The sequence below is a fragment of the Myotis daubentonii genome, chromosome 18, assembly GCF_963259705.1.
Source record: "Myotis daubentonii chromosome 18, mMyoDau2.1, whole genome shotgun sequence".
NCBI lineage: Eukaryota > Metazoa > Chordata > Mammalia > Chiroptera > Vespertilionidae > Myotis > Myotis daubentonii.
Genome location: NC_081857.1, coordinates 9,355,710 through 9,424,714, shown reverse-complemented (window position 1 = coordinate 9,424,714; position 69,005 = coordinate 9,355,710). Strand labels below are relative to the sequence as shown.

At 52.3% G+C, this 69,005-nt stretch overlaps 2 protein-coding genes and 1 non-coding gene across 7 annotated transcripts in view; 1 reads left to right on the top strand and 2 right to left on the bottom strand.

Moving 5' to 3' along the window:
* Positions 1–8,371: 8,371 nt before the first annotated feature.
* Positions 8,372–8,481, bottom strand: LOC132221508 (U6 spliceosomal RNA). Its single transcript, XR_009450035.1, has one exon. It is a non-coding gene; the product is annotated as a U6 spliceosomal RNA (small nuclear RNA).
* Positions 8,482–12,409: 3,928 nt separating this feature from the next.
* Positions 12,410–49,052, bottom strand: TMCC2 (transmembrane and coiled-coil domain family 2). 5 transcript variants are annotated; one of them, XM_059673503.1, is made up of 5 exons: positions 48,216–49,052; positions 35,417–35,959; positions 15,950–16,890; positions 14,356–14,491; positions 12,410–13,872 (listed from the first exon to the last, which is right to left on the bottom strand). In XM_059673503.1, the coding sequence occupies exons 1-5, from the start codon at positions 48,414–48,416 to the stop codon at positions 13,561–13,563; spliced, it is 2,133 nt and encodes a 710-aa protein (XP_059529486.1). In that variant the 5' UTR covers positions 48,417–49,052; the 3' UTR covers positions 12,410–13,560. The 5 variants fall into 5 exon arrangements, with proteins under 5 accessions (XP_059529486.1, XP_059529487.1, XP_059529491.1 ...); XM_059673504.1 differs by lacking the exon at positions 48,216–49,052 and adding an exon at positions 47,174–47,617; XM_059673508.1 differs by lacking the exons at positions 35,417–35,959; positions 48,216–49,052 and adding an exon at positions 24,466–25,354.
* A 16,243-nt stretch (positions 49,053–65,295) lies between these two features.
* Positions 65,296–69,005, top strand: part of DSTYK (dual serine/threonine and tyrosine protein kinase) — a 59,140-nt gene continuing 55,430 nt past the window's right edge. The window contains exon 1 of the mRNA XM_059673502.1: positions 65,296–65,659. Coding sequence (XP_059529485.1) covers positions 65,437–65,659 — 223 coding nt within the window. The 5' untranslated portion in view covers positions 65,296–65,436. The remainder of the gene's footprint in view (positions 65,660–69,005) is intronic.

Sequence of the window (69,005 nt, the reverse complement as noted above, 5' to 3'; positions counted from 1 at the left end):
TGTGGATAGGAGTTCACTTTTTGAATAATAAGAATTACATGTCACAGGGGGGCATCAGGATTTTAGAGATGCTTGGGGGGGCGTGGCCAAAAAAAGGTTGGGAGCCACTGGCCTAGGCTCTGGACTGTGGGGCACTCATCAGTGCAGCAGGACTGACCACTTGCCCACCCGGAAGCTGGCGAAAGGGTGTGATGACCTTTCAAAGCTCCCCCGGGGACTGTGCATCACCCTCCTGGCCTGGCCTGGCCTGTGAGCCTCAGTCTTCCTGACCCCTGAGGGATCTCTCTGATCTCCAGCAGGCAGGTCCCTGGCTGGCAGCAGCAGGCCAGCCCTGGCATGGACCCCCTCTCCCACTAAAGGGCTCCCGGCTCGCTCTGCCAGCAGGCCTGGTGCCCAACTCTCTGTGGATGGAAAAGCCATTGGAGGGCAGGCTCACCCTTTGGCAGAGCCCCACATGGTGACAGGTTTCCTTGAGACCTTCTCACAGCTCAGCGTCCGGGCCTCACCTTGCTGCTCAGAAGCCTTGCCTGTCACCCCAGGGCAGACTCACAGTCTCTGGGAGATGAAGGGGTACAGTCGGAGTGCCAGCTCATTGATTTATTCTGAGAAGTAGAACTGCCGTCACACCAACCAGATACTTGGATTTGCTGATGAGCACGTTCACTATCTGTTGGCAATTTCACACCCGGGGGAGCTCAAGTTCAGTGGGAAGTCACTCAGAGCATGAAAGCTGGGCAAGGAGCGCCCGCTGAATGGTCTTCACGGCATGCCGGACACACCAGGTGGCTGCATTCAGGACACCCTTGCCCAGCACAGCCCTGGACAGCACCCCACACACATATCTGGTGCCGCAGAGACAGCCTCCCTGGCTGAGCACATTCTTCAGGCAGAGCACATTGCAAAGGTCGTGTTCACAGTCCACTCACACAGCCCAGCTGCTGCAGGGATGAAATGGGGCGACGCATGAACACGCTTTGTCACTGCGACCTCCACAAAGAAAGCCTAAGGCGTGAGAGTAGGTGCCCGATATATATGTTTAATAAAGGGCCTCCACCCACTTCCCTGGCCCCAGCCCTTTATAAAGGGGACTCGAGTAGTTAAATCAGTAAAAACCCATCCCCTCATAAACTGTCAACATGTATTGAGACCTTACCATTGTTCTAGGTGCCATGAAAACTACAGACACAAAAAAGGCCTGGTCCCCTCCCTCAAGGAATTCATATATAATAAAGTTGGAGCTATAAACTATAAACTAACGCCTACAGGGTGATCCTGAATGGCAGGGTGTGCTAAGGGTGTGTGGCTGGTACAGAAATGTGTGAGACGCTCAAGTCCCACTGGATTGGGTTGTCATGGGACCACTGGTGTGGATGTGGGATAGAGCCCTGAGTGTGTAGGGCCCCCACTCGTTGGTCACTAGATGGGTCAGTAAAGGGAGAAGCTTGCCTGACTGGCGGTTTTGGGTGCCTAGGCCCGGAGGCAGGGTCTCACGTGAGGCCACTCGGCTGAGATGTGACCGTCCAGCTGTCCTTCCCCACAGCCAATGCTGGACTCGTACCACTTAGCCCTGTGAAAAATGTCCCTCTTCTCACTAATTGTTTTTGTTTTGGAAAATACAGTTATTTTTCATTGAAAGGTTGTATTTACACAAACGTGTAATAAGTTATTTGTTCTTACTGTTATTTTAAAATAAATGGATCGTATTTTTTAATTTCTGTTTTAATTTCTAATATGATAAATACCAACTCACCCACATAAAACCTCGAGTGCCCGCAGTGATTTTTTAAGAGTGTAAAGGGATCCTGACACCAAAACATCTCCAAACGGCGGCTCTGGTGAGAGGGAACGCAGCAGGTAGGGGTGCCAGACAAAACATAGCATGCCTGCCCACTGAAGTGTGAGCTTGAGATAAACAGCAAATACTTTTTCAGGATATTTATTACCTGGGACACGCTGAACTGGAAAGCTGTTGTTTACCTGGAAGTCACATTGAAATGGGTGTTCTGAATGTTCATTTGCTAAGTTTGGCAACACCAAGGGCAGGGCAGGCTTAGGTGAGGTTGAGAAGAACGCGGGTCAGACACTGGGATTCTGACCTACCTAGGAAAGGATGGAGAATTCCCTGTTCTGGACAGCGGTGAGGAAAGCGAGTGTCCGAGGGCCTCCGGGGCAGGCCTCTAGCTGCTTAGGGCCCAGGTGACCGCCTGGGGGGACAAACCTCTTCCTGAGCTGGCCCAAGAGTCACCCCCCCCCCCCAAGGAATCCAGACAGCCCCCAGGAGCCAAACAGGCCAGTGAGAAACACACCATCCTCAATGTTGTTGTTATGTAAGAGGGAAGTGACACCCGTGAAGGGTGGGTGGGGGCGGAGGAGGATGTCAAAAACACGAGATTCTGCTAAAAATAGTTGTGGTTTCGGTGGGGGAGGTCTATCAGGGGGCTGGCGGGAGGTGAATCAACGTCTGGGCAGGCTGCCGCAGCCAAGGCTGGGGGCGGGGCAGGGCTTCAGGCTAGGGGGCAGGAAAACCTAAGAAGCACGACTGGGGCTGGAAATAAACAGCCACAAGGAACTGGCCTCAGGACCAGCCAGAGGAGAGGCGCCAGCTGCCTGCACCTGCAGGGGAGCCTCTCAGAAGCTCTTCCCACTGAGAGAAACAGGGGTGCCCCAGATATAAGACTGGTGGGGAGGCTGCGGTGATGCTTTTTTCAATGGGTATTGAGCATCCGCTGTGTAGTTGGCACTGTACCAGGCCCTGGAGATCCTGAATGGAATAAAATATGGCTCCTGCCCTCCAGAGCCTGGAAGTCCATGGGAGGAGACAGATGCACAAAATCAATCTGAACACATGAATTTATTGCGATAAGAGTGAATAATTGAAGGCCCGAGCAGCAGCCCCCCCCCCCACACACACACCCACAACAAACCCAAGCTCCCTCCTCCTTCTCCCCTTCCTGCCCCCACTCTCCCAGCAACTCCCCAGCCCTGGCCCAGGCCACAAACCAATGGAGAACAGAGAGTGATCCAGCTGTCCGCAGATCAACGCTCCAAGCTCTCGACCCCTCTTCTGCCCGTTTTTGCCAACTGTTTGGAGCAAAGGGAAATCGCCTGGTTGGAGGAAAGACAGAAATGACAGTTTCCGGAACCTTCTCCCTCACCCAGCAGAGCCTGGAAACAGCTGTTAGCTGCTCCTTCAGCAGGTTTTTGTTTTGTTTTGTTTTTTTAAAATGTTTTTATTGGTTTCAGAGAGGAAGAGAGAGCAGAGAGAGATAGAAACATCCATGATGAGAGAGAATCATTGATAGGCTGCCTCCGTCATTGATTGATGGGCATGTGCCCTGACGGGGACTTGAACCATGACCTCCTGGTTCATGGGTCGACGCTCAGCCACTGAGCCACACCGGCCAGGCTCCTTCAGAAGGTCTGAAAGGACACGTTGAGGGGCCTGGCTGGCTTTGACCATGGCTTTGGATCCAGCTTGAAGTCACAGAACAAGTGGAGGCAAAAGACAGCCTGTCATTTCTAGTGTCTAGAGTTCACTTGCCAGGGGTGGGGTGAGGCATTGAGTCCGGGCTGCAGCTGCCAGCAGAGGGGTCAGATAATGACCAGACAGCGCCCGAGTGGGTCTGAACGCAGGCCCAAGTGGGGTCTGAACACAGGTCGTGCGGAGGGAGCAAGGCCCTGGGCCACAAGGTCTGGGGAAAGCTTCCTGCAGGGAGTGAGCTGGGCCGCCTTCACAGGCTGAGGAGTTCTCTGGGCCAAGTAGAGGGGGTTTTAGGAAATAAGAATTTTGGGGAAACTTAAAAACTGACCTCAAATAGTTCTGGTGCCTGTGTTAGACCCATACACTCAGATGTGCTCTGTATCCTGACTCCCCCCTCATCCACTCCCCCGACCCTCCCATCCACCCCAAACACATGTTGTTCCCCCAGGGTATGCTCCTGCCCAGAGAACTGTCCCCACTCTTGGGAGAGGTGGAGGCTGGAGCCTTTCTCCGTCCCCTTGGTCCCTGAGGTTCAGGCTCCAGGCCTGGTTCTGCCCTTGTCCCTCCCTCCCAGAAGCCAGAGCCTGACACACAGCCCTTCTCTGCCTTTGCCAAGAAGGAGGCTGCTAGAAGCACAGCTCACCACGGAGGCCAGGACCAGTGTGCCCAGTAGCCAAGGGGAGCTGATTCTTCTTTTAATCCTCACTCTAGGACACACTTAGAGGGAGGGAGGGAGGGAGGGAGGGAGGGAGGGAGGGAGGGAGGGAGGGAAGGGAGAGAGAGAGAGAGAGAGAGAGAGAGAGAAACATCAATAAATTGCTTTTAATACATGCTCCAACCTGCAACCCCGGCATGTACCCTAACCCGGAATCAAACTGGCAACCCTTCAGTGCACAGGTCACTGCTCAACCAACTCGGCGGGGCAGGAGAGGATCCTCTGTTGTGTCTTCCCCACTGTGTTGGGCTGAGGCCCCGGCTGGGTAGAGGAGTCTGCCCAGATGGCTGTGTGACCTTGGGCAAGTCACTGCACATCTCTGGACCTCGATGTCTCATTTGTTCAGTGAAAATCTGTACCCTAGGGTCTGTCTGGGGTGATGTACGTGAACACGCTTTGCGAGCTGTTGAGCACAGCACTGGACTGGGAGGTTATTTTCCTGACTTTTCCCTGGGCCCATAGTTTGAACAGAAGGCTGTCGCCGAGTTTATTGTTCAGGCATCAGCTTCCAGGTGGGAAGTGGGTGGCCTGCAGAAAGTCCTGCTGCCATTTGTAAGTGCATTTTTCTAGGAAGAGAATGGGGTTTCCCATCAGACCCTGAAAGGAATCCACAAGTAAACCGATGAAAAGGCCTGATCCTTGGGGCGGCTCCCTCGATGGGGAGTCATCTGCCAGGGAACTGCCCACAAGGCAGGCAGGGGGCCTCCAAGGATCAGCAGTCGCGCAGGCTGGGGTGACCTGTGCATACCGCCCAACATGGACCTGGTGAGGCAGCTAATGGAGATGCTCACGGAGCCCGAGTTCTGAGCAGGCCAGCAAGACAGCGGAGCTCATGTATCCACATCGTGCCCGAGTCTAGGACGTGAGGTCTTGGTATCACTCTCCATGCCGGCCTGGCCTCAGCTGAGGCGTCATGCCCACCGTGTTATAAGAGAAATGTGGAGCAATGGAACTATGTCCAGAGGACACAGGCCAGCTGACAAACGGTCTTAAAACCAGTCTCAGGAGGAATGACTGGAAAAACTGAGGCATTTGGCTCAGAAAGAAGAATTCTAGATGGGGATGGGGATGGGGCGGGGACATGCAGTTCTTGACGTGCTGGGAATGGATGCCACAGAGGTGGACAGTAACTCAGCCAAAGGGAATACTTTCCAACCGTGAGCTCTATCCCATGGGAGTGGATGGACTGGGCTCCCCAGGGCCCCACATCTTTGGTCGTTCAGAAGGGAATCAGTGTGAGGCAGGGTCTAAGCCAGTGGTTCTCAACCTTCCTAATGCCGCGACCCTTTAATACACTTCCTCATGACAGAAACTCAGAACCCAGACACAGAACCTAGACACAGAACCTAGAGACAGAAGAACTTCGCTGGAGAGAACATGGCAAAAGATCCTGGACAGAAACTGGCCACAGAACCTAGAGACAGAACCTGGCTGAAGAACCTAGAGACAGAACCTGGCTACAGAACCTGGATAGAACATGGCAAGAGAACCTGACTAGAACCTGGTGACTGAACCTGGCTGGAGAACCTAGCAAGAGAACATGGACACAGAACTTGGCTGGATATCCTAACCAGAACTTCGCTGGAGATCCTAACCAGAACTTGGCTAGAGATCCTGGCTAGGCTGCTGATCAACTGAACGCTGTTTCCGTGTCATTCCTTCTTCGCCGGCTCCGTCCACACCTTTGGGGACCCCTGGACCTGCTGGGGTTGGACCCCAGCAAGGCACCTAAAGAGCTGCTGTGGCTTTGGGTGACTAATGGTCTTTGTGTGAAGTTGCAGTAGAACTGACCATGCATTTTTACCATTTTGGTGTTTTCTTAATGTTTATTGGGAAATAATGTAAATTTTTTTTGAGCTCTGAAATAGATACTACAGAAATTGTCATTATAATTAAAAAAAAAAATACACTTCCTCATGTTGTGGTGACCCCCAACCATAAAATTATTTTCGTTGCTACTTCATAACTGTAATTTTGCTACTGTTATGAATCATAATGTAAGTATCTGATATGCGGGATGTATTTAGGCGACCCCTGAGAAAGGGTCGTTCGACCCCCAAAGGGGTCCTGACTCACAAGTGCTGCAAGTGCTATCATGGAAGGAGATGAAGAAATGACAATGTCCACTCCATCCCTGGACTCGGGGAGAATGGGTGTTGCTTGTGGAGGAGAGGGGTTGGGGGCAGGACAGCAAACCTCGGGCCAGGTCTGGGCCCCTTGGCCTTGTCCGCTTTCACAAAGGCATCTGCTCTGACTGCCAGAATCTGCTGCAAACACAACCCCCTCCCCCACGGACCCTGATTGTTGCACAGAGCTGGGGAGCAGGGCTGGACACCCAGAGAAGCTGGCCGAGACGAGGGCTGGTCTCCAGCCCCCTTGGGAGATATGCTGGGCTGTCCTGGGCTGGCCCCGGGAGTGGGACTGGCAAGAAGGCTCAGTGGTGAGTCACCTGTGGCAGTTGTCTGCTCCTGCTCCTTCTGCGGGAGGCGGCCGAGGGAGGCCAGGCTTCTGGCCAGCTGGGCCTGTGAGGACAGGTTCCTCACTCCTGTCCTGGGCAGCTGGATTTGGCTCCCGGGCCCTCCTTTCCAGCACCCAGCAGGGCCGGGCTGGTGAGCTGGCATTGGGTGGGTGGTGAGGCAGCGGGTGTCCAACTCCCCTCGCTCTTTGCTAAGATGTGAGAAGCTGCCCTGCCCCGTCTGGCACCGAGGAGGAAGCTGGCAGGCGTGCCCCCTGGAGTGATCACACCGGGGTGTGAGCAGCACGCCCTCCCCACCACACCCTTCCTAAACCTCCTGCAGACCTGTTCTCACCTAACAGGCCTGTTGAGCACCCCACCCTACCTCAGGGCCCCGGGGGAGCCTGGGAAGAGTGAGGGTAACTCAGGGTCAGTGCCCGAAGGTGCCACTCCTGCCCCCCAGCAAGGCCTGGTCTGGTCTGAGGGGGAGAGCCTCTCTCCTGCCCCCAGTCAAGCCCAAGCCTCTGCTCCCGGTGCCTCCGGGGGTTGCAGCTCACGGAAGCTCAGAATGGCAGGCTGCCGGGGTTGTTGCACATGTGAGGAAACTGAGGTCTTAGCATGAGCTTCGGGCCCTGTCACCATCTGAGCCTGTCCTGACAGGTGCTTTCCCCACCTTCTCTCTTCCCCCTGGCTTCAGAGCATCCTCTCTTCAGGGTGGAGTCAGGTCTCCCTGCATGCCTTTTTACCTTCCTTCTTCAAGGACGTACAGAGCACAGGGTCCTCAGTCACCCCCCTCCAGGTCTGTATGTCGTGGTGGGGACATCTCCTGCAGCACCACCGCACCTCGGTGATCTTGGGCAAGTCATCTCCCCTGTCTTGGCCTCAGTTTCCTCATCCGTATAATGGGAGCATTGGCCAGAGACTCCATAAAGGCCCCAGAGCCCTTCACCTGGCTGCTGAGGTCACAGGGTGGCATCACTGGGCGTGGCCAGGTGTCCTGGGCAGTGCTGGGCAAGAGGGAGGTACATGAGGCCAGCAGGACTTTCTGGCTGGAAGACTTAGGAGGCGCTGGGATGGGTGAAAAATGTATGACGAAGGGTGTGTCATCGAGCGAGGAGAACCTTGCCAACCCAGCTCCCCTCCAGCAGTGGTTGCTCTTCCTTAGATCACAGCTGTTTCAGCAGTTACCCAGCTGCCTCGTCATTTACCTATTTTTATCTGTCTTCCAGGACAGATCTCCAGGTGTCTAAAGAGAAAGGGTTTGTCTGACTCACCTCAGCATCCTCTGTGTCTTACGCAAAGCAGATGTGTGTACAGCTCTGCTGACCAGGTGAATACTTGGGACCCCCTCGCCTTTCTCCTCTGGGATTGGCCTGAGGTTTCAAGGTTTAAAGGACCCAGTTCTGGGGAAAATTAGAAAGTCAGTGGAATTTGTAGAAGTGTTGTCTTCCCTTTTCTTTTTTTATATATATTTTTTATTGGATTTTTTTACAGAGAGGAAGGGAGAGGGATAGAGAGTTAAAAACATTGATAAACATCCAATCAGCTGCCTCCTGCACACCCCCACTGGGGATGTGCCCGAAACCAAGGTACATGCCCTTGACCGGAATCGAACCTGGGACCCTTTAGTCCACAGGCCGACGCTCTATCCACTGAGCCAAACCGGTCAGGGCTTGTCTTCCCTTTTTGCCTCTCTCTCTCTCTCTCTCTCTCTAATTTTTTTTATATGGAACGCTTCACGAATTTGTGTGTCATCCTTGCGCAGAGGCCACACTGATCTTATCTGCAAAGTTTCAATTTTAGTGGTATATGTGCTGCCAAAGCGAGCACCTTTCCGCCTCTGTGAAAGTGCTTTCTCCTCGCCCCACAAGCCCTAACCTCCTCCTTCCCTGGCGGTGTGGGCTAACCACACACTACGGTGTAAATGGCCCAAGGTTTACCCTCCTGAGAGCACTTGCATTTGTCCATGAAGAAGCAACATTCACCTCACCGTGGGTATCGGGCTTTATTAGGGCAGTGACATTGCCAGCAAGGCTGGGTTTGTGCGGGGCCTGCCGCTCACCACTGTGTCCGTGAGTAGGTTTCCCTCATCTCTCTGAGACTCAGTTTGTCTGTAAAAATGGGGTTTAATGGCATCTCTTTAGCCATCCCCTAGTGCTGTAGTGAAGAGAAAGTGGATCCGTGTTCGCATAAAGCATGTGTTAGCTGTAAGGTTCTGGACCGAAAGAGGGTTTGATGTTGCCATAACTTTGGTCTGGGCTGGGCCTTCCCACACCCTTCAATCACACCCGAGTAGACGATGGCTGTGCGTAGAAGCCACCTCCTTTCTCTTTTTTAAGGTAATTTTTAAATTTTATTTTATATTTTTATTGATTTTAGAGAGAGGGAAGGAGAGGTGTGGAGAGATAGAAACACTGATGAGAGAGAATCATTGATCAGCTGCCTCTTACATGCCCCCCTACTGGGATCGAGCCCACAACCCGAGTATGTGTCCTGAACGGGGAATCAAACCGTGACTCCTGGTTCCTGGTCCGATGCTCAACCACTGAGCCACACCTGCCAGGCAGAAGCCACCTCCCTATAATCTCCCAGCCAGCAGGTCCAGATGTGCTGAGGTCAGTCCCGGCCTTCCCGCCCTCCCCACAGCTGTCCCGGCATGCTTGGCGGGGCCATACCTCCTCCTCCCTCTCCATCTGGAGATTGGCTGCAACCTTTCAGGCCGAGAGCAAGTGGGATCTCTCCCAGGGGCTCAGATGGTCCAGCGGCCTCCTGACCGGTATCTCCCCTCTGAGAGCTCTGGGCGGGGTGGGGGCAGGCACCATAGCCAAGTATCCGAGATTCCTCAGCCTCAATTACAGCCTGACACTCGGGTCGCACTGGAATCATTATCGTTTCAGATGAGGAAATGGAGGCCCAGGACCTTACAGCCAGCAAGTGGCTGAGTCTCAGTCACTCAAGCCTAGGCCTCCTAAAAAAAATATATATATATATATATATTTCAGACAAAGGGAGAGGGAGAGAGAGATAGAAACATCAATGAGAGACAATCTTTGATCGGCTGCCTCCTGCATGCCCCTACTGGGGATCGAGCCTACAACCTGGGCATGTGAGCTACACCAGCTGTGCAAACCCAGGCCCCTCAATGCTGTGCACTGACCCACTCCAGGGCCAGCACACAGGCCGCTGCCCGGGCCAGGCAGGCCTCCTGAGTCCTCTCAGGCTGGGGCTGGCCTCTGGGGACTGGGCCGCCTTGTTTCTGAGACTGAGGGAATGGCTCTGGAATAAGCAAGCTCATCGGAGGCCAAGACCTTCAGTCCCCCTCAGCCTGTGTGGCCCTGCAGGGTCTGCGTTGGGCTCCTGTGAGCGGTTCTTCAGCACTCGGACGGGGCCTGGACCCAGGAAGCAAGAGTAGCCAGAACTGCCTTGGGTTAGTCCCACTAGGTTTTAGGCGACATGCTCAAGTCCTGTGAATGCCCTCTCTCCTGACCCCTAAACCCGCGATGCCCGTCATTGGCTTTCTTACCGGCAGATGAGGAGGCTGGTGTGAGAGCAGCTGGAGCCTTGTCTAAGGCAAGGGCAGCGCTGGGATTCAAGCCCAGGTCTGCGGGCCCCAAAGCCCATGCTCTAACACTGGGGTCTGGAATTCACTCGGGGGTCCCACCACACCGGGAAATGAAGCCATGAGGACCCCTGCAGGTGCCCCAGCCACAGCGCCTCTCCTCTCCCACCTTGTGGCCCAGGTCTCCTCTCCTCCCCTCCATCCCTCCTCTCCTGGGATCCCCAGAATAACCTGCAAGCAGGGGAAGTCACGCCCTTGCCCGGTGCTGCGCTGACTGTGGTGTTTGCTCAGCCTGCACCTGCCACAGCCCCACGGGTTCCACACGGCTGGCGGAAGCGCAAGTTTTGCGTGGGCCCCGGAAGCGTGCGGCTCCAGGCCAGCCACCTGCCCAGGTGCTGCTGGAACAGGAAACACCAAGCCCAGGCAGCCCCCGCCCCGGGCAGGCCAAGGCTGCAGGATGTGCAGGCCTCACTGAGCCCTCCGAGCCCCCAGGTGTGGGGCCAGGACCAGCACCCAGATGCTCGGGGGAGGAGCCTGCCTGTGGGTCCTGCGGCTGAGGGAGGATGGTCCCCCCAGAGGAGGCCACCCTGCGAACCCCTGGCAGGAGAGGGAGGCAGGTCCAGAATGGGGGCCGCTCACCCCCTCTTAACAGAGGGTGGAGGCTTTGACCAAACAAGGAAGCATCAGTGATCATCAGAGGAGCAAAACCCAGCTCCCAGTTGGGGCGGGGCTTTCCTGGGCACCCCGTTATCACGAAAAGGCAAAGGGGCGTAGTGGTCCTTTCTGCAGGTGACCAGAGCTGAGGCTGACCTCCCCCTCTTCCTGCACTGCCGGGCCTGCAGCCTCAGGACGGGCTGAGAACGCAGCCTGCCCCCTCTGCCCGCCCCCTCCCTTTCAGGGTGGACTGTGGCTGCAGTGACATTAAGAGCCAGCACAGAGAAGGCACCTGACCTTGGGGAGGAATGTGGAAAATGTCTGCAGTTTGGAGCGGAAAACCCCCACCTAGGGCCCAGGAATGTGGGCTCCCAGCCAGGCAGCCTCCCTTCCAGTCCCCCCCAGGGAGATGTGCATGTGCTTGGAAGGAAGGGGGGGCGTGCAGGGTCCAGGAATGACACTGTTGGAGGCCCCGTGAGGTCACCTGGTGAAACTCCTGCCCTGGCCGGTGTTGCTTAGTGGTTAGAGCCTTGGCCTACGCACCTGATCAACAGCATGTACCTGGGGTGCAGGTTTGATCCCTAGCCCTGGTCGGGGGGAGTGCAGGAGACAACCAGTGGATATGACTCAATCACATTGTTTCTTGCTCTCCCTCCCTCCCTCTCTGAAAAAGGAACGGAAAAAATACCCTCCAGTGGGATTAGCAACAACAAAAATGTTGCCCTGCTCCTGGTACCAGCATAGTGCCCTTTCTGGGCTCGTTAGGGCCTGGCCCTGCTCCTGGAGTCCCCTCATGGTGGCAGCTAAACTTTTGGCTTCTCAGACCTACAGAACCACAGAATGTCAGAGCCCTTTGAAATTAGCAGCTACTGCACCCATCCCGTATTACAGATATGGAAACGGATGCCCCGGGAGGGGGCGGGAAGGATGGGAATTGGCCACAGGTACACTCACTACGGGCCAGGACTTCAGGGTAAGTGCTCTCCCCACCCTCTTGCTTCTAAAATGCTGGCAGCCAGCATCTTCCTCCTTTTAGGGATACTCAAGCTCCCACAGTGTTCTTGCCGGGAACCCGGTGCCTTCTGAGGGTGCCCTTAACTGCCAGGAGTGGGAGACGCAGCCAGAGGGCCTGGCCTCTATGCTAAGGCCCTGCTCCAGCTCTGGCTAGACGGAGCAGATAAGGCCACACAAAGGCCAACAGAGGCCCCTAGGGACTGAACCTAAGCATTAAGGAGTATGCTGCCCTCTCCTGGCCACCTCTGGGCAGGACTGCTGTTGTCCAGGCCTCTGGCTGCTGATCTCCGAGCTAAGAAAATCTCCTTCCCCGCCTGTTGGAAAGCACTCCAGGAGGGCAGGAGGAGGTAGGTGCCCTCTCACGGAGGCTGAGCAAAGTAGCTGGTCCCTTGTTCAATGTAGGACCCAGAGGAAGAAGACTTGAGGCCAATAGGTGAGGCCAGTATGTGTTACCCACCACAATGCTGGAGAGCGGGGAGACTCCCGGTTTCCACAGAGACAGCCTAATCAATCAACACAAGACAGGAAGGCTGAAAATTTAGAGGCTATTTATTTCTCCTAAGGTCCACAGCTGGCAGCCACTGCCCTCCCGTTCTAGGGGATTTCTCTCTCCTTTTCTGAGAAATCCCCTCTCTTCCTGGAAGTGCTCACGGGGAGGCTGGGATGTGAAGAGAAACCATACACAACACTCCGGAGCCTTAAAAAAATAAAGCCACAAACAACCTCCTCCACACAAGTACACACACACAAAATAAATAGACACATAAAAGAGAAGCTTCGCTCCTCCTGTCCTGGCTCGAAAGGCTGCTTGGGAGAGGGGCTGGGTGGCGTTGCCCGCTTCTCCCGGCCAGGATGATCCAGAGGCGAGATGGTATGGAAGTGCCTGACAGCCAAGAATAAGCCCTGGCTTCAGCTCTGTAGGCATCAGGGACAGATGAACAAATAAATAAATAAATAGAGCCCAGCGCCCCCCCAGGGGCCTAAGGGCTTAGGCTGAGGCTCAGGGCCCCTGGGGCCTGTTTCCCTGAAAAAGCAGATCCAGTGACAGGCAGAAAGAACAGGGAAAACTCCAGTCCAAGGTCACACCCACCAGGCCTCCAGGGCCTGCATCCTCCAGCTCCCAAAAGGGCCAGCCCAGAACCCAGCCTCAAACCAGCTCTGGAGGAAGGAGGGGTGGGCCGAACCTTCTCTCGGGCCCAGCCCAGCAGGTGCCCAAGGCTGGGAAGGCCCTCCCTCTCTCTGGGGCCAGCAAAGCCTCAGAGGGAGCAGCGAGGGCCACCAGGTGGGCTCCTGGGGAAGCGGAGGCACGGCCCTCTCCTGCTCCTGTGCTCACGGGCCTTCCTGCCTGGCTGCATCCCAGTCAGCGGGGAGACATCCTTGTGCAAATGTAAGCAATCGAAACAGTCCCTGCCGCTGTCCTCCTCTGCGCCACCTGGCCACAGATGTCCCCACCACCTCCAGCCAGGGCTGCTCTGGAGGTCCCCCTCTAGCCAACAGGGAGAAGGTGACAGACAGAAGCAAGAACAGAGAAGGGGCAGGAGCTGCTGGAATGAACAGTTTGGTCAGGAGGCCAAACCAGACACATGAAAAAGTCCAAGGGAGTGGGGAGTCCCAAGATCCCTCCTGGAGAGCCAGGGCCAGATGGGGGCCAGGGGAGCACGGGGTAGGGACCAGCTGGCCACTCAGCTGGGCAGCAGCACGTGCTCCAGGAGGTAGGTGAGGGAGTCCCAGTGCTTCCAGAGGAGGAAGAGCATGAGGACCAGGAGGGCAGTGCTGGTGATGCGCAGGCGCGTCTTCATGAGGGGCGTGATGAAGTTGGCGATGGTGGACACGAACACCAGAAGCACGGCCATGAGCGCCAGGATCACGTTGATGAACTTGCCCAGCAGCGCCCTTGCGTTGGCGTTCTCCACGCCCTCCAGCTGCACCACCTGCTGCTGCTGCTGCTGCAGCTCCAGCTTGGTGACCCGGGTCAGGCAGGACTCCACGGCCTCCTGTGGGGACAGAGGGTGGGCCCATGAGAGAGGGACAGAGCACAGGCTCCCCCTCCACAGGCCAGGCAGGTATAGGCTGAGCAGCTGCAGCTGTGGGCAGAGCCCTTTACTTATGACTTTCTGAGGAAGCTGGTAGCAAACTGGAGTCTTGATTAATGCGGGAAGGGGCGGAGCTGGCCCAATCCCAGCTTCCTCTTGAGGCACTGGGAACTCCCATCATTCATGGGCAGGGCTGCCATCACAGAGCCGGGGGCACCGGCGGCCCTCACCAGTCAGCTTGCCTTTGCACAGTGCATACCCTGCCCAGGCCGCTCCGCTCTTATCTCACCTCACCCCACACCACCCGCTTCACCCATGTGTCCGTCTGCCCCAGCTGATGCAATAGCCTGTGCCCGCCATCCCCCACTTGGTAAAGCCGCACCCTCTGGCTGCTGCCAGCTGTCAGCACACCTGGGGCCTCCTCAGAAGGGTCCCTGGTTGTACCTGGATGTCCCGAGCCCTCTCATAGGACTGGTAGGCCACCTTCTCCTCCATGCTGGCCAGCTCCTGCTTCAGGTTGCTCATCTCATTCTGGTGAAGCTCGGTCAGGTCATTGAGTTGCTCCTCCAGCCGCTCGTACCTGGCAGAGGGAGGATGTGTGACACCAGGCCTGGCTCTCGAGCCTCCCTTCTCTCCCCAGGATCAATTCCATTCATTCTCAACCGTCACTCAACCCGCCCCATGTGTTCAGCGACACCAATGAAAGGTACTACTTACATAGCACTTCTCAGGAGCAGGTGTTGTGCTAAGCACTTCACCAGATTACCTCATAGGATCATCATCACAACCCACAAGCCAAGTACTAGTCACCCCCATTTTGCAGATAAAAAGAGTGAGGCACAGAGAGGTTAAGGAATTTGCCCTGAGCTAAGATGCTCTCCTGGGTACCGGGCACACCGGAATATAGAGTAACAATCCCTGCTCTGAAGGCACGAATATTGAAAGATGACTCTTAGGTGGGGGTGGTTAGTTTCCAGGCAGGATTCCAAACCTCCTTCATATAAACGAACAAGAAAAAGGCCAGGCAGCTCAGTTGGTTAGAGCGCCCCCAGTACAATGTTGCTGATTTGATCCCCAGTTGGGAACATACAAGAATCAACCAATTACTGCATGAGTGAGTGGAAGAACAAATTGATGTCTCTCACTCTCTCTTCCCCTCTCTCTCTCAAAACAATAAATATTTTTTTAAAATATATTTTTATTGATTTCAGAGAGGAAAGGAGAGGGAGAGAGAGATAGAAACATCAATGATGAGAAAGAATCATTGATCAGCTGCCTCCTGCATGCCCCCTACTGGGGATCAAGCTTGCAACCTGGGCATGTGCCCTTGACTGGAATCGAACCTGGGACCCTTCAGTCCACAGGCCGATGCTCTATCCACTGAGCCAAACCAGCTAGGGCTAAATAATTTTTTAAAAAAGAAAAAGTGCTAAGGATAAAATCCCCAAGAATCCCAGGGAGTGAGTGCCAATGCCACATGAGAGGCACAGAGCAGAAGAGCAGGTGGGCAGAGGGGAGGAGGGACCAAGGCTGCAGCTCAATGCACACTGACGTGCCGGAGACTGACACCCTCTAACTTCACAGGTTTGGTTTCATTCAATCCTCACAGCCATTTCGAGTGGGGATTCACGGTCTTCCCGCACACAGACAAGGCAACCAGGTGCTGAGTGCAGTAAGGGCTTTGTCAATAGTAAAAACAGTAAAGAGTAGAGCTGGGATTTGAACCCGGGTCACCTGACTCCAGAGTCAGTGCTCCTAACCAGAGGAGAGGCCATGTAGCTGGTCCCTGCCTCGGTTTCCCCTTCTGTACACCGAGCACATACAATCAAGTGGGGAGGCTCACAGCTCCTGAGACAGGCAGAGCCTGCCTCCCATAGGCCTGTGCTCCCATCTCCCTGCCCAGACCAGAGGAGGCTTCCAGCAGCGCAGGGCGCTGTGTTTGCTCTTCCACTTGCTCCACAGCCCTGCGCCTGAGCCCTGGGCCCCGCACCTCAGGCCAGGGGTGGCTGGGCGGAGGCGAGGGTGGAGGAGCACCCACCTGTAGCGCTCCTCCTGCAGGCACTGGGTCATGTAGGTGTAGTCCCTCTGCAGCTGAGACTTCAGGTCCTCCATCGAGTCCTCCAGGTGCGACTGTCCCTCCTTGATCTCCCGCAGCTCATCCACCGGAGCATCCAGGTTTCCGGGCGCCCCGTACAGGGTGTTCGACTTGGGGCTCCCCAGCACCCCGGTGGGCCCGGCCCCGGAGTTGCTGCCAACCCCGGCGGAGCTGGCGCTGGCGCTGGAACACTCGTCGTCGCTGCCGTACTTGGGGCTGGACACCAGCGTGGCGCTGCCACTCAGCGTCCGGGCCGCCTCCTCGGGGGGCCCGTCCTCCAGGGGGTCCTTCAGGTGGGCGATGTTGTCGGCGCTGCCAAACTTGTTGCGGATCAGGCTGGCGAACTCCCGGGGCTTGGACACCACAGCAGTGTGGGTGGCCTGCGAGAGGCCCGAGAGGCTGCCCCTGACGCCCTCCACCACGCCGCCCCCGAAGCCGCTGATGCCGGCGCGCACGTTGGCGCCCACGTCCTTCAGCCCCTGCTGCATGTCCCGCAGCACGTCCTTGGGCTGCCGCGAGGGCCCGTTCTGCTCGATCTCCCGCAGGCGCCGGCGGTAGTGCTCCAGCTTCTTGTGCAGCTGCGCGATGGTCTGGGCGGACTTCTGGTTCTTCTTCTCGAACACCTGCTTGATGCGCGACACCTGCTGCTTGTCCGCGTTGTTGGCCAGCTTGAGGTACTCCGCCACGTTGTCGTCCCTCGCCTCCTGCTCGATCTTGATCTGCTCCGTGATCTTCAGGATCTTCTGGTGCAGGTGCTCGATGGCGGCCTTGGTCCGATGAGGGTCGGGGGCCCCATCCGGCACATCCAGGCTGATGGGGCCGTCGGTGTCCCCATGGCCGGGGCCGCTGGAGAGGCTCAGGCCCACGAGGTCCCCCTTGTCAACCTAGGGGAGGAGGCAAGCAGAGGAAGCCTGGGTCCGCCGGGAAACCACGGGAGGGAGCCCCTGACACCTGCGGATCTGGCTTCTCTACCTACAAAGTGGAGGCAGGTGACGGGGAACCTCAGGAAGGGGTTCGCCATGACAAGAGAATCCCTTACGGCCGCCCTCACCCACCTGCCACCTGCTATCCACCTGATCCCACAACGGCCCTGAGTGCAGCCCAGGCAGAGGGGTGCCTCCTCGGGACAGAGTTCACGTGACTCTGAGCAGTCAGGCCTCCTGCCCACATGGACCACGCGGGCTGAGGCTTCACTGGAGCCACAGGGTTGAATTCTCAGGGATGAGACAAGCTGTCCCTCCGGACCCAACCTCCCCACCGGCTCCTGCCTTGAGCGGCCTCTCGCTCAGACCTGACCGGAGCCCACACTTTGGCCCCAGCGCTGGCACAGGAAGCTCCCCGCCCTCCCCACCCCGGCTTCTCTAATGCAGTTCAGCGGGTCACCCCACTTCTGCTGCACCCTCCCGGCCTGTTACCTTCCAGGTCACTGGAATTGTCAGCAACCTCTTCCGCTTCATGATGGTGGGAGCGCCCGACCCTGCCCAGGCTCCCAGAACTGGGAGGGGAGCGCCCCCTGCCACCCTGCTGGCCAGCTCCCCGAAGCCTCCTCCGTCCCAGAAGTAACCCACAGGCTGAGGGAAGCAGGCAGCGGTCTGGGGCTCAGAGGTACCAGCTGCCCTGCTGGGAAGGGGCTGGATGTGCAGGAAAGAGATGACAGCCCTTCCTCGCCAGCAGGCAAGCAGGCCCCTGACCCTCAGTGAGTCAGGGTTAGCACGAAGGAAAGAGAGACTGATAAGGGGGTGGGGAGAGAGCAGGGAGGAAGGGAAGGTCACAGAAGACAGGAAAGATGGGAAACGCAGGTCAGAGAGGGCGGGTGGGCCTGGAGCCTTGTCCTCCAGGGCCGGCTCCCCCCAGCCTGTTGGAAGATCTCTCTCCACAACCGAGTCTCAGTGTCTTATCGACACGCAACAGCGGAAGCAGCAGGAAATGGCTCAACCCCATGTATTTTTACACACCCCAACGCGCCTGGGTCACATCATCGCTTTTTATATGTCTGGGGGCAGGGGCGGGGTGAGGTCTATGTGGGGGAAGGGGTCAAACACAAAGCAAGTGGCCCAGTCACATGCTCCAGAACTGGAAACAGCCCATGCCAATTACAGGCAGAAGTCACCCAACTCGAGGTCCGCCGAGATACCAAGTCGTGAAAACACGACTGAGAACAATGGCCCCGCCGCCCTCGGGAGCCAGGGGAGGGCGGCTCCTCCTGGCCTTCCTCTGGGGCCTTTTCAGGTCGGGGTTCCACTGGGAACGCTGGGGACACCGAGGTCCCTTCCCCGCCTCTCCTGCAGTCAGGACTTCCCTCTTACATTCGCTTGGGTCTCCCCTCGTGTCCCCTGGCCCTCCTGCCACACGCTCATCCCAGCAGGACGCTGCTCCCCTGACTTGCTGGCCTGGGACAGCAGAGGCGCCTAGACCACAGTCCCTCCCTCACACGGTCTGTCCCCAGGTCTAATGGCCCCACCCGTCTGACCTAAAACCGAGCCTGCAGTTAGACCCTTCCTCCTACGCTGCTCCCTGCAGTGACGGCCAACAGCCCATCTCAACTGTCCTGCCCCTCGGTGTCCCCACCGGTGACACAGGGATGATCAGATCTACTCTCAGGCCTGTGGTGAGGGTCACATAGGACCGGGAGTTGAGTTACCAGCACTGCTCTTCTGCAGGGCACTCAGAAGGCACTCAAAATGCTGTGGGGTCTACGCAGCACCGTTCTTTTTTAGGGGAGGAATGACATGTATTTAAGAGATTATACCAACAAGTTTACTCAGTGTTGATGCGGCAATATAGGAAGTGAACGATACAAAATTCTATCTGCAACGCGTCGCTTTACAATGAAGGAACTTGACTCTCTCATAAGGCCCCTGTGTTTTCCAAAGAAATTCAACTCCTTCCCTCTTCTCCACGCTCTTCCTGGAGAGAGAATTCCCAGAGAACCAGCTTGCATCTGGCTGCGTCGCTGCCTGAGGCTCAGCACTGCGTTCGCTCATCCTCCTAACGAGGAGGGAGGGCGGCGGTCCCAGCGCCTTGGAGGAGCGTGGGAGGCACTAATGAGACACGGGTTCGGAGAAGCTGTGAAAAGTGGAGGTGCTTCGGGACTGCGAGGGAGTGTACGCAGCTCTGCTCTGGCAGCCTGGAGTCTGGCCCCCGTTGGAGGCCAGCTAGCTTACACATGGAGAGCAGAGTTGAAGCTGGCTGAGAAACCCCAGGAATGAGAGGAGAACAACACTGGTAAAACCAGTCGGAGTCTGATGGTGGGCTGCAGTGACCTGGGGCTGGGACCCTGGCCCCCTCGCCCACCCCCTTCTCTGCCCTGGGGTCCTGCAGCAGGACACCAGCCTCCTCGCGGCTCCCCCACTCCCCACTCACTGAGGTCTGCCATGCCTGGGTCCTGCTGGTCATCTCCAGTCACAGAACATCCCCTTCGCCCTCGTCACCATGGAGGAAGGGAGCACGCAGGAGTAATGGGGGGGCTCTCCACGCCCTGGCCTCCCCAGGCACCCCCTACAGCAGCAGTGTCCTTTAAGGACTGAAGGGAGAGGGGGTGGCCGAGCAAATGAGAGCCAAGGAGGTGGCAGAAGACGGGCAGAGGGACAAGGAGGGAGGGTGCTTCAACTAAGGAAGGAAAACGAGAGCACAGAAGGAGAAAGCTGTTAAGAGGGATGGAACAAGCAGAGAATGAGGAAAGGAGAAAGATTTGGGAAAAAAAAGCAAAAGCAATGAGACAGGCGAGAGGACCCATGCTGGGAACAGAAAGGGCACTGAACTTGCGGTCAGATACCAGTTTAGAATCCCGGCTTTCACTTAGCAGCTGTGCACCCTTGGATCTGTCATTAACTTTTCTGAGACTCAGTTTTCACATCTAGAAAAGGGGTGTAATTCTACCTACACCAAAGGGTTATCAGGAAGATGAAACAAGTCACTCTGAGTAAGTCAAGAGTGGCAGTACAACCTCAGGGCATACAGAAGGCGCTCAAAAACAAGTAAGAATAAATTAAGCAACATTTCACACCGACTGGAATGACTATAATTTTAAAAAGGAAAATAACAACTGTTGGCAAGGATGTGGAGAAATTAGAACCCTCACAGCTTGCTGGTGGGAATGTAAAATGGTGCAGCCACTGTGGAAAACAATTTAGTGGTTCCTCAAAGTTAAACATGGAATTACCAAATGAAATGACCCAGCAATTCCACTCCTAGGTATATACCCAAAACAATTGAAAATGGGTATTCAAATAAATACTTGTGCATATTGTTCACCGCAGTACTATTCACAATAGCCAGAGGGTGGACACAACTTAAATGCCCATCAAATAGTAAATGGCAAACAAAGTTGGTCAATCTATACAATGGAATATTATGTTTTTGGCCATAAAAGGAATGAAGTACTGACACGTGCTACAACACTGCAAACCTCGAGACCATTACACTAAGTGAAAGAAACTAGATACAAAGGGTCACTATTAAATGATCCCATTTATATGAAACATCCAGAACAGTTAAATCCATAGAGACAGAAGGCAGCTTAGTGGTGGCCAGGGCTGGGAGGGAGAAATGGGGAGTGGCTGCTGGACGGATACAGGCTTCCTTTGGGAGTGAGGACAATGTTCTGGAACTAGAGGTGATGGTTGCACACCTGGAAGTGTGCAAGGCCAGGGTCCTCCCACCTGCTAGCCTGGGCTGCAGGTCCAACCAATGTCCTATTGTGGAGGGTATGTGGGTCCTTCATCTTATAGCCCCATTTGCAGTAGAGCAGAGGTTGTTTCTAACTCACTGCCAACCCCTTTCCTGGGGCTGGGTGAGTAAAAAGGAAGAGCAATACTGGTCACTCAGCTCCCGGTCACTAGCGGGTGGAACTCCAGGGTCCCCCAGCCCAGGGCACAAAGTGCGTCAGCTACAGAGGCATCACTGCTCCTCTCTCAACACGGTCAGGGGCTCACCTGGCCCAGGGCTCCTCCCCTCTCTCCGGCCTGAGAGGGGCTGAACACTCCACAGGTACCTGACCCCAGCATTAACCCCTGTGCCCAGGCTGGGCAAGGTCTAAGAGGAGATTGTGGAGGGAGGCCATGCCTCTTCCATGAGCCCCTTCTATGCCAGGCCATTAGGGAGGCCATGCCATGCTCCCTGGGCAGGGTGCCCACCAGCCAGGGCCCGTGTCAAAGCCCTTACTCTTCACAGAGACTGGGCTCCGGGAAGTGCGGATGAAGGTCCTGGAAGAGCCAGAACCGGGACGCTGTCTTTAGTGTCCAGGGCCCTACTTGCCCTTTCCCTCTCCCTGACCCTGTGAGACCCTGGAAGCAGCCCTGCACTGGCTCACAGGGCCTGGCCTCCCCTCCCTGCCCCCCGCCCCCAGCCACTCTAAGCAAAACCAGATTAGGCACTGGGCCAGATTATAGGAGCTCCCCAGCCCTGGCTCCCTGGCCTCCTCCCTCCTCCCAGGCCTGAGCTCATGTCCTCGTGTTAACCCGGCCCAGGCACGGGACAGCGGCCCTTCCTCCGCACACTAGCCCAGCAGCCTGGCCCCGAGGCCGGGAGCACACAGGAGACATTGTGGACCAGAAAGATCCAGCCCACGTGGAGCTCTGTGTGGGAGGGAACGGGTCCTAACGATGGTGTGTGCTCCACACCTGAGCTCCCAGTTCCCAAAAGACTGCAGAAGGGCCTAGACTGACCCCCACCCCCAGGGACAGGCAGTGCCTTCCTAGATGTACAAAGAGCTCCTGAAGGGTCCCCAGAGCCGCTGACACAGAGATGGGTGTCCAGTCCTGCTCAGGGGTGGAAAGCCAGCACTAAGGTAGGTCGCTCTTACACACGAAAAGAGCTCTGGGGTTCCTGTGCTTCCCTTTGAGAGGACACGGCAGCCTGTCATTCGGGAAGAGCTGGCCCTGAGGTTCCCTCCCAGGGTCGGGAAAAGGGGGTCGGAACTGCCTTGTCTGTGGGCCTGGCCAAGCGGGTCAAGGTCCTCTCAGGACACGGCCCAGAGCACGGCCTGCGCTTCCAGTGGCTAAAGGCCCAGCAGGCGAGTGAGTCAGGAGCTGCCTGTCCCAGGCGACTCAGCAAGATGCCTCCATCTGCTCACTTCTGGCCCCGTGACTGATCGGAGCACCCCTCCCAGGATGGAGAACCCCCAGATTCCCTTTTCCTATGAGCTCCCAGAGGGCGAGGGAGGGAGGTACGCCAGGCCAGGCGGAGAGGAAAATCCATGGCCGGCTACGATCCTTCAGCGCGAAGAGGCAGCTGGGAGGGAGGGAACCGGACATCTCCCATTCCAACCTGGCACTCCAGCCATGGCAGGCAGGATCATTACCCCAGCTCTCGGTCCTGGCATCAGGGGCTGCCCCCCTTTCACCAAATCAGCGGGCACAGCTGCTGGGCTGCTGGCTCTCTCTTCCTGAGACATGCGGCATCACAGCTGACATGAGCACTTGCAGGTGGAGACAGGAATGGGAGAGCGGAGGGGAGCACGCCAGCCCGCCCAGTGGTCCCACCGGTGCCTGAGAGCCTAAGCTTTTCTCCAGAGGGCTGGGAGGCAAATGCTTAGCTAACGGGGTACACAGGGGGCAGCAGGTCTGTACACTAGGCCTGTTCACTGGGGTAAAGTGGGGTGAAAACTGCAGTAACATCCCCACCTCCACACGGGGGCCTCGAGGGGCAGGGCAGATGCGCAGGCTCTCCCGGCCTCTGTGGTTTACAAGCAGCCTCACGCTGCTACAAGGATTCCAAAGTGCAGGGTACACACAGACGAAAGAGACCACTCATCCTTTCATGCTGCACCCACGATCTCAAGGCAGCGCCACTGGCTGAGGCTTTGATCAGCCTCCTCCTGCAGCCAGCGACACGCCCCCCACCCTGCCCCTAGGGGACACCCCTCATTAGCCCTCAGCTGCCAGGCCTTTTCCCTAGGTCCCCCCTTGGGTTCTGGTCAAAACCACACCCTCCACTCCATGGCCTCCTTCCCTACCCTGCTGACAACAATGCCCTGTTGTCCACACAAAAGTCCCATAGTCCCCTCTCTCCTCACTCCCACAGACCCGATGAGGCCCCGAGCTGCCCTCCCACCTGGGGGCCTCCTCTGAGTTCTCCCAAAGCTCCCAGCGCCCAACATGTTGCTCCTTCTAGACTCTCCCACTGGCCCCCTGGGTCAGTGCTCATGGACCGTCACACTCCCCTCTGCCTGTCACTGTGTCTCCATGGACATAAACAGCCACACCAGGAACGCCCTTCTACGTAACTTCACGTCAGCTCCTCCAGCCCCGGGTGGAGGGACACGTGGCTTCTGGTTTCTGGAAGCATCAGTGCCGGGGTTCACTCGCCTCCTGCACAAGGTCCCCTCACAGGCCCCCCCAGCACTGGGCAGCCTGCGCCTGGAGGCCCAGTGCTCGCCCCTCCTCCCTTCTCCCTCCACAAAGAGTTCTCTATAAGGGAGAGAAGGGGAGCCGCACCCTGAGCCCAGAGCACAGCCCGCCTGACAAACTGCCCAAGTGGCTTTCTCCATCACCCTGCCCCACCCGTCAGCTACTCTCCTCCCACCCACCAGGGCCTCACCTGTGTGGGTACCATTTCCCGAAGCTGTGCTGGTGCCGGGGTGCCGGGGGCTCCAGGGCCCCAGCTTTCTGCAGGCCATGCAGGACCCCCGAGGTCACAGTCCCTGGGCAGCACTGGGCTTGCCGAGGGAAGCCGGGGCCTGCGAGCAGGGGTGCCGGCGCTCCCAGGCTCTGCAGCCGCCATCTCGCCTGAGGCCCAGCCCAAGGATTAGTGGCGGATTGCTCTGGGAGATTTCCCCCTCCCCTGGGGCTCTCGCACTGCTCCTTCCCATCTGGAAGGAGACAAAAGCGTTCACCAGGCCGGTAGACCAAGCTCTGATGAGCTGTTGCCCAACCCACCCTGCCTGTCCCCAAGTCCAGCTGTTGCCATGTGAGTTCAGTGAGCACGGAAGACCCAGGTGTGACAGGAAGCAACTCTAACGTGTGCACCTCATCATTCTCTGCCGTCGTGCACGCCTGGACCGTCACAGCCCCTCCACCATCACAGCCCCTCTCACAAACAGAGGTACAGTCCACCCTTCTTCAGCCTCCCAACAGGAGTGGGTCTCCTAGCCAGGCTTCCAGGATCGAAAGCTCTCCAAAGCCAACAGGGCTAGAGCCCAAAAGGGCTCCTTGCTGGATCCCTGCGCAGCCAGCTCAGCCAAGTCCTCTGCCTCTCCCCGCTGTCCGGCCCCCTGGCTTAAGGCACCACCCTCTCAATGCACCCTCCCTCCTCCAATAACCAGACTGCAGCCAGCCTCACTGGGGAATTCCTCTGCCCCGAGGTCCTCTCCTAGAAATCCACCCTGCGCTCTGGACACCCCTGCAGCTACTGCTCCACTAGCTTCTGCTCCCCCTCTCCCCCCGGCCGACCCCTACCCTCACCCCCAGCAGCACCGCCCAGGCAAAAACATCTAAGATAAAACTTAATGGTAAACTCACAGCAGCCTCTTCCTCCTTGACCTTCATCTTGACAGTGCCGGCAGGAAATCCTGGGAACGGCCAGCAGAGGGGGCCAGAGGTTCACAGTTGAGGAGAGCAAGCTGTGAGGAGGGTAGTGGGGAGGCCACAGAGTTCTGGGGTCTGCTGCGTCTCTCTAAGGGCAGCTTCCCATGGCAGAGTCACCAGTCAGAAAAGACATGGATTCTGCACCCACTTGAGTCTGGTGAGGGACTCAACGCTTAAATACTGAGGGTCGACACGGATCGTGCAGATGGGGTGGTTCCAAGTTCAAGAAGGTGGGAGGAGATAAGAAGGGCCCAGTGTTATCTCTGGGGCCCAGGGCCAGGTCCTGCAGCCAAAACACCAGGGGCAGGAATCCCCACCCGGGGCTTGTGAAAACCTTACAAATATTTGTGGTGGCCGATGACTTGGGGTTTGTGAGGACAGGAGCCCAACAAAAACAAAAACACAGATTCTCATTTCTGGGGCCAGCTCTGACCTGAGGTCAGGGGTCAGGGACCACTTCGGCAGCGCCCCATCTATACAGGATGAGCTCTCTCAATTTTCACTTGACGCCTTGGCACTGAGCACTTGTCCTCTTGCATAATGTCTATGTATAAACAGGCCTGCTGTCCCTAGGAAGGCAGGGGTCAGATGGCAAATACGCCAGGCCCTGCGCTGCGCCCAGCATGAGACCGACCCTCCCTCAGTATTTATGTCTGTAAAGTGACTGTGTCATCTCACTCGGCTGCCACGGGAGACAGTCATCTAAAGCAGCAGCAATGGAGATGGCCTGGTCCTCACACTCAAGACGACCCTCCCCAGCCCCTCCTCTCTGTGCTCCCCCAGGCTAGGATTCCTAACCTCTCCTCCAGGAGCCCCGAGGTGGGAGGGGCTGGATGAGCTGAGCCCTGGGGCTCTCTCAGGACCCTCACAGGTCCCGCTCCCCAGGCTGCCAAGGATCATGAAGGCTCAGAAGCACCCGGAAGAGCTTTCTACCAGCCACACGGAACCACCAAGATGACCCTAAGGAGAGTCACCCCAACACGGCCGCTGGCATCCCCTAATGAGAGGATCCAGCTCCCCTCCAGACACACCTACCCAGCAGCACACTAACAAACGCAGGAAACGGCCGGTGGAGCTCAGGGGTGAAGCAACAGTCTGCTAAGAGGAAAGCAGCAAACAGGAAGCAGCGGTGCCTGCTGGGCAAGCCCGCAGGGGCGATCCCCGATCCTCCAGTCAGTTTCTGTCTGCATGTGAGGACTGTTCTCAAATCTGCCTCCTGCTCTGGGTGGGGAAGCAGGCGCCCAAGGCCTCCGGATGGACGGCGAGGTCCTGGGTCTCGGGTCCAGACCTGCTAAGGGACCCTGTTCGAGTCACCAGAGGCTCTGATACTCAGCGTCCACAACAGCAGTGGGAGGGCCCGAGAGGAGTGGGGGGGGGGGGCTGGGGAGGCCCCTGGCTGAGAGTGGGCGTACGGCAGGAAGGCACAGCGGTCCCCGGTGCCGGCTGAGACTGAGGCTGCTGGAGGAGCCAGAGGCTGCTGTCAGTAGCGGCTGCCTGGAGGAAGAGGCCTTAGGGAACAAGACCAGGGCATCGGCGGGAAGAGGGGGATGAGCTGAGCCCTGGAGACTTCTTCTGAAGCCCAGCCTTGGTTTTCTAGCTGCTCCCAGGCTGCAGTGAAGGTAGAATGGGAGCATGACACGTCATAGGTTTTACTGAATAGATGACTGGTCACCACCTGTGTGTGTACACACACACACATACACACACACACACGCACGCACGCACGCACACACGCACACACACATGCACACATGCACACACACACACATGCCACGGTCAGTATAGAAGGCCCCTGGAAGACTTTGCCTGGGACAGAAAAAGCCAGGAAAGTGGCTGCTGTAAGGACACAGCTGAGAGTGGCCGAAGGGCACAGGAAGAGCTGCAGTGGGTGCTAAAGCCACAGGCTCTGAAAGCACAGGCGCCACAGAGCTCGGTAAGTGCCATTACTCGTCCTTCCTGGTAAGTCAAAGCCGTCCGCTGGCTGCCCTGCCACCTGCTCCGGGGCCTGGCACAGACGCGGCCCCACCTCGCCAAGTCACTGGGGATGCGCAGGCCCAGGCAGCTGAGCGGTGGCAGGTGGCAGGCCTCACTCTCGCCACTTCTGCAAGTTAGCCTGAGTCCGGGGGCGACAGGTGGGCTCTGGCACCCTGGAAGGGGACCCTGGACGGAAGCCAGGTCCTGCTCGCAGGCTCTCCGCTCTGCACACCTGGCGGGTCCCAGCCCTCTCCCACTGGGCTCCCTTCATTTCGTTTTCTCTTCCCGACCCTTCATTTTCATGCCACGCCCCTTCTTTCTTTAACACTCTAAGTATTAAATTTTTCTTGTCTCTCCCTTTGCCCTTGTGATCATTCTTCAGTCCCCTCCTTTTTTAAATCTTCCTACTTACTTTTTTGTCTTGGGAGAAAAAAAAAGAAAGCGTGAACCACACATTCTGAAAGATGGGGAACCTGGGAAGTCAGTCTGTAGGAGCAAAGTCTAACGCTGAAAAGCAGCTAAATTTAGTAGCTCGGAATACAAGGTGAGGCCTTAAAAAAATATCTCAGGTCCAGATGAGCTGTGACATCTCTGTTAGCAATGCTCCGTGAAGGGATCCGGTCTCTAAGGCTCACCTCTTGGACTTCGGGGCTTGGGAAATGGTCAGTATTCAGAGGTCTCTCACCTAACACTCACTTTTAGCCGCAGCCAGAAAGTGCACTTTCTCGGGAACCCCAGTTAGCAAGGAGCCTGGCCTCCCTCTGGGGAAATGCGGGAGGAGGTTCACATTCCTCAGGACAAACCAGAGGAACCAGGGTGGGGGTGTTTCCCAGGCGCATGTGGGCAGGCCTGGCCGAAGGGGCTGAAGAAGCAGGCAGCAAGGCCACCGCCCAGAAAGCCATGGGGCGACATCGCATGCACATGCCACGCCACCTTTCAGCAGCTTCCAGGGAGGGAGGAGGCCATCTCTGCCACCCACTGGTCCTTTGCCCGTCTGATGCCAGAGACACTCCTGTTTCCGGAGTCCTCCTGGGGCACCGTCATGAGCCAGATGCTGGGCAGTAGAGAGAACCACACACCTAGGCTGCTTCTTAAAAAAATCAAAACTGGTGCCAGGCAGGTAAAGAGAGGGACGATGCCAAGCGTTTCCTGGCCACTCTATTCTCCTAGGGGAGGGGACCCTGACAGGGCTAAGAGAAGGTGACCCCGAGGAAAGCACTATCTGGGGGCAATTTTTAGGAAACAAAGCACCCTCCACTCCACCCTATTTGCCAAGAATAATTTCCAAGGGCTCCTTTCCACCAAAAGCGGAGGGAGGGTTGAACACAGAACTCTCAGGCCTCCTGCTGCCTCAAGGGCTCAGAGCTTCCTGGGAGCCGCCGTGAGTGACCGAAGGAGTAATGAATGCGAAGGCGCTCTGCCCCTGCAGCGTGCTGTGCTGCCCGGGGGGGCGCAGAGGGACGTGCCCAGCATGCCCCAGGGGCTGGCCCACGATGGCGCTGAGCCCCCGAGGAGTCGTGCGACCCAGCTAGTATTAGGGTGTGGAGCTGCCTCTGCAGTCAGGGAAGAAACCTTATATCAGGAAGTTAATGTTACAGGGCTCTGGTCTTTCCAGGGCAGGCTTCGCCTTTCCAGCCACCCCGAGGAGGCCTCCTGGGCGCGGTATCACCTTGGATCCGAGCTCGCTGTTGTGAGCATGTTGAATTATTCACTAGCTATGGATATTGGCCTCGCTCTGGGGTCCCGGGGGCGGGGTATCTGGAGAGATGGAAAAGGATGCAGTGAGAATCCTCCAAATCCAGACTTGGGTGAAGGTCGAAAAGGACAAAGGAGTCAGGGGCATCCGATCCGTCTCTGCAGGAGGCGGGAAGTGGGCCGGGGGCACCAAGAACAGTCAGACAAGCTGCTTGCAACACCCCAACGCCTGTTGCTGGAGAGAGCAGAGAAGGCGACTGTTCTTAGAAACTTCACTCATTGCCTCCAGCCCCCCTACTGCAAAACCGGGGAGCCCCTGGGAGCCCAGAAGGAAGGCAATAGGTGGTGTGCGCTCCTCTCTGCTCCTATGTCAGTGCCCTCTGCCTCAGAGGGTATAAATAGAGAGAGCCCAAACTGTGCCTATGAAAAGAAAGAAGAGGCAGAGGCGGGGATCAGGTTCGTGATACTGTATTTCCATTGCCTCACCTGGCACCAGAGGGGGCGAGGGTCATGTTTCACATCTCAGGGATGTGCTGGATCAGGGAGGAATGTGCCTATGTCTGGGAGATCTGTGCCAGCTCCCATGCCCCATGCCCACATCACCAGCGCCGGCTCCTCGCTGTCTGGAACCAGATGACAGGGCTCCTCTTGCTGCAGGCTCTTATCACGCTGGCATGGGGGCTGACACCGGACCCTTCCGCGCAACTTCCCTTGGCAGTGCTGGGGCGTGCGTGTCAGAGGGTGCCGAGGCCCAGGCTGAGGCCGACGACCCTGAGGGAGCAGGCTGGGGGCCTGACTGGTGTCGCCCACCTGTGTCTGGGCCGGCATCATCTCAGCCCTCAGGGGCTGAGCCTGAGCTTAGAGACAAGCAGGTGGCGAGGTAATGTGATGTTACCTAACTGCACCCGGGGACTCTGCACTCTCAGAAGCCAGAGCTAATCTGGGAGCACTGGGAACTTTCTATCTAGAAAGTCATGGATGTCAGTGGGGAAAGGATGAAGAAAGCCTAATTCCAGGGCCAGGTGCCTGCGGGGACACTGCCTGAGCCCACGGTCGGTTCTAAAAGTCAAGAGGAAGCTGCTGCTCGTGCCCTCTGGGGCCAGAGCTTCAGGTAAGAGGCAGAGTCCTCATGTTTGGCCCCTCCCCTGACTGGGCAAGACCCTAAAAGAAAAGGGATTCCCCTGAAACTGGAATTCAAATCAGACTAAAGAGAGAACTTTCTTAAAAATGAAAGTGCAACTGACAGACAATATTATATTAGTTTCAGGTGCATAACAGCAATGCAGTATTTCTATGCCTTACAAAGTGTCCCCCACAATAACATTTATGTAACTTACAAAGTGGCCCCCGCAATACGTGTGACCCTCGGACACCATGCAAAGTTATGACGACACTATTGATTACTCCCTGTGCTGTGCACAACTTGGCTTGCCAGATACCGTAAGACAGACTGCTGTGGTGGGGCCTGGAGGCCCCTGGGAAATCCGGGCTTTTAATCACTGGGATTGGAAGCAAGGGTTTGTGGCAAATCACAGAGCTGCCCGCCTTGGCCGCGGAGGCTCTTCTGAGGCCACGGGGCTGGCTGCCTCTGGCCCTGCTCCGCCTAAGGAGCCTCTCCAGGCAGGAGGTGGGGGAGAGAGAAGGGAAATAGGATGAAATGTGGAGGAGGGAAGAGAGACGGCAGCTGTCCTCCCCAGCAACCGGCACAGAGTGGAGCAGGTACAGAGTGACTGGGACCGGAGCAGCGCCACAGGCTCCAAAGCGCATGCATCCCTTCGGCCTCCCGTGTAACTTGCCTACAAGTTCAGACCCATCGGCAGGCCGCACAGATGAATGGCCTGGCCTCCCCCAGCTGCCGAGGGGACATGTTTGGAAACCTCTCTCAGCAGAGCCGACCCCACCCACCTTGAACCAGCAGGCTCCCAGACATAAATAAACCAGAGCCCTTGTGCCTGCCAAGCTCTGTCTTCTTGGCAAGAGCCTCGGGCAGAGGGCGGCCCCTCACCCCCACCCCCCACCCCCAGCACAGAGGGGTGCTTATTTACGCTGGGCGGAGGGGAAGTCCCGCTGCTGAATCTGGTGGAGGAGTGTCCGGAGCCGGCCCTGCTTTAGCTGATGAGCCACTGGTTTCCCCCAGCTGGGCCTGGAGATAACACCTCCACAGGCGCAGGGAACTGTCCAGTCATGACATCATCTCCTCCTCCTTACTCCTCAGCACCTGGTCCTCTCCCCACCCTGCCTGCCCTCGAAGCCGGAGGGGGGGCGGGGGGCAGCAGGCTGGCCTGTCCGTACAAGCCCTCCTGCCACTGGGCCCTCTGAAGGCTGCCCAGACACCCTCTGTGAGCTCCCAGCTCCCCACCCGCCATGCTGCTCCCTGTGCTCAGGGGGACCGAGCACACTGCACAGAGGGGAAAGGGCGAGCAGGGCAAGGTCAGGGGCTGCTGGGCAGAGCTGGTTGTAACCCACACTCCTGCGCTAGCCTCTCCACAGAGCCTCCCGGGGACACTATGCACAGCCCAGAGGGGCGGGAGGAATGTGGTGACAGCTGGGGAGAGGTTTTTGTGGGTTTTTTTTTAAATTTGTTTTAATCCTCACCTGAGGATATTTTTTCCATTGCTTTTCAGAGAGAGAGGGAGGGAGGGAGGGAGGGAAGGAGGGAGGAAAACAGGGAAGGAGAAAGAGAAACATCGATGTGAGAGACACATCAATTGGCTGCCTCTTGCACACACCCCGACTGGGGACAGGGAGCAAACCTGCAACCCGGGTGTGTGCCCTTAACTGGGACTTGAACCCAGGACCCTTTGGTGCACAGGCCAATGCTCTACCCACTTAGCCACGCCGGCCAGGGCAGGGGAGAGGTTGTAAACAAGGCTGAAAGGGAAGCAATGAACGATCCAGACAGGGAAGGAACAGGAGAAAAGGGACACGGGCCGCTGACCCCTGCCAATCCGCTCCCAGGTAATGAAGGCAGGACGAAAGAGTTACTCAATTTTCCTGAGTACACATTTTCTAGAAACTGCTGCTCAGCAAAGAAAACATTAAAACAGAGGGTAGGGACTCATCCGCTGAGGCAGCCCATATCCACTGTCACTGCACCTATGACCAGTGGCTCCTGCTGCAGCCGCGGGGATTCCCAGGAGCAGGCCACACACTGATGGGGACCCAGATGTCGTGTCACCTGCCTTCTCTGTTCACCTGCCAATGCCCAGTGTACCAGCGGATGCTGACAATGTTTCTCCACTTTATAGATATGACAGAGTAGTTACCTTGCTCAGTGCCACACAAATAATAGAAAGCAGAATGGTGAGGCTGAGATGACAACTTTGTTGTTGTTTTAAAGGGACTTATTTAAGGCACAACCTCAAAGACAGCTAACTGGGTTTGGAGAGAACAAATGACAGCCAGACCACATCACCAGGGCAGAACTGCGGCTGGGGCTGGGGGCCCCATCCTGTCCCTCCGCGGAGCCCAAGCTCTCCTCGGGGGCTCCAGGGCCCCTACTTTCTTAGGTTAGGGTGGGGTGAGCCTCTCCAGGGCAGCCCAGGAACTTCGGCTGCCTCCGGGGTGTTTTGATAACTCAACCCCCGAGAGGACTCTGGACGGGGCTCTGGTCCGAAAGCCAGCTGGTACATTCTAAACAATGGCAAGGGGTGTTGTAGTGAGGGAGGCTTATGAATTAAAAATAGATGCTAGTAATCACCAGGGAGCTTGCAGAGAGCATGTGGGGCTGTGTTTACTCGAGAGAGAAGAATACCTCCTATTCATGCCAGAGACCAGGGGGGAACCACCACAGCTTCTCACACCAACCAATGGCCTCTGGGTCTGGGCAAGTCAGCTGACAGAGCAGGGCCCCCTCCCTGACCTGGCAGGACCCCCCCAGGGCCACACCAATCCCTGGAGGGACAGCTCCAGGTTAGGCAGCTGTGTAACCGAGGGAAATGTCAACAAGGAGATCAAGCCACCCGCCCTGGGCAGAGGCAAACCTGCTCACGGCAGATCTTGCATAAAAACATCGGATCTAGTCTCCTCCCTGCCGTGAACGAGCTGGGTACCCTCAGACAAGCAGCCCCTTGATTCCTCCCTCTAAGCCTCAGTCTATCCAGCTGTAAGACGCAGATCATAATGCCTGTTTCACAGGGATGTTAGTAAGATTAACCAGGCAGTGCACGTGACAAAGCTTTGGGGAGCTGAAAGCTTTCAATAGGGATAGAAAACAATCACAGGAACAACCATTTCCCCCATCACCACCCTGACCCCAGTCAGCTCACCCAAGAGTCTCTGGGCCTGGCCTCGGCTGGCAGCAAGAAGACAACCCTGCCTGCCCTCTGGGTTTCTCCAGGGCACCGTGAAGGCCAAATACGAGCCACACGGAAAACCCTGGGGAGAAGCTCCCCCGCCGGTGCTCCCAGCCGGCAAACATCTACAACCCTTCCCAGCGTCCCCCGGGGCCCACCGCCCACCCGCTCCATCTGCCCCAGGGGCAGAGACTACGGGGTCCATGTTCTCTCTTGTTAGAGTACAGTCGCTGCAGCACCAGCGACCTTCACTTAACAGAGCTGTTCTAATTTGATTTTTTAAATGTATTCTCTGACTCAGCAGTGAGCCGTGGGCCTGGCTGCCTCACATGCAGGGCTGACGGTTGTGCTGGGCCCCTCGGAGCCCCTGCCCCCCGCCCACCCCCCACACACATACACACAAGGCCATGCTACCCTTCTGGAGATACATCCAGATCTCACTCTTGGAACAGACTTCTTCACAGTTGAAACTTTGCTTGCGAATGGTCCAGCGCCACCGTTTTAAACACTGTCTACACACTGACAACTCCCCAGTGTATGCCTCCAGGCTGGACCTCTCCCCGAGACTCCAGATTTATTCGTCTGAGTGCTAGCATTTCCTCATGGGCGTTTAATAGACATCTCACATGTAGCATGTCTAAAACCTGCTCCATTTCTACCCCCACAGCCCTTGCCAAATATCTGTTCCATTTGCCTCTTCCCCCCAGCTCAGTTGAGGACAATTTCTTCTTTCCAGCTGCCAGGCCAAAACCACGCAAGCCATCTTGGCCTGCTCCCTGTCGTGCCCCACATCTGTCGGAAATGGATGTAGCTTGATCTCTGAAGCAAATCCAGAACCCACACTTCTTACCCCCACCCGGCTGCAAGCCATCACCTCCCCGCTAGAGGCTTCCAGCACTTTCTAGCTGGCTCCAGGCTCATGCCCTGGCTCACAGCACGTTCTCCACCCAGCAGCCAGAGTGATCTTCTTGAAAGGTGTCTCTCATCTGTATAAAAACCTTCTAATGACTTCCCATCTCACTTGAGAAAAAAAAAAAGTCAAAAGCCTTTTTCCTGGCCTACTGGGCCCTATGTGATCTGCAATCCTCCCTGACCATCTTTTAAAAAACGCTCAAAAAAATAAAATGAAATAAAAATAAAAATCACTCAAAATAAAGTTGCCCCAACCCCGTATCACTGGCCTGTCTCCTCCTCCAGACTACACGTGCTGCCACCCCTCCCACCACCTTCCTCAATGGCCTGGAAGTGGTTTCTTGCTGGTTACCAGTGACCCCCACAGCCCCACCTTGATACTTACTACCCATCTACATTCCCAAACCCAGATCCGACCTGCACCCCAGCCACACTCACTCTGTGGACTACTTCCTCCTCCTCCAAATGCCTTTCTCCTCTGGCTTCCGCCTCCTCTCTCCTACATACCTGGCTGCTCTGTCCCTGTGTGTCAGATCCCCCTTGGTCTCCTTCTCACTCAGCACATGCCCTCCCGGAGTCTCATCTACACCGACTTCCAGCTCAGTGCCGACTTCCGGGGCGCTAGGCCCAGCCCAGACCTCGCCCCATGAGCCCGGCTGCCATGGTGCTCTGTAGTTAAACAGCAAAATTGAATTTACCACTTTCCTCCCAAACATGCTCCTTCCGCCCGTGTTTCCTAACCAGGGAAAGGCCCGTCCCTAAACCCTGGAGCCAGCCTCTTGGCCCTCCCTTCTTCGTCTTCCATATCCACTTCTCCACTTACACTATTGATTCTAATGCCAAGTGTCTTCTGACTGTGTTTCCTCTCCATGTCTCACTGGCCTCAGTCTACCTGTCAGTCTCCCAAAGTGCTGGTCTCTCCAACCACAATGAGCCCCTAGGACAGTGGTTCTCAACCTTCTGGCCCTTTAAATACAGTTCCTCATGTTGTGACCCAACCATAACATTATTTTCGTGGCTACTTCATCACTGTAATGTGGCTACTGTTATGAATCATAATGTAAATATCTGATATGCAGGATGGTCTTAGGCGACCCCTGTGAAAGGGTCGTTCGACCGCCAAAGGGGTTGCAACCCACAGGTTGAGAACCGTTGCCCTAGGAGCCTCTGGCACCAGCTTTTGTACACACTGCACCTTCCCTCTCTGGTCCCCTCCACCCAGTTCTTTGCTGCCTAAATTATATTCCTTCTTCAAGATTTAGCTCGATGGCTTCCTCCAGAAGGTCTTTGCCAACTCCTCCTTCCCCTCCAGCCTCCCTCTCCTGAAGCTCCCACGGCCTCAAGCACAGCCTCATCACCCCATCGGTCCACTCTCCCCCGTCTCCCCGCTACTCAGCGAGCTCCCTGAGGACACACCTCTCTGGCTTGTTCACTCTAATAGCACAGAACAAGCATTCGATAAATACCTGTTACATGAATAAGTTCAGGAAGTACCAAACTAGACTGTCTCCTTGCTGAACAGCACTTCACGGATCCCGCCCCTATCTTCTTTGGTTGGTAATAATAATAAAAACGCCACTGTACCAGGCTCCATTCCAAGTATGTTACACATATGAAGCCATTTACTCCTACAACAACTCTATTATTATCCCCACTTTCAACTGGGGAGACTGAGGTACAAAGAGGTTAAGTGACTGATGGAGCTGGTGAGTGGCAGAAGCAGGGTTGTGCTCTTAAACACTGCACGTGACTCCTCTCAATAGCATGTTTGAGGAAAACACACCAAAATTAATATCAGCCTGAGCCTTTGGGATCATCTCTGGCTTTGGCTCAGTCTACCTCTGCCTCCTTCAGGCAGGCAGACTGATCTGCAGGCAACAGGTGTCCAAGCCCACTGTGCGGGGCCCCCAGCTCAGCCTTAGGTGCAGAACCACCCCCTGCGCCCCGAAACAGCACTTGCCTCTGAGTAGCCCCCCCACCTGAAAGGCCCTCACCTTGTCCCACCTTACCTTGTCCCCGATGCCCTCGGCCTCCTCGGCCAAGAGGTACACATTGCCACCATCCGCCAGCAGCAAGGCCGTGTCAGTGGTGGAAGAGGAACGGGGCCGGCACTGGTGCTGGTGCAGGATGGCGGCCAGGCTGCTGTCCTGGGGGGCCTTGCGCAGCAGGTGGGGGCTGCCACGCTGGGGCTCCAGGGAGCTGCTCTTGGTACGCCGGCTGCCGCCCCCGCTGCCGCCCCCGCTGCTGCTGTGCAAGCTGGCGCCCCGCTTGATGGAGGGCCGGGAGCGGATCTGCTGGAGCACACGGTTGAAGGCGGTGGGCCGGGCGGGCAGGTCGTGCAGGGACATGGCATAGGAGACCCGATGCATCTCGGGGGAACGCTCCTTCTCATCCGGGGAGTCATGGTCAGACACGCCCTGCTGCTGCGGCTGTGGCTGCGGCTGGCAATCCTGAGACGTCTGGTGCTCCCTCTCTCGTGACCGGCGGCGGCTGTGGAACAGGTGCTTCAGGCCGTGGCTGAACATGGAGCCCTCCGAGAGCTGCTGGGTTTTCTTAAGAGAGACAGACAAAGGGCCCTGGTGAGTGGAAAGTTCCCGAATGCCCAGTTGGTGGGCAGAAGTGAGGCGTCTGCTCTTGGGAGATCAGTGTAGCCCCTACAGCTGTCTGAATCTGAAAGACCCTTTAAGGGCCTATCACACCTAAAGGTCACGCCTTGCAGAAAGGTGGCCGCCCAGAACTGCTCCTTTCGTTCCAAAGAAATGCACCTCCATGGCTCCCCACAGGACATTCCCAACCCACACGTGGGGCCAGGGTTACTGGTGAGATCCTCGTGGCTAGTCTGGGCACAGGGGCATGCGCAGGGGCACACGCAGGCAGCTCGAGGTGGTTTCCCTCCGGTCTGATTCTCCCCCGCCCCCCAGCCCCTGCCTCATTCTAAGGTAGGTCAGGTCCTCCTTCAAGCTGCACGGGCTCCTCTAGACCACCAGGCATCCATCTCCAAAGAGGCCTCAGTGTGACACTCTGGGAAATCAGTCATACAATCAGGCTATGCTGTCGTAGCAGACACTGCTCACTGCCCACTCAAGATCTTTTCCCCTTTCTTTCTCATCAACCAAACTACATAGCCTTCATGCACCCTGCTAAAAATTCTTGCTTCATCAGGCTCCCTTGCAGCTAAGAGTAGCCACATGACACAGTTTTAGCCAAAAAAACAAAAAACAAACAAACAACAACAAAAACAAGGTGAGACTCTCTAGAAAGACTTGCTTCCCTAATAAAGGTCCTGGCCTTCCTACTTCTTCCCGACTGGAATGTGGAGGTAATGCTGGAGATGCAGCAGTCATCTTGCCGCTAGGTGCCTGGTATGGTATGAAGGTCTGTTTGCACACAGTAGAGCCTGAGAATTTGAGGGCCCTATGGAACCACCACACCAGTTGTGAGTGCCTATCCTGGGATTCCTGCTGCATGAAATAAATAAACCTCGCTTTGTCTATATAACGCTAGTATGATATTCTGTTATTTGGAGCCAATCTCGTTCCTGGTATTGTTAACAATAAAATAAACTTCACTGGAGATTCCAGGTCAGTGAGTACATCCACATGCCAGGAGGGTGGGACACACCCCAGTTCCTTCAGGACAGAAACTCCCGCACTTGGGACCCCTCCAGACCTCGCCCTATGTACCTCTTCCTCTGGCTGTTCTTCCGTGTCCCTTAGAACAAACTGGTAAACGTAAAAAAAATAAAATAAGTATGTCCAGCCGGTGTGGCTCAGTGGTTGAGCATTGACCTATGAACCAGGAGACCACGGTTCGATTCCTGGTCAGGGCATATGCCTGGGTTGCAGGTTCAATCCCCCATGGGGGACATGCGGGAGTCAGCCGATCTGTGATTCTCTCTCATCGTTGGTGTTTTTATCTCTCTCTCCCTGTCCCTCTCCCTTCTTCTCTAAAATCAATAAAACATATTTTTAATCAACAAATAAACTCTTATGGACATACCTTTAGTGTCGTCAGTAATGTAACCACTTCTTTAGCATATGTATCAAAACCTGCTGTCCAAATGAGAGCCTTTCCCCTCAGACTGGAACAATCCCAAGAGGCCCCGGGGCCCAGTGAGGCCCTGGCAGCTCTGCTGATGCTGAGATTCCCCACCTGCTCCCAGGCAGGGCGGCTCAGAGAGGCAGCTGGACCACCGGGCCAGGCGAGACAATGTGTGCTGTCATCCCAGACAGCTGTTCTGTCGGGGGCTGGTTTCTCTGGCCAGGATGAGCCCTCAGCAGAGCTCCAGAGCCAATGGGAGGAGGGCCGGGGACCGGGAGGACCAGGTGAGAACCCACAGTCTGTAACTCCTGGGCGGGAACTCTGAACCCAGCCATTTGGGGCCCCATGAGCCACATCTGGAGGAGCAGCCCTTCATCGCATGAGGCAGCCTCCGTCATTTTAAAAACATTCCAAAGGATTACACTTCCTGGATTTTCTTTTTTTTTTTTTTTCTAGAAACAAAACTTCCAAAGCAGAAAACTTAGACCGCGTGGAAACCAAAAGACGCCGCCTGTAGATCTGCGTCAGCTGCCCCACGCTCGCTGTGACTCTATCCCCCGCGTTGTCTGTGTAGACCGCTGCACAGACAGCGGTCTGTGACCACACGACCTGGAGCTGTGTAAAAGGTTAGCATTCTCATTTTCACCTCCCTGTCTCACCGCAATCCCCCAAGTGGGTGGGGCCCTGGCCTCACCCTTCCTACCGACCAGATAAATTACATCATCAGAACTCACTGTAAACTAACCTTTTGCAGTTTCAATGTGCTTTTCCTCCTGCATCATCTCACCTGGTTTTCCCAGAAATTAACAACAGTGACAGCAGTAACATTTCCATTTTTAGACGAGTAAATTAAAGCTACCACCATTCCCTCTCAAGAATGTAACTCCGGGACTGCCCCCGAGTTCAGGCTACACAATGCCAGGTTGCCCACGGGAGTCACCATCCCTCCGGGCCCGACGAGGCAGGACCACCTGAATCCACTCTGGGCCGAACCAACGCGTCCAAGGCAGCCTGGACCGGGGAGCACAGGCGGCTCTGGGCTAGAAAGGGCCAGATTCGCCGTCTCCAGACCAGGCATGAGCCAGGACACCTCCCTCCTCCTTATGCCCAGGCCGATACCAGACCTCCCTCCAGTGCCGTGGACGGGCCAGCTGGCTCTGGCCTTTGTCCAGCTGCTTCTGCCGAAGGGTCACATCACACATGACCAACTGCCTTTCTAGCATCCTATTCCAGGTCTTTCTCCTCTCCCCACCACTCCTAACCTGGCTTCTCCCACAGTGAGGTCAACCTTCCATATCCACTCAGGCAAAAAAAAAAAAAAAAAAAAAAAAGTCCCTTCCAAAGGTCCCAGCGCCCGGCAGCATTTCCTCTCCCCGCCCCCACTCAGCCCCAGGAAATGGGCGGAGGTGCCATGGACAGCAGCCAGCGCTGTCTGCCACACGGCCTTGCATCCTAACATCCTTGGTCCGCTTATTTTTAATATTACACAACAGCATTTTTCAAAGTGCTGTCCAACTGATGCTGTCATTGCAGCCTGAGGCCAGCCTACCCTCAGGAAGGAGGAGTGACGGATACAGCAGCAGTGTCTCCGTTTCGCAGGGGAAGACACTGAGGCCAGCACCGCTACGTGGCTCATCCAAATCACACAGACAAACCCCCAGCTTCTGAGGGGCTCCCCTGCTCACACACTGGCCCCCCACCCCAGAGCGGACACGGTGGCTATCTGTCTCCCGGGACAGTGGCAAAGGCAGGTTCAGAACAAAACAAAAGCCTGGGCCAGGAGGCGCACGGCCCCCGGGACTGAGCGGCAGCTCCACCCGTGTCACCTGCAGGACCTGGGCAAGACCTTCGACGCTGTGGCTTCGTGTCACACCTCCCCACCTGTGTGGCAGGTGAAGGGACGCGGGACCTCTGGCCCAGCAGCGTGAGGAGTCGGCTCAAGCCTGTGGTGGGCGCGAAGGAAGGGAACGAAAAAGTCCAAGGATAGTGGGGGCGGGTGAGCTCCACAGCCAAGGGCTTTTCCTCACAAGGTGCAGGGCGGCCGGCCGGGCTGCTTCTGCACGTGGGTGCCAGGGAGGAGGTGGTGAAGGAGTTTTGATATAACATGGTGTGTTAAAAGCAACAACAATAACAACTCAGCACGTCCACAGAACCAGTCTTAAGTTTGGGGAACGAGGAAAACCATGGTGACTAGCCGGAGGGAACTTAGCCACCAACGCAGCAGAAGGCACCACCTGCTCTGACTAACAGGTTCCAGCTACTAAATGTCACTTGCTTTTCCACGCGGACTTTTGCTTTTTCCCCAGCGGCCAGACACCAGTTTTGGGGGCCAAATGAAGCCACGTAGTAGGAAAAGCTGGTTCAGAGTCAGAGGTGGGCACAAACAGAGGTTTCCTGGCTCACAAGAAAAAGCAAGATCTACCCCCAAACAGCCCAGAGGTTGGAAGTGAGCAGAAAGAGAGCTTCCGGCGTCAGCTGCCTATGCATGGGGAGAGGACGAGGGGAGGGTGCCGCTTCCTTCCCTGGAACTCTCTCTAAGGGCAGGAAGGACCCCATCTTCTTTGGTGACATCATCCTCTCCGGAAGAAAGGGAGGACTCGATCCTTCCTGAGATGCCTGTGGTCTCTGAACAGCCAGGCTCCATCTGTTGTCCTCCCTGGGTGTGGGTCCCCCAAAGAGGAAGTTCGCTCCCAGATCTGCACACACAGCTGCATGAGGCCAAAAGGAAAATGCTTCGAGGTACAGAGTCCCTGCCACCATCTGATGAAAAGCAGCCGAAGTGGCTTCTAATTCCTACAGGTCCCTGTGCTCCTAACAACTCCCAGAAAAGCTGAAAGCATCTTGCAAAGTCACACTAACCTACAGCTCACGTATCCCACCTGGCAGCTGACGGCATGTCCCTTCCGCACGCTTGGGTCTGAAACTCCCTCTGTCCCCCACAAAGGTTTGGCTGTGAGGGTTCAGGGGGGTGACTGGGTCACAGTGAGCCTCAGTGAGCCTAAGTCGCCAACGTTTCTCTATTTATAGGGTCTCTATGGAAACAGGACCAGCATTAGAGAGCTAATCGCTGTAAAAACCCACAGAGTTCTCCTATCTGGGATGCAAAGTGAATTGCAGAAGTCTCCAACTGCTCTTCAGAAGCTTCGGGCGGGGACCCCGGGACTGGAGGGGGCAGGGGCTGCCACCCCAGGTCTGGCACCAAAGAGCACACGGAAGAGTTTCTATTAGAAGCGCAGTGATGAAAGACTTTGTGAATCATTTCTTCTCCAGCATCAGAGCTGACATTAAAAAACAGACCTCAACTCGGGCAAATGATTTCCCCACTCCCACTTTTATTCTAGTTCCTCCTTTCCTTGGTGCAGCGGTTCTCAACCTGTGGGTCGCGACCCCTTTGGGGGTCGAACGACCCTTTCACAGGGGTTGCCTAAGACCATCGGAAAACACATATATAATTACATATTGTTTTTGTGATTAATCACTATGCTTTAATTATGTTCAATTTGTAACAATGAAAATACATCCTGCATATCAGATATTTACATGACGATTCATAACAGTAGCAAAATTACAGTTATGAAGTAGCAACGAAAATAATTTTATGGTTGGGGGTCACCACAACATGAGGAACTGTATGAAAGGGTCGCAGCATTAGGAAGGTTGAGAACCACTGCCTTAGTGGCTTACAGAATTCTGTCTAGAGCAGGGGTGGGCAAACTTTTTGACTCGAGGGCCACAATGGGTTCTTAAACTGGACCAAAGGGCCGGAACAAAAGCATGGATGGAGTGTTTGTGTGAACTAATATAAATTCAAAGTAAACATCATTACATAAAAGGGTACGGTCTTTTTTTTTTTTTTTTTAGTTTTATTCATTTCAAAAGGGACGGATCCGGCCCGCGGGCCGTAGTTTGCCCACAGCTGGTCTAGAGCCAACACAAGGTGGGACAGTGACCTCACCAATCGGGTCATTAGGCAGAACACACCATCTGCAGTGAGCTCACCACCCCCCACCCCTGCTCTGAACTCTAGACTCTAGACCAGTGATGACGAACCTATGACTCGCATGTCAGAGGTGACACACGAACTCATTTTTTTGGTTGATTTTTCTTTGTTAAATGGCATTTAAATATATAAAATAAATATAAAAAATATAAGTCTTGTTTTACTATTGTTGCAAATATCAAAAAATTTCTATATGTGACACGGCACCAGAGTTAAGTTAGGGTTTTTCAAAATGCTGACACACCGAGCTCAAAAGGTTCGCCATCACTGCTCTAGACGCAGTGGTTCTTAACCTTCTGGCCCTTTAAATACAGTTCCTCATGTTGTGACCCAACCATAAAATTATTTTCGTTGCTACTTCATAACTGCAATGTTGCTACTGTTATGAATCGTAATGTAAATATCTGATATGCAGGATGGTCTTAGGCGACCCCTGTGAAAGGGTCGTTCGACCGCCAAAGGGGTTGCGACCACAGGTTGAGAACCGCTGCTCTAGCGAGCACATGATCTGCAATTAATCGTGTCCTGCCTCATGCTATGGCTTCCCCTGCTTCCTCAAAGTCACCCAACTTTTCACTGGCTTTTGGACGAAGTTCACAATGAGAATATGCGTGGATGGAGGACAGGACCTATATCATCTGTATCTTTGTGTCCCTGATATTACCTGGCAGAGACCTCAACACAAACATGGCGAGTGCTACTTAATTATGTTTATTTTCTGAGTGGAACTATCCAAGTCTACAAAAGTATCTTTAAAAGGTCATTTCATCCTTAGTCGGGCCGCTTTTTCTGGTGTCTAGCCCAGATCCCTCCCGCTGCATTTTAAACCCTTGTCTGAGTAACTGACAAGATCCAGCTGGCGTGGAGGCACATGGCAGACCCAGGAACCCCAAAGTGTTCACTGTCTCCACCCGTGGCTCAGGTGGGGCTCGGGTCCCCACTGCCGGCTTTGTTTTCCAGGGCGGGCGTCCCTCAGTTAACTTGGCTGAAATAAGGAAGCCTTTCGTCATTTGGTTTGGAAAGTCAAGGGCTGTCTTTCTCACATAATCACGAAACGTACCTGCTATCCCTCAACAGCTTTGCTCTAACTTCTTAATAAGGAGAGAGGCTGACGCGTTTGGCTGGCTGAGGTGGACCAGTCAAGCCCCCGTTCTAAGAAGGACCCTCCTCGTCTATGAGGATGTCAAAAGGAGATGCCATTTCCTACAGGAGCGATGGAAGTGGAGATGGGTTTTAAGTTGGCCTCCAAGACCATCACTGAGAAGCCAGCTGAGCTTTTTCCCAGCCCCAACACTCACATTTTTTTAAAAAACTTCAACCCCAAATTCAGATCCCAGCAGATGTTTCCGTTCCTTGAGGGAGAGATTCTTGGTAATGGGATTGGCAGCTAAGACACAAGTAGATGCACTGAAAGGACATTCGGTAAATACTGAGCCTGCAGGACAGTTCCCACTAGAACCAGGCAGCTGGGAATTGATCTAGAACACACGTGGCAGGAGAACAGAGAGATTCTTTGCCACATGCTTTCCCATCGGGCACTGGTTCCTCCTGAGCCTGTGTACAGGGCTGCTCTGAATATTACTGAAGACAGAGGGGATGGGAGTGGGGCAATCCCAGGCCTCCGGAGCCCTGCCCTCCTCACATTAAGTGCAGGTGGGATAAAAACAGGTGATCTCACCCTAGCCCAGTGGTCGGCAAACTGCGGCTCGCGAGCCACATGCGGCTCTTTGGCCCCTTGAGTGTGGCTCTTCCACAAAATACCGACTTCTGTGCATGGGCCACGAAGTTTCAATCTCACTGTACATGCGCACCCGCACGTGGTATTTTGTGGAAGAGCCACACTCAAGGGGTCAAAGAGCCGCATGTGGCTCACAAGCCGCAGCTTGCCAACCACTGTCCTAGCCGGTTTGGTTCTGTGGGTAGAGCAGCAGACCACAGACTCACAGACTGAAGGGACCCGTGTTCGATTCCGGTCAAAGGCATGTACCTCAGTTGCAGGCTCGATCCCCAGCCCGGGCGTGTGCCAGAGGCAACCAATCCCTGTGTCTCTTTCACATCGATGTTTCTCTCTCTGTGTCTCTCCCCCTGCCTTCCACTCTCTCTAAAAATAAACAATGGAAAAATATCCGCGGGTGAGGATTAACAAACAACAAAACAAACAGGTGACCTCACCATTCTTCGACATCCTCCACCGGCCCTGACTACTTACAGGGCTGGGAAAACAAGCGCCATCCCCGCCAAAAAGGATGCTGTCCCTAGAGGCACCTGGCACCTGCCATTTCATTCCCCATCTAGAAAGGCCCGGTCTTCTTGTTTGATAATTAACATCCACCCTTACTTTAACATCTTGCTCTCTGTCCACCTCCCCCAGAACATCTTTTCCATGTGCTTCTGACTCCATCGTATGATGCTTGAAGCACCTTGAAACTCATGTGTCCTTTGATGGGTGACTTATTCTTGCAAGTACTCCATCCTGTTTGACTGGGAGCTCACCTAGAGGCAGAAGCAGTGCCTATTGCCAAAGAACTCATCTTCCATGACCTTGCTCTGAGGTCGACCTCAATCCTGCCTCCCCCCAGGGCCCAGCTCCCACCTGAGATTGCAGCGGTCTCCACACCTCAGCACCTCACTTCTAAAGGAGAACCAGGAGCCTCAAGGTGCAGCCAGGCCATACAGAGCCACACGCTTGCCAGGGTAACCTCCCCTTGAGTCCCAGAGCGCACACTCCTTCATCCCGCCCACATTCCTATGAATAATAGCTTGTCTCCTCCACTGAAAAAGCGGAGAAACCCAGACCCGTTAATTTTATCAAAACCCTAGGCCTTAAAAAAAAAAAAAAAAAAGTACAACAAACAAAAGAACAGAACAAGAAGCGGAGTTTCTTGGGAATGCCAACGTTCTCTTTCTTGACTTGGGTAGCAGGGAGATGGGGTGTTTGTTTTGCGACTGTTACTTAAAGCATACCTATCTTTTCAGACACTGGTGTATATGCATGTCGTATTTCACAGTTTAAAACAGTGCCTTTCCCCCTGAAGGCGTTCAGTACCCGTGGACCGTGCTCCCTTCTCCAGTGGGCCCTCGGCCGGAGAGCTGAGAGAACAGGGCCGCTGTGGGGTGCGGGCTGGAGCAAGGCGCTCACCAGCAAAGGCGGGGGAGCGGCCGTGACCTGCCCTGGGCTTCTAATTGCTTTTCCTGGTCTTCCTGCGTGGGACCAGTGTATGGTGGGAATGAAAGCACATGAGCAGGAACCCAAATGGGTCTTGGGTCAAAAGCACTTCGAATAATGGAATTTGGAGCCACTCCCTGTTTCTTCCTGGAAAAATATAAATACTGCCCAGAAATCCCTGGGGAAATTATTCGCAGGGGCTTTTGTGAGGGAAAAGTGAACCTCCAGGGAAAGGCTTCTGGCCAGCACATCCAGACCCTTCCTTTCTGGAAATTCCTCCTGCTACACCAGAAGGAGGGGGGGGAGGGGGAGGAGGAGTGGGGGCCAGGGGAGGGGGGAGAGAGGGAAGGGGAAAGAGGGGAGAGGAGAGGAGGTTGGGGGTTTCCTCCCCTGCCTTCAGCTTCTGAACTGCATCAGGACAGGACCAGGGACCTGTGCTTAGCCACTCCCCCTCCACCCTCATCCCCCCACCTCTACCCTCCCCCTGCCCCCAACCTCAGCAACGTCTATCACCTGCTGTATTTGTAACAGGAATGTGTGCTGCACGTCCCTTTCTGCCATTTTCCCGAGCTCATCCCCACTCCCATTCTCCCTGGAGCTGGGCTCCTCGCTGGAGAATTCCAGTGTACTTTTGGTCAGCCAGCACTCTCCGTGGCCAGCAATCCTGGCATTTCCTAGCAGGGCTTCTGGGAGCAGCAAAGGACTGGATAAGGATGACCGTGCAATCAAGACATGAGCTCGCGGGGTTCGACAGGAGCCCAAGCCACAGAGGGGAAGGGTGTGACTTCTGGATTGCCCCCAGCTAGCTGCATAAGCCTCCTGTAGGGCAATGTTCATTTTCAGCTTGTCAGTTACGGCTTTAGGATGGCTCTTAAACTCGTTAAGATAGTTGCTTAACTATTTCCCCTTCTTTTCACTGGCCCGCCTCACCCCGTAACCACAGATGCAGGCCACGGGAGCAGAAGTTTACAGTGCAGAGCGAGGTGCTCCACAACGCCCAAGGACCGAAGGGCTGAAGGGTGGAAGGACGGGGAGGGAGACCGCAGGCCGCCACTGGTCAGGGCATCGTTCAGATCTCTCTGGCAAAGACTAAAATGCTCTCTTCTCCCCACCCCCTCACCTCAGCGGAGGTGCTTCACAGAAGGCCTCTTACTTTCTTTGCTCCTTTCTCAAGATGACTTCCTCCAATGCACTCAACCCATCACCATGCCTGCAGCTGTCACAGAACACAGAAGTGGGACTGAGGGACCAAAAGTGCCCTTTCTCCAAAGTTTAAGATGAAAACAAGAGCAAACCGGAACTGCTGGTCTCCCTGGGCCAAACACAGGTGTGAAGCAGGGGGTGTTAAAAATTAAACTTGCCCCTTTCTGGTACTGCCATCAAGTCGAAAGCAACCCAGCTTCGACCCCGTGCTAGACAGAGCCAATGGTGGAATTTTCCCATCGCTGGGAAACTGTGCCAGCATGGGAAAACAAGTCTGGGCACATTTAGTATTTCTAGCCCCTTTCTCCAGAAAAGGGGCTCAGAAAAGTTGAGTGATTTGCCGGAGATCACACAGCAAAGCAAACTGCAACAGCCCCCAAGTTCATGTCTGGCTCTGAGGTCCCTTCCCTGTAAACATGTGTGAAAGCAGACAGAGATAAACACCCCGCCTGCCTCCCTGTGCTCCCACCAGCAGGCAGCAGCTCTGTTTTCTAACTCCTTGCTGCCAAGCTGGGTCCATAGGGCTGGGATCCGCCTCAGTGGTATGTTTTCTCGGGGATGGGAGTGGGAGTGGGAGGATCCAACTCCTTTTGTCACACCTGGTGTTAATTTTGGTTCAGGGGAGTTCAGCATTCAATATCATATGTAGAGGTGTTGCTATTTTTACCGCAACCAGAATGAAGGTGGAGGGAGAGAGAGAGAGAGAGAGAGAGAGAGAGAGAGAGAGAGAGAGAGAGAGAGAGAGAGAGAGAGAGAGAAGGGTTATAGAGTGAGGTGAACCAGCTTCTTAAAGTAGCTTTATCTACAAAGGCAGACACTGCAGCTTTCACAACACAAACAGCCCATCTTGGGGGGGGTGGGGGATGGAGGATGAACGGAGCCCAGTTTCCACTGCTGGCCTAAGCTAGGGTGTGGGGGGCTTCTGGGCTGCTCTTTCTGGACTCAGGCTGAGGGTCCACCTGATTAAGGAATCAGAGTTCGCTGGCCAAACTCATCTACAGCGGCCCGGAGTGAAGCTGAAGCCTGCAGCAGAAGGCTGGCCCCTCCCCACGACAGCATTCCGGGCATCCCTGTCCCTTCCCCATCTCCTTTAAAATAGGACCCACACCTCCTGAGCACACAGGGTGGGCTCAGGGGTGACAGCCGGGCCAGGCCCCAGCGTCCTGTGCACAGCCTAGCCAGCAGAGCTCATCTTCAGACATGAGGCTAGCCCCAAGCGGGCAGCAGAACCAGAGGTCACATTCGAGTAACTACTACCATTTTTTTTTAAATGACACACAAGGAGCTAGCGGTCCCCCACCTCATCCCTCCCCCAAGGAACACAGACAGGTAACACACAGGTATGAGCACACTCACCTGCGCTCTGACTTCCTGACTCTGAGCCGCTCAGGCCAAACGAGGAATGTCATTGGCTTATTCTGCTGAGCTCCTCAGTATCTGCTGCTATAGGATACAGGCTTTCCTGAACATAGCGAGTCCGTTCACTCCCCTAGTCAAGACCTCGCACCCCGTCTGGAGAAAATCTCCTCGAGGCATCAACCGCCAAGGCATCTAAGTTCCTCCCTGGGGCTGACATCTCGCTCAGTCTGGAGGTGAGCTGGCTGGAGACGCCTAAGCCTGCAGTCCCCGCTCCAGCAAAGGTGCATTTATTTATCGCTGCTGCTGTTTTCATTAATACAGAGACATACTCAATACAGCTCGGTAATTTTCTCAGCACCCTCAGGCTGGAAAATAAACCACTCCTCCCCGCTGCGTGTGATCAGCTCTCTCTCGGATTCTGGTTCAAACTGCCGGCTCAGCATGTGTGCAACTTGAACCGAGGCCCCAAACCAGCCCAAGTGCTGGGCCACCTGTCAGTTCTCCACCCGGGGGTTGGTTCCACAAGCAGGCACGGAAGGGATCGCCAAGCACTAGCTTAACCTCTGGCTCCACCTAACGGCAAGAGATCCACACTCCCCTTTCACAGATGGGCAAACTGAGCTTCATCCAGAAAGGTCTCCAAAGGAGGAAACTAATTCAGCAAAGAAGACCAACGGTCCTGTTTGGCCTTCCCGGCTGTCATTTCCTCCCCCTGCTATCTCACAGGACGGAAAGTGGGTGTCAACATTTTGGTTAGCATCTTGGATTTCTCCAGCCCTTTGTCTGAGACTAAGCACTTCACACATATCTTTCAAACAATCTTTATGGGTGAGTCACTAGAAGGTCTGCTGAATAATGAGGAACAAACACAGAAGCCTGAAATGGAGCCGAAAGACAAGAGGCACAAATGGTACCTGAAGTCCAGCCCCGGGTTCTGGCCCAACATCCTCTCTGACCTTTGCCTGGCTTTCCCAGCACTCGCATCCCGTTAAAGCACTTGGGCGCCGGCTGGCCCGGCCAGGGGAGGGTCTGCGCTCACCTTTAAGTCGGGAGGCTTGCTTCGGGGTCCCGGGTTGGGCGCAGCGCCCGCGTCTGAAGTTGGCCCGCCGGCAGAGTTAGCACCCATGGCCAGCCCGGGCCGGGGGTCCGCGCCGGGCAGGTGGCAAACGGCATCTTCCAGCCCCGTTCCATCCTCCTCTCCCTGCTGTTGCTGCAGCTCGTCCGATTTGCACCTCTTCATGCTGTATGTGGGTCGGCCCGGGGAATCTGTCCTTCCGGGGAGCCGTCTTGGGGGGAGACCGCACCCCCTCTTACACTCAGAAACGAGGCCCAGGGTCTAAGTGACCAACGAGGGAAGGAGTCGACGGAATACAATTCCTTGGATCGAGAAATAAATCTTTAAAGGAGAGGGAGGGAGGAACGAGGAGGGGAGCCTTGGTTACAGCTTGGAATAGTTCCCGATGACCTGGAGCGCGGAGGCAGAGCACAGTGGAGGCTGGCCGGCGGGAGTCCTTGGGCGGTCATGGCAGCGGGAGGGGGAGGAGGGTGGCCCCCGGCCCCCGAACTTTCTGCTTCAGGGCGCGGGCCGGGCAGGGGAGCTGAGCAGCGCAGCGCATCCCCCTGGGTTGGCCGGGCTCTGGGCGAGGCAGGGCAGGGGGCAGCCGGCCGGGCAGGACCTCGGCGGCCGCCCTCGGCGCCGGCTGGGGCCCCCGGCCCTGCCCCCGGCCCTCGCCCCGCATGGACCGGTCGCGGAGCCTGCGGCGCGCGGCGCGCCGGGCCTCCTCGCTCCCCGCCCGCGGCCCGCTCCCCGCCGGCGCGCCGGCTGCTGCAAAGCCGCCACCGCAGCCAAAGCCAACGGCGAACGCAACCTACCCGGCCCGGCGCCTCCGCCTGGCAGGGGAAGGCGAGGCAAGGAAGGAGTGACAAGGGCAACGAGCCAATGGGAAGCCTGCAGGGCCGAGGGGGCGTCGCGCGGCCACGTTTTAGGGTTGGTTGCACGGTGGGCACCCCCAAAAGTCTGGAGGGCTCTGCCCGGGCGTCCTGGCATTGCGGAGAGGGCTGCGGAGTAGGGGCGGGGACAGCGGGCCACCCCGGACCTGGCTGACAGATGCTGCAGGGAACCTCCCAGGAAAGACTCTCGGGATTACCCCCCACCCACCCAGTTTTATTTGGTGGGGAGGGGCGCAGTAGGTATGCTTGTCATCACTGCTTTTTTCACTCTAACTTTGCACATTATATGCATACTAGAGTACTGGTGCTCGGATTCGTGCACCGGTGGGGTCCCTTGGTCTGGCCTGCCGGATCAGGCTGAAACCCGCAGTCCAACATCTCCCTAGGGTCCCAGATTGCGAAAGGGTGCAGGCCAGGCTGCGGGATTCCACTGGTGTGCGAATCCATGCACCAGGACTCTAGTATGCATATAAGATCTTTGGTTGATCTCTTCTCACCCTCCCCCCTTCCCTGCTTCCCTCTGAGATTCATCAGTCTGTTCCATGTTTCCGTGCCTGTGCTTTGAGTGTCTGCCCCCTGGTGGTCAGTGCACGTCATAGCTACTGGTCAACAGTTGAATGGTCGGACAGTTGGACACTTAGCATATTAGCCTTTTATACATATAGACTAGAGGCCCAATGTATGAAATTCGTGCAAGAGTAGGCCTTCCTTCCCCCGGCTGCTGGCACCAGCTTCCCTCCCTAGGACCTGGGTTTTTTCCCTCACAGCCCCAGCTTCATCCAGAAGGTCGTCCGGAAGAACTTCTGGCTGAATTAGCATATTACGCTTTTATTGTTATAGATATATAGCTATCCCTTCAATGTGGAAGACCCTGGTCCCTAGGAAACTTGGTCTGAAACAGAAACTCATAGCTACATTCAGCGCTGCAAACGCAAAGGGAAGGGCGCTTCTTCTGTCCTGTTGCCCCTTCCCCCACTTTAACTCTCACGAGTCTTAGCTTTATGCTCAGGAATGACAAAGCCTTTCATATTTGAACCCAATGATGAGTGTGAGCATGCCTTGTAAACTGTAAAGAGCTTTTTAAATAAGAAAGGATATTAATGACAGGAGAGGGGACGTATGGAAGAGAAGGAGAGGAATGCAATCTCTTTTTCCCATAAATCTCAGCCAAACTGCACCGAGTAATCTGAAGGCAGAAGAGAGCAAATATTGGGGTAACCAATATACAGAGCCTAGTAATAACAAAGCCATCCGCATGCCTACTGTGTGCTTACTTTTTGCCCGTCCAGCAGCCTAGAACAGCAGTTCTCAAAGAATGGTTCTGGGACCAGCAGCATCAGCAGCACATGGAATCTTGATAGAATGCAAATTATTGGACACCGAATCAGACATCTGTTTTAACAAGCCTCCAGGTATTTCTGATGCAAGCTCACATTTGAGAACCCCTGGCCCAGACTGTTAGTGAAGGGGACACTGACTCTGTGAGTCACAGTGACGATCTCCACTGTTTCACAGTTTAACAATCCTTTTTACACCCATCATACTGTTCTAGCCTCATGTCAGTCCTATTAGCCTGTGAGTTTCTTGACTCTCTTCCATCTGCTTCCCATTCTAATCACTCACCTTAATGTACATCCTAGAAGAGCCTAAGGTGTTAAGAGTTTACTTTCTAAACTAGGCAGCTCCATTTTTAGAAGATGGGAACTTAGGATGGGTTGGGAATGTAAAACCACCCGCCACATCCACTACACAGTATCAGACACAATGTAGAAGAAACACAAGCTGCAAGCCTGTAGCATTTCCAATGGTGCGGGAAAGGCGGAATGCCATGAAGACGCAGGCAGATCTAGACAGAACCAGTGGACAGGTTCCCAGGGTGCCAGATGTCAGGCAGAGGCGTCTACTGCCCCCTGTCTGACTGGCCCCCGAGACGTGCAGTCCTACAAGCCTGTGAGTCAGTCTTGGGGGGCAAGCAGTGACCAGCAAATGGTGAACCTACATGGACACATGTTCATGACCTGACTCTAAGCTGAAGAAAAGTGGAGAGATGGTGTGAAGCTTTAAGGAAGCAAAGACCATTATCATTTTGACTTACGCCTCATTTCTGTACTAGGTTGAAGTGATCCTAAGTTTGATTTTTTTTTTTTAATTTTATTTGTTGCCCTAGCTGGTTTGGCTCAGTGGATAGAGTGTCGGCCTATGGACTGAAAGGTTCCAGGTTCCATTGCAGTCAAGGGCACATGCTCAGGTTGCGGGCTCGATCCCCAGTAGGGGGCATGCAGAAGGCAGCCGATCAATGATTCTCTCATCATTGATGTTTCTATCTCTCCCTCTCCTTTCCTCTCTGAAATCAATAAAAATAAAAAAATTATTTGTTGATTAGAGAGAGAGAGAGAGAGAGACATTGATGTTCCACTTACTTATGCATTCATTGGTTGATTCTTGTAAAGGCCCTGACCAGGGATCAAACCTGCAACCGTGGCATATCGGAACAACACTCTAACCAACTGAGCTACCCAGCCAGAGCCTTGGTTTTTATATTATCGTACACATAGCCAGATTTCCTATTTGTGGCCATATTTAACAAGGTGTGATGCAGATCAACAAAAAGTTTGTGGTGTGTTTCATGAAATCAACGAATACTTTACATTCCATTTTGGAGAGGCAGGATAGCATGGTAGTTAAGACTTCAGAGTCTGTGACCAGACTGCCTGGGGACAAATCCTGTCTCTGCTCTCCACCGAGTATGTGATTGGAGGCCAGTTCTCTAGCTTCTTTATACCAAGTTTCCTCATTTGGAAGGGGGGGATACTGACTATATCTACCTTAGTGGGTACTGGGTGATAGGGTGGGTGAAAGTAGGTTTATAGGAGTTCGGATGGAAACAGACATGCAGGTTATGATTATTACAATAGTTTTATTAACTCAGAAGAATGTATATTTCATATACACTCACAGCTGTAAACCTACTTTTGCCACCTCTGTCGTAAGGCCCTTAGATATTGCCTGGCACAGAGTGAGGGCGATACCTATCATCAGAGATGTCATCTGGTTTCAAAAGTGTTGTACATTCCACTCCAACGGTTCTATCCTTGGAGGTTCATTTAAATGTGTCTCACCCACTTCTGACTTCCACTGAGTGTCATATTGTAGAACAAATATGCTACTGCCAAGGAAGTTTGTGTGGGAAGTCTGTGTAGAGAGCTGCGTGACCTGCAACAGCCAGTTGGAAGCTGGTAGCACATTATCATTAGCCATAGTAAATTCTTGGGTGCCTGAGACAAATAGAACCTGAAAGTATTTTGATTGAAATTCTACTTGAAGGATTGGATCATTCTACTTTTCTAGGCTTCTTTGGGAAAATACAGGCACATACTATGTTTCGATGTTCAAGATAAGACAAAAAAATTGCGATTTACAAAGCAAGAAATTATAGTTGGTAGGTAAGAGTAGCATTCCCCCTTTCTGCTTTGGCATCACTAGTTCATTACAAATGAATAACATGTGTAGTTCGTGGGAAGAACATTGGTCTTGGTGTTAGAAAACCCATGTATGAATTATGGTTCTGTTACTCCCTGTGTGTTCTTGGGCAACCAAAGCACTCAACTTCTTTCACCCTTGTTTTTCTCATCTATACACAGGGGCTGATCATATCTATCCTAGATGGTTATTGTAAGGATTAACCAGACAATGTATGTGAAGAGGCTTGATGTGCTCAGTAAACCTGAAGGACACAAAAATAATCAACTTGTCCAAGCCCCTGTCTGCCACATGAGAAAAGCGGAATTGTCTCACCAGGATTAATGATTTTTGTGAAAGGAAATCCCTGTTTGAAAGGGGGCTTTTCTGGTGGTATCAGATTTGTTAAACCAGTAAGTTGGATAAACAAGGATAAAGATAAGGGTTGTGGAATCCTGTTCCTTTGTCCACAGCCAGTTCATTTAGCCTGATAAACTGATAAAGTTTTAATTATAGAGGATAAGTTGCTGAGACCAACAAGTAAGCATAGAGTAGGGTGTGTGTGTTTGTGTGTGTGTGTGTGTGTGTGTGTAAAATCAATTAAGTCTGAGAAATAAAAGACTTCTTTTGCCAATAGCAAGAGGCTTGTAGATTATCCAAAAAAATTGTTTCCTATTCTGTAGAAATTCTTTACAAAATTTTTATTGAGATTATTTATTTTAAAAAGTTTTATTTTAATTAAAGAAAACATCTTATGTATCAAATGGGTAGGTAGTTTTTGAGAGCTATTTTATTTTATTTATTTAAAGACTATGTATCTTTATTTTTATTTTTTAAAATATATCTTTATTGATTTTTTTACAGAGAGGAAGGGAGAGGGGTAGTTAGAAACATCGATGAGAGAGAAACATTGATCAGCTGCCTCCTGCACACCTCCTACTGGGGATGTGCCCACAAGGTACATGCCCTTGACCGGAATCAAACCTGGGACCCTTCAGTCCACAGGCTGACGCTCTATCCAGTGAGCCAAACCACAGTTAGGGCTTGAGAGCTATTTTAAACATACTGAGTAGACTGCTTTTCTTAGAAGGTGAAAGCATTCTTTAGAAAGACTAGGTATAATAATTTTGATCACTGTGTTTTGATACCAGCATCATTACAAATATTCCCTTGTTAACGTAACTTTCTTCCCTTTCTTTTGGAGATAGCCATTTCCCCTTAAAAATAAATTGGGTTCTGTGGGATTGGGAGGAGGAAACTATGCAAATCATCCTCAGGGAGATTGGCTAGAGTGTTGATTACATCACCATCCCACCACCGCAATACACGGTTTTTATTGGCTGTTGTAAAAGGCAGGCTGGACTGGGAATGCTCTGCTTCACTCAAGAGTTGGAGAAGGCTCTGTGTCTAAACAAATTTTATCTTGTGTGTTTTTTTTTTTTAAATTTAAAATGTACTCAGGAGCATTTTCCATATGTTATTACATTTTCCATGTTACTGCATATGCAATTAGACATATGCTAAGTAAACATCTAAAATGACAGCTTACCATTCTATCAAGTGAATATATCATGGTTTAACCACCTTATTCTTAGATAATTATTTCAATTTTTCACCTTCAGAAATAAACTATAATTACTCTTTTTATTCAGAAATGGTATATATTATTCCTCCATAGCATAAAACCTCTGATAACAGTCGATGTTTTAAAGGACTGAACAGCCCTAACCGGTTTGGCTCAGTGGATAGAGCGTCGGCCTGCGGACTAAAGGGTCCCAGGTTTGATTCCGGTCAGGGGCATGTACCTTGGTTGCGGGCACATCCCTAGTAGGAGGTGTGCAGGAGGCAGCTGATTCATGTTTCTCTCTCATTGATGTTTCTAACTCTCTATCCCTCTTCCTTCCTCTCTGTAAAAAATCAATAAAATATATTTAAAAAAAATAAAAATAAAGGACTGAACACACTGAACAGATTGCCCCTCCTGTGACCTTTGCGCTCCCAGCATCCCTAGACCTGTATGGGAGGCTCCAGGGTCTGGCTGGTCCCTGGAGCGGTGACTCTCCTATCTGTAGTACAAAAAGCTGGAAGTTTCTGTTTCTCCTCTCGGGGAGGATGCATATTCCTCATTCTGGGTGCTTGTTGCTGCTCAGTGATGGGAGAAAAGTCACAATAATCATGGCCATGAACAGAGGAGGTTTGTGAGGCATAAACTTAAACCCTGATTATACTGCTCTGTGTGGAAGCCTGGGGCTGGTAAAATGGCTGCTTTGTGTCCTTCCCCGTCTCTATAGGGGAACCATAGAAACCTCCGGACAATCTGTTAGTTAAAGCTGAAAATGCTAGACCTTAAACAAACAAGGAAGAAGGAAAGAGAGAAAATGTCAGCTTGACTCAGAGAAAATCCGTTGTTTATTATTTTACTTCTGAAGATAAATACCTACGGCAGTTTCATCTGCTATTCTATGCGGTACTTTTAGATATAATAAGAGCAAGCAGCTACCATTTACAGAGAAACCCAGGTATGAAGCATTTCGCTGGGAACCTTGTGAACTCTCGCTCCCTTAATCCCCGCAGCAGCTCTGCAAAGGCAGGTGTTACTCTCACACTACGAAAGAGGAAACAGGCTTGGAGAGATCATAGGCCTGAGATCTGCCTGACTCGAACCCTAAAAGCTTGTAGCTCACCTTTTCACGACTAATTCTGAGCCACTCTTGTGGTAAAGAAGTTATCAATGAGTATTAGTCTATAGTTAAATATACCGACCTGCATTCAAATATATTTATGAAACACATATGTACAGACGCTTTACAAGATGCCTGTGGAAGGTAGAGAACAAAAAAAGTCAAAAAAGTCATTGGTCCCTGCCTTTGCGCTTAAAGAGGCCTGGTTGGGCCCTAACTGGTTTGGCTCAGTGGATAGAGCATTGGTCTGGGGACTGATGGGTCCCAGGTTCGATTCCAGTCAAGGGCATGTACCTTGGTTGCGGGCACATCCCCAGTAGGAGGTGTGCAAGAGGCAGCTGATTGATGTTTCTCTCTCATCAGTGTTTCTAACTATCCCTCTCCCTTCCTCTCTGTAAAAAATCAATAAAATATATATATTTTTAAAAAGAGGTCTGGTTGGGGAAATGAGACACACATGAAACATAAAACAACAGCACAGGATTGAAGTAGTAATGTCTGTCAGCACTCAGAGTCGGGTGAGGGGGGGGGAGCAGTCATTACCTACCACAGTCCAGAGGAGAGAGAGAGCTCTCTGGGATGGATTAAGGAGACTAAGGAAGAAGTGTTACACACACTCATCCATATCATTCATGTTAAAAGGATAAAATGTTGCTTTAGAATGATTCGAAAGCCTTTAAGTAGGCAAGAACTCTATGTCATCTTGAATATGTACTCATTCGGTATTTGGATCTCTTTAACACCTGCCTATTACAGAATTTTTATGGCATATTAGTAATGGGAAAAACACCTTTTGTTTTTATTCTCTGAGGCCACAGAGCAGTGCTTCTCAAAGTATGGTTCCTGTGTTATCAGAGTTGCAAGGGTGGGGTTTCTCCCTTGCTAATGGGAGTGGGGCTGTTATGATATCGTGAGAAAAAGAATTTACTAAGACTCACACGGGAGAATGAGTGATTTTTGTTTGCATAGAGTTATGTCCCTTGGTTGGTAAAGTCCCATTTCCCTTAAACTAGTCCTGGAGGATGTGCAGCCTGGACTTCAGCAGAGCTAGCAGCAAAGCCAGTGTCCGAAGTTTCCACTCCATGGGTGATGGTCCGCAGGATGATGGTCTAGCCACTGAACCAAAATAGCTAGGGATTAAATTTTTATTTATTGATTTTTAGAGAGAGAGAGAGGAAAGGAGAGAGAAGAGAGAATCATCGATTTGTTATTCCACTTATTTATGCATTCATTGGTTGATTCTTATATGTGCCCTGACTGGGGATTGAACCCACAACCTTGCATATTTGGACAATGCTCTTAGCAACTGAGCTACCCGGCCAGGGCCCTAGGTGATTCTTATACACATTGAAGTTTGAGAAACACTGATGTAGCAGAAGACTTGGTTAATCGCATATATTGATAGATTTGCGAGCTAATACCATCTCCTATTCATTGAGCACTTCCTGTATGCCTAGCACACACTCACTTTAGTCTGTAAAACAAACTTAGTAGCTCAGCATTGTAACCTCCATTTTACAGTTGAAGAAACTGAGGCTCAAAGAGAATTAAAACTTGCCTGAGTTCACCTGGTTCGAGAGAGCTAGCCAAACCAGTTCTGCCTGCCTTCAGTGTGTGTACTTTTCCCACAATGCCTACCACAGTGTTGCCTAGGGATTGAGTGCCTATTATGTGCCATATAATTTCAACCTAAATCTTTCAATGCCCTCAAATGGTACTCTTGCCATGTAAGATAACTAAGATTCAGAGATATTAATTTATAATCTCAAAATTACCTTCCACCAGTGAGAACAGAGCTTCCTTTTTTTTTTTTTTCCCCCTAGGATGGCTTTTCCTCACTGTTACTTCCTCCTGAGTAATTTTCATACTTTTTTCCAGCTCTAGCTGCCAGGGCTTCCTTTCTTGGTATAAATTATCCCAACCCTTTTGCACCTAGTTTGGAATGGCCAATCATGAGCTAAAATCCTGGTTTCCTTTCTAACAGCTACTACACCTTTTCTGAACAGGAACGAGAGCCACCGTCTGAATCAAGAGGAAAATGTCAGTTGCTTGAAAAACTTGCTGCTGATCTTGTGACTACAAAGAAAAAGACAACTCAATCAAGGGAGCCTCTTCTGGGAAGGGGAATCACACCATCCCATGTGAGATCTCATTCTGAAGTATGCATACTTATAAACAATTTCCAGCCTCACCCAGCCTGGGGCATACTCACACAGACAGAGAGACAAAGGCCTGTTTTCACTGGTGAATCCACCCACCCAGGCTTGCCTTGTACTCTCACAGGGTGCTGATGAAAGGAGTTAGTACTCCAGTCAAGACTGAATGACAGTGCAATTTAGCGGTGTATAGACCAAGTCATATAAATGTCTGTACTCTATTCCCACTATCCTGGGAAATAATTATAAAGAAAGCAAGTAATGGCACAACAACCACAAAAATGTTTAGTACCATGAAAAGCCTGAAACAACCCTCATGCCCAAGAATAGGGAGTGAATGAGAAACAACGGCATAACGATACAATGGAATGTTATGTTGCTCTTAAGCAAAATACACATAAGCATATAGAAACACAAAAAGCCTTCTTTATGTGATGTAAAATGGAAACATTAGACTACAGAGTTTGCCTTGAGCTAGAATAAGGGCTTTGGAGTCCGATGAATGTGTGTTATTAAATATATGGACGGAGACACATCACTTAACCTGCGTCTCAATTGTTGTCTATAAATTAAGGGGTAAACATATCTATCTTTCCAGGGTTGTTATAAGAATTAAAGGTGATATAAACTCTATGGGTAAAATTTGTAGAAACCATGATGGGACGGGAGTGCTGTTGAAAATTTTATTTGACATGTATTTATTTTTATGATGCCTTAAATGTAATACTACTTTCTCCCGTTATTCCTCCACATCCTTAAAGCATTTCATCCTCCTTAGGCCAGAGATGGATGCTCATGTCATCTGGAAACTTGCCCAAATGGGTCACTAGCCCTTTAAGAAGAGCTGGAGAGCAGGAGAACGATAGGAGTCCCAGACCCTAGAACGTAGGAAGGTGGCTCTGCTGGGTCCCAGGACTGTTTTCCATGCACTTAGAGATGTATGTGCAGCTTGCTACGTAGAACTCCCTCTCTCCTCTACCATTTGGGGGTGGGGAATGTTCTTGTGACCAGGATGCCTTCCATCCACTTTTGCTTCGGAATCCTAAGCCTCACTTCCATTAAACCACCTCCCTTCAGAGCTGGATTCATGAGAAAGCGGGTAGGCCAGAGGATGATATGAGAGAGAGATTTTCTTTCAGCTGAAATAGGTTGAGCTGTTTCGGGCATGATGTTGGACACGTATGGATAGATACATACTAAGCCAGTTGGAATATGTTTTAGAACTCGGGCTTCAGAATCTTTCAGAAAACCTCTACCAAGAGAGCATGGACACAGAAAAGGGTATTGACAGGTCTTCATCTATCCATCTTCCTCCATCCAGGATTGGCCCAGAGATATAAAAATACAACCTGTTGCTATGTTTTACGCTGGGCAGGCAAAAACATGAACCAACAATGAATTCCACTCAAGTGTCAGACAACATCATGGAGAAAGAATCCAAACCACTTAGACTGGGAAAAGCAATATTATCTTGCTGATGAGAAATGAATTGCGGCAAAACTATGTTCAGGACTTCTGGAAAGCTTTGGGTCAGTTACTCTAAAAAATTTCTAACCCTGTCCAGGTAGCTCAGTTGGCTTACAGTATCGTCCCAATACACCCACCAAGGTTGTGGATCCGATCCCCGGTCAGGGCACATACAAGAATCAACCAATGGATGCGTAAGAAAGTGGGACAACAAATCGATGTTTCTCTCTCTCTCCCTTCCTCTCTCTCTAAAATCAATAAAAAAGAAAAATTTCTAGAAACTTTATTCCTCTATTTGGCAGGAAAACAAGATTATCACTGTTTGGGGTTGCACCAAATTCCTTTTAATTGTTTTTCCTCTCCATGCTGTGCATCCTAATAGCCAGGGATGCCACTGATGAAATATTCAGCATTGGAATGATACTTGATGTATAATTAAATAGAATGCATTTAGTTCAGTTTTATAGACCTTTGGTCTCCAGGGAAGAAAACATTTATTAAGCACTCCTATGTGCCAGGCAGCGTACTAACTGCTTTGCACATTATGCCATTCAATCTGTACAACCCCATGAGTTAGGTATTATTAACTCTACTACACAGATGAAATAACTGAGGCTCCAAGAAGCTAAATTATTTGCTTAAGATCACAAAGTAAGTAGCAACACAACCAGCCCTGGAACTCGGGTCAGATTCTGACTCATGCTTTTCCCTAAATTTTTACAAAATTTAATTTCCACTTACTGTGGCTCATCCCAACCAAAGACTGATGTTGAGCACAATCATAGGATTCTCCCTTTTACCAGAAGTCACAGAGCCAGCTTTTAGAACTTAGGTTTATAGCAATCACCATCATCTCACAGTTATCTTTTATTGAGTGTCTTTTATGTGCTAGGCTCTGTGTTGAGCATTTTTAAAAGTACTTTTCCCCTCATTTTAATCCTCATAATAACCTATTATTATCTCATTTGATGGATGAGAAAATGAAGACTCAGAGGGGCCAACAATTTGCCCAAGATGGTAAAGTTGCAAGTCAGGGCTAGAACTCAGGTTTGTCATATTGATAATATAATTGATAAAAGCAGCAGCCATGGATTGCGTGCTTATTATGTGTCAGATACTGCTTTTTAAACACTTGGACATAATTTGAGATTTACAATTGGCGTTGTTCTTTTAATGCTCACGGTAACTGTATGAAGAAGGTACTAAGACTCAGAGAAAGTAAGGAATGTCTCCAACAGCATACAGACGGGAAGGGATAGAGCTAGGATCTGAATGCAGGTCTCTTTGACTCCAAGACTATTTGCTTAACCCTGTGGCTTTGCTAACTCCTGTTCTGTCTTTGCACACCCAGGCCTCCCAAAGTGTGGTCCACAGACCGCAGCACTGGCACCACCTGGGAGCTTGTAATAATGTGGAATCCAAGTCCCGCCCCAGACCTGCTGAATCAGGAGTGTATTTTAGCAAGATGTCCACACAATTCTTGTGCACATTAAAGTTTGAGAGGCACTGAATTGCAACACCATCAGCAATATACGGAATAAGCAGAGAAGAGAGCAAGATAGTCTAGAATAGGATTCTTAAAACAAAACAGAAACAAACAAAAAAATAAAACAGGGATTCTCAAACATGTTCCCTTGGAAATCCGTTTTGAGCTGGAAGAAGGTACGCTTCTGTTGCTAAACTTGATAATGGTGATCTTTTCCCAATTCATAGAAAAGAAATGGTTAACAAATCTTATTATCTCATTTTATTTTCCTATTTTTTCCCTCTCTTCTTTGGAGCCGAGTTTCACTTGCCTGTTAGTGATAACTTTAGAAGATGACAACAATTGAGCAGTAGTAAAATACCTATGGGAAACTCAGAAGTGTTTAATTGTATTTCTCTCTTTAATTTGTGGATTTCTTTCTTTTTTGTTCCAAATATACTTTTATTGATTTCAGAGAGGAAGGGAGAGGGAGAGAGATTGAAACATCAATGGTGAGAGAGAATCATTGATCGGCTGCCTCCTATACGCCGCCTACTGGGGATCGAACCCGCAACCCAGGCATGTGCCCTCGACCACAATTGAACCTGGGACCCTTCAGTCCACAGGCCGACACTCTATTCACTGAGCCAAACCGACTGGGGCTAATTTGTGGGTTTCTTAATTATTGGATTTCTGATTGTGATTTTATGTTTCATGATGGAGAATAGTAATACTTTCTATTAGTAAGCTTGTCTCTAATTCACTTGGCAGAAGTCAATGTTAATGTCTTTTGGTGTTCCATAAGAAAACACTCGAATCCCACCTACATGAACGCGAGGACCAAAGCTTCAGAATCTTTCTAGAAATCATCTAACCAAGAGGAACTGGTCATAGAACAGTAAAGTTAGAAAGTTGTATTTCTTACCCATTCCTCTTCCTCCAATGTGGACCACATTAACTTATACAAATGGAAACCTACTGATTCGTTCTGGATAGAAACATCAGCGGTCTTTATTTTCTCCCCTGTGCTTTCTTGAATATTCAAAAATGCTACCGTGGACATTCATTCATTCAACAAACATCTAATGGGCACCCACTAAGGGACAGGCACTGTTCAGGGGCTGGAGACACAGCAGTGAACAAGCCGGACAAGCACCTCTTGCTCTGATGTCAGGATCTTGGGGCTTTCCCTCTTGGGCTGGCCAGACACCTTGAAGAAGACCTTCAAGCTTCCTCTCTGAAGGGGAAGCATCTGGTAGCCAGAGACCTAGGAACTCAGTGGAGGAAGAGGGCTGAGAATTTTAGCATCTAATATCCATACATTCAACTTAATCCCCCTGTATGTAAGGAGACCTCCTACTGAATCCTCTCTGGAGAATAAAGAAAACAGTCTTCTTTTACGAGGAGCAGGGCAGTTAAAGAAGGGAGAGCTGACCTGGAGATCTAACTGATCTTAAACAGCTTCTAAAATCCTTGTACCTCCTGCAACTAATTACCGGGACCTGAGGGATTCTGCAGTATTAACTAAATTGGGCCTCAGCCTTTTTTTTTTTTTACATATTTTAAAAAAAATTTTCACAAGCAGAAGGAAGACACATGGACTCTCAGGTTTTTTCCACTTTGGGTTTAGAATTCAGGTTTCTCCGGGTTGGTTCACTTGGTTAATACTTGTCCATTTGCTCTTCAGCTTCTATTTTGTTGTTGTTTTTGTTTTAGTACCGGTTCTTCTCGTTGTTGTGGGTTTATGCTTTTAAAAATCCAGTTACTGACCATAGCCGGTCGCTCAGTGGTTAGCATGTCAGCCTGCGACTGAAGTGTGAAGGGTTGTGGGTTCAATTCCAATCCCGGTCAAGGGTATGTACCTCGATTGCAGGCTCCATCCCCTACCCTGGTCAGGGTGGGTATGGGAGGCAACCAATCTCTCTCTCTCTCTCTCTCTCTCTCTCTCTCTCTCTCTCTCTCTCTCCCTGTCCCTCCCCCTCTCTTTCACCCTCTCTAAAAATCAATGGAAAAAAATATTCTCAGGTGAGGATTAACAAAATAAAAATCCAGTTACTGTCATTTCAGTGGTCTAGAAGAGAAAAAAGTAGACCATCTTCATTAACTGCTGAACTGTCGTCGCTTTTTGGAAACACTCTCCTATACTGACACAAATCCTCCCTTGTTATCATTCAAAACCTGCTGCTCATTTATTTGTCCTTAGAATTGGATATCTGAATAAAATATGTATTTTCACTTTAGGTGATTGTGAGTTAGAAAGCGTCTATCTTAATGCTTCACGAGCATTAAGATTTTAAACAACACAAAACAAATGATCACTTTCCTGAGCAGATCGAAAATGGGGATGCGCCCTGGCAGTGTGGCTCAGTTGGCTGGAGCGTCGTCCTGTACACCAAAAGGTGGTGGGCTCAATTGCCCGTGAGGGCACATCCCCAGGTTTCGGGTTTGATCCCCAGTTGGGGCGTGTGCAGGACCAATTGATGTTTCTCTCTCACATCGATGTTTTTTTCTCTTCCTTCCTTCCTCTCTTTAAAATAGAAAGGGGGATGAGACATACTCATGCATATTAAAAGTTATGTATGTAGGTTAGTTGTTGCAGCATTGTAACACTAAAAGACTGCAAAATATCTAATGGTCCATCGATAGGGGACTTCTTAAATAAACATTCCAATCCATATGGTAGTATATTATACAGTTAAAAATAATAAGGCAGATCTCTATGTCCTGGTGTGGGAAAGTCTATAAGGGCAGTATAGAGTTAGTATAGTAGGCTATCATTTGTGTTTAAAAGTACATATTTATATAGTATCTATATCTGTAACAGTGGTTATTTCCTGGGAGGGAACTTGGTGACTGGAAGACAGCAAGAAAAAGGAAGACTTGCTTTTCCCTTGTGTACTATTTGAATTTCCTACCACAGTCTTATTCATTTAAAAAATAAATATCAAGTACTAATGAATTGTTTTTAAAAGAATGAGCTCCATGACCTTTACCTAACACAGTGCCCTCCCTGATTAACCCTTTGTATGCCGTGTCTATAGGGGCTTTAAAAAATCATTTTTTCGTGAGAATTTTCAACTGAACATATTCAAGAACACCCGAATTGTGAGGAATACATTTATTTTTATAATATTCATTGCAAATTGATTTTTAAAATTAAATTCAAAATATCGTGGCGTGTGGGGATGGTTTCCGTTTTGGACACATGGCAGTTAACTGGTTAATTCTGCCGATCCACATTTTCCTGTCTTCAGTAGATATTCATTCCCTATTCCTTTTCTGGGCAATTCCAGCCCAAGTACTCGCTCATCTGATCTTCGCTAGAAATTATTTTGTGTAGCATGTCAGCATACATTGCTTTGTTACAGTGCTGCTTCTTCATTTTTAAGAATAATATCAACCCTCTGGTATTAAACTTTCCATTTTGTATCTTCCTTTTTGTTTCCCTGAGCCTTTTTATGGGTTGTCTGTGGGGTCTTGCAAAGATGAGGCGTGGCCAGTGAAGAATATGGGAGCAAGTAGAAGGGAGTCCATGAGAAGGGGCTTGAGGCTCCCTCTTTACCAGGACCCTTCAAAGTCATTTACCAAATAGAGATCATGTGAAACAGAGACCCCTTTTTGTAACATGCTAAAAAGATAAAGCCTTCACATTTTACATGGCACTAACCCAATTATCATGACAGGACTTAGCTAGAGTACCTGCACCCAAGGGATGAGATGTTGGGAGACAGACGCAAGGATTTTAAAGCAAGACTTAAAATTTTAGAGCCCAAAGGGCTTGAAGATCAACTCGTCAAAACCCTTACTTCATAGGTCCCAAGGCAGGCACTGGGGGAGTTCAGACTCAAACTACAGTCTCTTTTTAAATTCAGTTGAGGAACTACATTATTCAGGCTGTCAGAGAAGTCTGGCTTGGGTGAAATATGGGGGGGTCTTTTCACATCAAGAAAGACAGGAGGGTTCTGTGCCTAGAGAAGAGGGGAGAGAAAGCAGGAGGTGAAAAAGAGGTGGTTGTCAAGTTTTGTCTTCTCTGCATTTGTGTTCTGGGCTCCTTGACAGTCTGTGCGAATGAAAGTGTTCTATATTAGCAGAAGACAAATTAAGATGATTAGAACCTGTTTGGAAGGCTACAAACCTCAACTTCCCTTTAACCAGCTCTCTACTTCAAGAAACCAAATGAGCTCCAGTTTAAAGCTCTTTATCGAACCTTTCCCACACCCCTTTCCCACACTTGGAGAAGGAAAGTCAGAAAAGGAGCAGGAGCCCTAACCGGTTTGCTCAGTGGACAGAGCGTTGGCCTGCGGACTGAAGGATCCCGGTTAGATTCCGGGAGCACATGCCTGGGTTGTGGGCTTGATCCCCAGTGGAAGGCATGCCAGAGGCAGCTAGCTGATCAGTGCTTCTCTCTCATAATTGTTTTTCTCTCTCTCCCTTCCTCTCTGAAATACATAAAAATATATTTAAAAAGGAAGAAAAGAAAAGGAGGAAACACAAACATGAGGGATTTCCCTACTTCGAGGGTATTTTTACCCAGTTCCCCAGTATCTACTGTATCCAGAAATTCAGTCATTAGGGTAACCATGGAGATATTACTGGCTTCCGTCCTGTTTCCTTCCTTTTCTTTGCTATTAGAATCTTTCTATAAGGCACCCCGCTTCTGCTGGCGTCCGGGTCCTGCAGCTCCTCTCTCTGCTCAGAGACACTTACGCCGGGAGTAGGAACACTTTTTTAAGCGAGGAGAGCGTGTAAGCAGAAGAACCAGTAAGGTTCACACCAAAAGGGGATGAGTACCATTCACAATCAGCGGGTTTGGACTACAAGTCCCAGGAGACACCGCAGCCACGGCGCGTTCCAACGATCCTTCTTCCCTCACTCTTCTGGATCGTGGAGATAAAGGTTCCGTCCGCGGCGCACTGCAGTATGGTCTGTTTTTACCCGCGGTGACGGAGTGCGGAGCCCGGACGGTTGCAGGCGGGGGCGTTAGGAGGCGGATTCCTCCTCCCTCCAGCACTGGGGGGCGGGGAGGAGGGAAGCCGGGCCAGCGGGCTGGGGACGGAACCCCGAAGACAGCGGGCTGAGGCGATGGAGGGCGACGGGGTGCGGTGGGGGAGCGAGCCGCCGTCGGGTCCCGGCCCGGGCGGCGGCGGAATGATCCGGGACCTGTGCCGCAGCTTCAGCCGCTACCGCCGCTACCTGGGCCGGCTGCGGCAGAACCTGCGAGAAACCCAGAAGTTCTTCCGCGACCTCCAGGGCTCCCACAGTCACAGTTGCCCCTCCTCCCCCACCGAGGCCGGGCTGCAGGCTGGTAAGGAGGGCAGCCGCTAGGAGAGAGGGCCGAGCGGCCAGCGGGACGTGGACCGCACCCCTGCCCTGCAAAACAACTCCGGGGAGAGGTGGCCGGGACACGGGCCGTGCGGCCGGGCCCGCGTGTCTGCGCCGGCCGCATCCCAGATGCCCGGGCGGACATCCCTCCGGGCGGTGGGGAGAAGCGAAGGGGCGGCGCGGGCTCGGCTGGGGTTCTGGGGGCGGGAGGCGCCCGCAGGCTGGAGTTCCCGGAGCTGGAGCCAGGGGACCGGGCTGTGCGCGGGCGGGCGCGGGGGCCGGGTGTCGGGGAGGGCGGGGGTACCCCGAGGAGGGCGGGAAGTTGCTCCGTGTTGGGGCCCAAGCCCCTGTGGCTCCGAGTCCCAGCTTTGGGATGCAGGGCTGGAGGAGGGGCTGGAGGCAGGGTGCCCCCGGGGCCTGAGGAAGCCGGCGAGCTGTGGTGGATTGAGCGTGTGTTAGGCGTGTTTGAGTGTGTGTGTGATAGGCGTGTTTGAGTATGCGTGTGATAGGCGTGTTTGAGTATGCGTGTGATAGGCGTGTTTGAGTATGCGTGTGATAGGCATGTTTGAGTGTGTGTTAGGCGTGTTTGAGTATGTGTGTTAGGCGTGTTTGGGTATGTGTGTGATAGGCGTGTTTGAGTATGCGTGTGATAGGCGTGTTTGAGTATGCGTGTGATAGGCGTGTTTGAGTGTGTGTGTGATAGGCGTGTTTGAGTGTGTGTGTGATAGGCGTGTTTGAGTGTGTGCGTGATAGGCGTGTTTGAGTGTGTGATAGGCGTGTTTGAGTATGCGTGTGATAGGCATGTTTGAGTGTGTGTTAGGCGTGTTTGAGCATGTGTGTTAGGCGTGTTTGGGTATGTGTGTGATAGGCGTGTTTGAGTATGTGTGTGATAGGCATGTTTGAGTATGCGTGTGATAGGCGTGTTTGAGTGTGTGATAGGCGTGTTTGAGTATGCGTGTGATAGGCATGTTTGAGTGTGTGTTAGGCGTGTTTGAGTATGTGTGTTAGGCGTGTTTGGGTGTGTGTGTGATAGGCGTGTTTGAGTATGTGTGTGATAGGCGTGTTTGAGTATGTGTGTGATAGGCGTGTTTGAGTATGTGTGATAGGCGTGTTTGAGTATGCGTGTGATAGGCATGTTTGAGTATGTGTGTGATAGGCATGTTTGAGTATGTATGTGAAATGCTTTTGCACCAGTTGGGAGGCAACTTTGAAGTAAGGAATGGACTCATGGCCCTGGGGTCGCTGAAGGAAATAAGTGATAGTTGCTGGGTGGCAGCGACTTGACAGATGTTGCTGGTGCTTATGGTGAAGTTAGGGAAGGGATTGTTTTTGGCCCTGAGATTTCTTGACAGGATTCTCTCTGGGATGCGCTAGAGGCCTTATAAGCACTTAAAATTGTGCAGCGTCTTCGCTCTTTCTCAGATTCTTGTTTCCGCTTAAACTGCTTGTTATAGGTGGGGAACTGGAGGGTTTGGTTTGTTAATGACTGTATCTAATTAGGAAATAACCTAGGTTGGAAGGGATCCCATAAAGACAGATACCTTGGGGACAACGTAGCAAAGAAGTCAGTGGGGTTAATTTAGTGATTCACACTGAAGTATGTATTAACATCAAGTTAAAATAAAATACGTCTCCGGCTCTATTCCACAGATTGAATGAGTAGGTCTAGTGGGTGGGTCCTAAGAATCTAAACATAAAAACATCTCTGGGGATCTGATACAAGTGTCTGCAAATACACTTTAAGAAAACACAAATTAGAGGCTGATAGCAGATTTGAACATGAGGCTCAGAATGGAACGAATTGTTAAACTCATAGGGTTTGTGCACTGGGCCCTATATTTCCGAAGTTGCATGTTTATTATCCTAAATTTGTCTGAGGCTCCAGAAACAGTAATAAAAATAAGATAGTAAGATTGTGATAAGGCCCTTAATGATGCTATACTATTACATTTAATTAGCCTAGATGTAAATAAAAAGGTTTTTATTTTACCTCCTGGGATAAATGGGAGGAGGAGGATGACTTGTGTTAGGGAGGGGGAGTAACCCCCCTCCCCCTTCTTTAGTTCCAGGCCTGGACTCATAATAAAATAATAAAATTGACACAAGACTAAATTAACAGGAGAAAAAAACAATTTAATAGGTACACATAGGAGAATAACAATACGATCAGATCATAAAATGAGGCTCGAAGTTATCCAATCGGGCACCTTTAAAAAAAAAATTCTCACCAGAGAATGTGTTTTATTGGTTTTTAGAGAGCGAAACATGAATCGGTTGCCTCCCATACGCTCCGATTGGAGATTGAACCCGAAACCTAGGTATGTACCCTGACCAGGAATCGAACCCGAAACCTTTTTCAACTGAACCACCCAGCCAGGACCAACCAGGCACCTTTGTATACCTTGCAGCCAAAGAAACAAATGTGACACGTTGACAGAACAAAGCAAGTTAGTGCTTATTAGAAAGGAATCTAAGCAAATTTGAAATTGAGTAGTAAGTTAGTGAAGGCAATACAAGGTCTGTTAATACAAGCTTTTGACTGGATTTTTTTTCTTTCTAAATATATTTTATTGACTTTTTACAGAGAGGAAGGGAGAGGGATAGAGAGTTAGAAACATCGATGAGAGAGAAACATCGATCATCTGCCTCCTGCACACCCCCTAATGGGGATGTGCCTGCAACCAAGGCATGTGCCCGTGACTGGAATCGAACCCGGGACCCTTGAGTCCGCAGGCCGACACTCTACCCACTGAGCCAAACCGGTTAGATCTTGAGTGGAATTTTTAAACTCTTGTGATTGATTGTCTCAGCCCTGTGGAGCTAGGAGGGTGCCTATCACATGGGGACAAAGAGGTTAGGGTTTTCTTCTTGTACAGGCCATTCCTTAAGTAACTTTGATTCACAAGACTTAATCTGCCATCGTGGGCTATCTTGGATTGGCCTGTCCAGGGCCCTGACACTAGCTGTGCTGAAATTGTGGTGTTGACATCTTATGCCCAGAGATGTTCTGAAAATGGAGCGATGGAGGGGACTGACTTCTGTGAGGCCATCAGAAAGCCACTGGTGGGGAGGGCTAATTAATGACTTTAGCGATGATCCCTGGAGTGTGTACTTTGACCCTCTCCCTTAGCAGTGCTTTCCTGTGGCTTTCCCTGCTCAGGGGGTTTTCTTAGAGCTTATCTAATAAAACAGCGCAAAACAAAAGACCCTCTATTGCTGCTGTTTTATAACAACTATTTATTCTTGAATTACTATTGAAAAAAAAACCTTGGAGGAATGGAGGTTTTCAAGGTACCCTGGTTGGCTCTAGTTTTTATCCTTGAAAAGTC

What these genes read in the sequence shown, in the direction of transcription:
- TMCC2 (XM_059673503.1), bottom strand. Translation starts at nt 48,416, where the DNA reads ATGAAGAGGTGCAAATCGGACGAGCTGCAGCAACAGCAGGGAGAGGAG. An exon ending in GCAAGCCTCCCGACTTAAAG is followed by an intron (nt 35,960 to 48,215) that starts GTGAGCGCAGAC and finishes GTCTCTCTTAAG; the next exon opens with AAAACCCAGCAGCTCTCGGA. An exon ending in AGAGGGCTCGGGACATCCAG is followed by an intron (nt 13,873 to 14,355) that starts GTACAACCAGGG and finishes CTGTCCCCACAG; the next exon opens with GAGGCCGTGGAGTCCTGCCT.